At 34.4% G+C, this 71,834-nt stretch overlaps 6 protein-coding genes across 8 annotated transcripts in view; 5 read left to right on the top strand and 1 right to left on the bottom strand.

Annotated features, from left to right (window-relative positions):
* Positions 1–14,070: 14,070 nt before the first annotated feature.
* LOC107862808 (putative D-cysteine desulfhydrase 1, mitochondrial) lies at positions 14,071–24,355 on the top strand. The gene is made up of 10 exons (XM_016708471.2): positions 14,071–14,515; positions 14,627–14,692; positions 15,354–15,548; positions 15,649–15,759; positions 17,730–17,821; positions 20,224–20,316; positions 21,507–21,564; positions 21,641–21,754; positions 22,156–22,253; positions 23,865–24,355. The coding sequence occupies exons 1-10, from the start codon at positions 14,270–14,272 to the stop codon at positions 24,067–24,069; spliced, it is 1,278 nt and encodes a 425-aa protein (XP_016563957.1). The 5' UTR covers positions 14,071–14,269; the 3' UTR covers positions 24,070–24,355.
* A 2,781-nt stretch (positions 24,356–27,136) lies between these two features.
* LOC107862809 (glutamate decarboxylase) lies at positions 27,137–31,422 on the top strand. Its single transcript, XM_016708472.2, has 5 exons — positions 27,137–27,744; positions 28,980–29,180; positions 29,704–30,172; positions 30,302–30,354; positions 30,742–31,422. Exons 1-5 carry the CDS (start codon positions 27,451–27,453, stop codon positions 31,231–31,233), a joined length of 1,509 nt encoding a protein of 502 aa, XP_016563958.2. The 5' UTR covers positions 27,137–27,450; the 3' UTR covers positions 31,234–31,422.
* An 18-nt stretch (positions 31,423–31,440) lies between these two features.
* LOC107862810 (agamous-like MADS-box protein AGL62) lies at positions 31,441–33,017 on the bottom strand. The gene has a single exon (XM_016708473.2). The coding sequence runs from the start codon at positions 32,521–32,523 to the stop codon at positions 32,053–32,055; it is 471 nt and encodes a 156-aa protein (XP_016563959.1). The 5' UTR covers positions 32,524–33,017; the 3' UTR covers positions 31,441–32,052.
* Positions 33,018–33,690: 673 nt separating this feature from the next.
* LOC107862811 (DNA polymerase epsilon subunit B) lies at positions 33,691–40,437 on the top strand. 2 transcript variants are annotated; one of them, XM_016708474.2, is made up of 13 exons: positions 33,701–34,435; positions 34,727–34,907; positions 36,340–36,493; positions 36,609–36,740; positions 37,204–37,281; positions 37,894–37,998; positions 38,101–38,181; positions 38,287–38,417; positions 38,501–38,595; positions 38,683–38,782; positions 39,093–39,207; positions 39,300–39,410; positions 39,975–40,437. In XM_016708474.2, exons 1-13 carry the CDS (start codon positions 34,270–34,272, stop codon positions 40,113–40,115), a joined length of 1,590 nt encoding a protein of 529 aa, XP_016563960.1. In that variant the 5' UTR covers positions 33,701–34,269; the 3' UTR covers positions 40,116–40,437. The 2 variants fall into 2 exon arrangements, 1 of the variants encoding a protein (XP_016563960.1); XR_001672050.2 differs by lacking the exon at positions 39,975–40,437 and having other exon boundaries at positions 33,691–34,435; positions 38,501–38,591.
* A 7,301-nt stretch (positions 40,438–47,738) lies between these two features.
* Positions 47,739–51,926, top strand: LOC107862812 (transcription factor MYB54). Of its 2 annotated transcripts, XM_016708475.2 has the most exons (4): positions 47,739–47,937; positions 48,213–48,467; positions 49,647–50,105; positions 51,512–51,926. In XM_016708475.2, exons 2-4 carry the CDS (start codon positions 48,353–48,355, stop codon positions 51,700–51,702), a joined length of 765 nt encoding a protein of 254 aa, XP_016563961.1. In that variant the 5' UTR covers positions 47,739–47,937; positions 48,213–48,352; the 3' UTR covers positions 51,703–51,926. The 2 variants fall into 2 exon arrangements, with proteins under 2 accessions (XP_016563961.1, XP_016563962.1); XM_016708476.2 differs by lacking the exon at positions 47,739–47,937 and having other exon boundaries at positions 47,977–48,467; positions 51,530–51,925.
* Positions 51,927–67,375: 15,449 nt separating this feature from the next.
* LOC107862813 (protein argonaute 1) overlaps positions 67,376–71,834 on the top strand; it is a 7,370-nt gene continuing 2,911 nt past the window's right edge. The window contains exons 1-11 of the mRNA XM_016708477.2: positions 67,376–67,548; positions 68,187–69,010; positions 69,140–69,348; positions 69,432–69,581; positions 69,702–69,835; positions 69,961–70,070; positions 70,244–70,350; positions 70,534–70,672; positions 70,754–70,870; positions 71,624–71,731; positions 71,822–71,834. The exon at positions 71,822–71,834 is cut by the window's right edge and continues 59 nt beyond it. Of these exons, the coding sequence (XP_016563963.1) occupies positions 68,195–69,010; positions 69,140–69,348; positions 69,432–69,581; positions 69,702–69,835; positions 69,961–70,070; positions 70,244–70,350; positions 70,534–70,672; positions 70,754–70,870; positions 71,624–71,731; positions 71,822–71,834 (1,903 nt within the window). The 5' untranslated portion in view covers positions 67,376–67,548; positions 68,187–68,194. The remainder of the gene's footprint in view (positions 67,549–68,186; positions 69,011–69,139; positions 69,349–69,431; positions 69,582–69,701; positions 69,836–69,960; positions 70,071–70,243; positions 70,351–70,533; positions 70,673–70,753; positions 70,871–71,623; positions 71,732–71,821) is intronic.

Here is a 71,834-nt window from a genome sequence, read left to right on the forward strand (position 1 = left end):
TGAGTTCATAGGGTCAACTACAACTTCAATTGAGTCTTTGCAATTGCATGGTGTTGGTATTGCGTTCATCCCAACCCGAGTCGCCGATCGATCACTCTGAGTTCAAATGAGTTCTCATTAACTTAATTTTTTATAAACTATATCTTTTAAAATTTTAAAAATTAATTAAGATCAATTCAGACCAAATTAACAATTTAAAACTTGTCATTCTTTTCCAAAATTACATTTCAACCCATACAAATCATCTATTTGCATGAAAAAATTTTCCTCATTTCAAATCTGAAGTTCTATCTTTCTCTCTTTCTCAATAATACAGACAACAACTACTCAACATATTGCTCAACTCTTCAAAACAGATTAATTTTCTTTCCATTTCCGATCACATAGTTGTTATTTTTTACTTTATTCTCGGTTGTATCTGTTATTCTCTGTATTCGTAGGTAATAGAGTTCGAGAAGAGTTCTACATTTGTTTTTATTCTAAAAATTAAGATTTTTTAGTTAATGATAAAAAATAAAACTTTTAGTTGTATTATCTTCGAGAATGAGTTAACAATTTTGAGTTTTGCTACTTAAAAAGAAGGAAGCACCCAAGAAAATTCTAGTTTTTGTCTCAGTATTTGTTGACTATCGTGGTATGGTTGGATGGTGTTTGTGGTGTTGTTGGTGGCTGTTGGTGGCGGTATTTATGTTTTTGGTGGTGGTGTCGGTGGTCTTGGTATTGGTGGCATTGGTGGTGGTCTTGGTGGCATTGGTTGTGGTGTTGGTGGTCCATCTTTTGCAACAGGTGGAAGATCTGTTAGCAATATTAAATAGGTCTTCAAACAAATTCCCCATCTATTCCAACTGATGGGTTATCCGTTGGAGTATTTTTTTGTAATGGCATAAAATAATTTATTAAAATTTATCTTAAATTTTTAAAAAAAATTATGCAGACATCAAATGCAATGTATTTTTTATTTTTCTATTATTTGTAGTTAAAAGATGTCTTTCAAAAGAAAAAAACTAAAAGTGGATCGACTTCTGGCCCCCCAACAAAAAAGGCTAGAGTATAGATAGATTCGGAGAAACTTCGTGAACAATCTCAGTCGGGGCAAAATAAAGCTGAGGAAAGTGATAACTCTTTCTCACCAGTGGGGCATGAATTAATATCGAAATCCCAGCATTATCCTATAAAAACCATCAGTATCGACAGGTTTTGAGTCGATGCTGATAGATAGCCCTACTGGTGATCTTGTGCTTAAATATCAGTTAGGGAAACGTTTTGATGAACTTAGGAGTATTATGAAGAATGAAAACATTGACGGACTTTTTAACAAGAGCTGTTTTGCATACTTTCTTAAGCTGTCTGAGGACCACACTCTCCGTTTCCTAATGAGCATGGTATATGTCTTCTCAAGTGCAGGATCAAGTACGTGGGGGATGATAAAGATTCAAAGGAGGACAAAAAAATAGATGAAATCTGGATCAACTACTGTGGCATGCCAGTTTGTTTTGGATTGAAAGAGTTTGCCATAGTAACAAGATTGAGATGCGATCGTCAAGCAGAACCTCTCATCAAGGAAACACCCTACAAAGGGTCCAACAAACGCAAGAGAAAAAAAGATGAGTTGTTGGGCATTGTTGGACGTAGCTACAAAGAGGATGATTTGATGGTAGATCTCGGGGATAAAAATATACCAAAGCACTACAGGGAGAAATTGTGTTTAGTTTGGTTTGTCCATTTCGTTTTATTGGCAAGAGACTTCAGGAAAGTCATAGAAGATGATTTGTTGGCGTTTGTTGATGATTTTGAGAAATTCAATGATTATCCCTGGGGATATGACAGCTACTACTTGACTGTCGAATATTTACTGACAAAGCAATTCCCAAAGATGATCATATTTTACGATTTTCCTCGGGCTTTTATGGTAAAATTGATCACTATTTTTAATCATCCATTAATTTATATTAAATATAGTCATTATGACTTTTTTTGCTTGCTTTCTGTTTACATTTTTTAGGCTTGGGCATGTGAAGCCATTCCTCTTCTCCGAAAGCAGTTCAAGGATTACCCAGATGAGGCTTCTCATCCAAGAATCCTTAGGTGGTTAGCTGCAAAGGGCAACAAAAAAATATTAAGAAGGCTAATCTTTTTAACCCTCTGGATGATGCAGTACGTCTTCTTTCAACTAAAATAATTTTCTTCAAAGAAAGATACTGAAACAGATGTGCCATCTATTGCGACAGATGTGCCATCTGTTATAGTAGATTACCCATCAACTGCAACTGGTGCAACAGATGGGTAATCTGTTGCAATAGACGATCCATATTTCGCAACAAATTAACCATCTGTTGCTCTAGCTCTTTGAACGCAACTCAACAAATTACCCATCTACTACAAATTATACAATAGATGGGTAATCTAATGCAATAAATTATCAATCTATTGCGATATATAGATCAGTTGTTACGGCAGCTAGATCATCTGTTGTATAAGTTGGTTGTGTTAATATGTAACCTAACGGACTGCAAATTATTATTAAATGATTTAAATGTCTCCTGTCTTTTTTTATAGGTTGTGCATCTTTGGATCGTACCTACTGAGCATGAGTTAGGGATGACACCTTTTATTACTCTAGGTCTTGTTGATACAAAAGAAGACCCAACAGTGGAGTTAATAAAGAAGGAATTGGCTAGAGAAACAGCCATAAGAAGAGTAGTTAGGCAAGTTCAGCCTAATGTTAAAGCTTTTCATGGCCAACCTACTGCAACAGAATCGGGTGCTTCTTCTGGGGGTGTTACTGGTGGAGTTGTTGATGATGGTGAAAGCCATCCCGATGCTTCTGCTACTGCTTCCAGTCGTGATTATGAGCATGTTGGTGCTTAGAATAAATAAACAAATTAGAAAACACCTCTTGCACAGGTCCCTCTCACCCTTACAGTGGTCCCTCTCACCCCTCTTCACCCTCATATTCTCATTACAAATGCAAAGTATGTAAGGACAGAGATGAGAAACTCCTTGAAAAACTAGAGGTTATTACTGAAGCTGCCAAGGATTTGAAATCCAATAGCGGGTCTCATACCATCCAAGAAGGTGAGAGAGCCATACACTACTACAGTAGCGGTTAGGAGGAAGAAAAGAGCAATTAGCCAAGTACTCTCCAACCAGAAATCCAAAAAAATTGCAGCTCCTCCCGTTTTAAGAGTTGTTGAAGTTCAGGGGTCGCTAAAGAAGGTGGGCATATATGCGGCACTTGGCGACGAGGAGAAAGAGGAAATAGAAAAAATCATGACTGACAAGACGAAACCTCCATATAAATACACCATGCATTCATTTGACGCTCAAAACTTCATGAGAATGACAAATATGTATGAGTGGTACGTGGATAATATAAGTTTATTTTTGCTAACCTAGCCTTCCAATCTACTCCATGAAGAAGAAGCTACGTAGCAGATGTGTAATCTATTGCAACAGTTGGGTATTCTGTTGCAACATAATACACATTTGTTGCATAAGTTACGTTATCTAGGTAATTTGTGAACTAATTCAGAGAATCCTCTGCAACAGAATATTTCCACTGTGTTTTTCTTTTTTACAATTGCTAACCTATTTAAAAATTGTCTTCTTATGTCATAGTATGTTGATAAAATTCTCTTCCTCATGAGGGGCAGGCAATTAGCGTACCCGGATGCTTATGATGTTGTCGATAGGATAATGGACCTCAACTTCTTCCATAATTTCAAGGATAGGTACGATAATCTCCATAGATGAGCTGGTCCCGGTAGCTAGAGATTCGATAAGTTAACTTCTACGTTTTAATGGGATGAAGATATGATTAAATATGTGAGAGGGAAGAGGTCATATCCACACGGCAAGATCTGGATCAAGGCAAAGAGAATACTTGTAGTCATGAACGTGGAAGTCAAATATTTTTCGTTGTTGAGATACTACTAGATGAGGGAAAGATTAAGATTTATGACTACAACTTACCTGTCTTCAACGAGGACATATTTTTAACCCACGTGCAACCAGTCTTAAAGTTGTTCCCCAAGTTATTGACACAGAGTAAGCTGATGGATCATTTGTCATCGGAAGTCTTGATGAAGGAATCATGGGATTTTGAAGGTCGAAATAAGAACATCCAGCTCCAAAAAATAAAACTAGTGCAGCGTGCTGGCTGTACTCGCTTGCGAACATCGAGTGTTTTCTGACCGGCACAGAAAGGACCGGTATGTGCGATGTCGTTGTGAGAAAGTTGTAAGAGGTCTGGGCTTATGGGGTACTAACTAAATGGTTGGATCCCGTGTATAAAGAAGAATATGTACAAAGTCAGAAACGAACATGATAACAATTTTCTATTTCAAGTCACTTCACTTTACATGCAGTGGCAATAACTTTTATGTCTGGCAAAAGTTAAATTTTTATAATACAACAGATTGTATATCTATTGTAACAGATATAATACCTATTATGACAGATTGATTATCTATTAGAATAAGTTGGTCGTCTGTTCCATTATGCAGATGTTTCCCAGTCTGTCTGTCGCAACAAATATACAATCTATTACAACATATAATCTATATGTTGCAACTGATAGGTAATCTGTTGGAACAAATCAAAAAAGTAGGAAGACCTGTTATAAAATTTCCAGCAGATGACCTAACTAAATTGTTAAAGCTTGTGTATAAAGATGAATATGTACAAAAATAGAGATGAACACGATAATAATTTTTTATTTCAATCCACTTTACTTTACATGTAGTGGCAATAATTTTTATGTCTGGCGAAAGTTGAATTTTTATAATGCAACAGATTATATATTTGTTATAACAAATATAATACCTATTGTGACAGATTGATTATCTGTTGGAATATGTTGGTCATCTGTTGCATTATGCAGATGTTCTCAGTCTGTCTGTCGCAATAGATATACAATATATTGCAATATATAATCTATCTGTTGCAACTGATAGGTAATCCGTTGAAACAAATTAAAAATGTAGGAAGACCTATTATATAGTTTCTAGCAGCTGACCTACGTGTTGCAACATATGTCTAAATCCGTTCGATTAGATATGTTGTCTGTTGTAGCAAATGTATTATCTATTGCGATATTTGAATCTAGTATTCCATTTCAATTAACATATTCAAAACTAAGGATTAAATTATATTCATAGACAACATAAATTAAATCGAAGCCTTCGAAAATTACATGAAATAACTCAACAAATAAATGAAATGTAAAAAAATTATTATGGGTACAAATGATCTACTCTACAAATAAATCAATAAGTTAAACCAAGGAGGATATGTTATAACATTTACAGACTCAAGCTATAAAGATCTACTCTATATGGGTAAGTTGTTCTTCATCTGGTGCTACGGAATTCGGATTTTGTCGTCGTGGATCTTTAATGTCGCTTACGTACGGCTTCTGAGCTTTTGCTTCTCCGTATTTTTATAAAAGAGCAGCATATCTTTTGTGGAGTAATTCGGCATCAAGTCCATCATTTGGTACTTGTAATCCATCGCTCAAATACTCGGCGTAAGCGACAACAAAAAGACCGCAATCCCTGCGTTTTAAAAAAATAGATAATCCATATCTTGCAGTTCATGTAAGCGTTGTGAAATTTATGAAATGAAACTAAATCAAGAAACTTATACTTATAGACTACCAATGGTTTGTTGAGTAATTCGTTCAACATATTGTACGTCAAATGGACTACCCATTTTATCTCAGTATGTTTTAATCGTCGACCAATCAGTACGAACTTTTGATCCAAAAAGCCACTCATATCAAGGTAAGTAGGCAATATTTTGGCCAGCTTTTGTATCTCAGACGATGGCCCAAAATGTCTCCTTCACGACATCGAGTCATAAACTCAGATGCGCCTCTCTTTTAGAATGGCGACAACCAACACTCAATGGAATTTATCACCACAATTGATTGGGATGTACACTTCGTCGACCAAATGCCAAGGTAAGTCAGCTGAAATATTAAAACCTTTGATGATATTCACTAAGCATTCCTTATTTTGAGAAACTTTCTGTTGTTGTTGACAATACCTATCGTAGGCATTATTGATGTAAACTTTGTACAAACAATTGTCTGTCGTGTATCTGTATTGTTCTAGTGTTTGCAACTTGGCCTTCTTTTGGAGGTAGTAAAAAATGACATCGATGTGCTGCACCTATTATCAAATATTTTGGATTACGTGATGAAAAAATTAATACGCAGATGTAATTAAATAAAGTATTAATTAATAATAATATGTATGGCATTTAAACCTCATTATTCCAGCAAGTTTGGGGATGTGACATCAAATATAACCAATTCTTCATTCCGGAATGTGCAACAACAAAGTCAAACATATCAAAATCAAGACTCGATTTGTTCACTTTGTAGTATTCGTTATTTTATATTTTACATGATGACTTATATGTGTTAATATCATGTTCCTACAATAAGAATTGTATAAACCAATATCTTTAAAATTGATTTATGTACCACCAAAATGATGCTTTAACAGCCCATTGGCAACCTATTCTAAATAGTCGTTGATCAACTTTATTAGTTTTTTGGAGCCTCATCCGAGATGTTGAACCCTTCAAATGGGTAATTCTTTTGTTCTTCTGAACTGACAGGCTCTACTTTTTTTTCTTCTTTGGAAGCAGTTGATGGATTATCAACTGTGATATTATGCTCTTCAATAATAGCTTCTACTGTGACATCCACCTGAAAAATCAGAATTGTCAATGCTAACTACAGATATACAATAGATTGTCCATCTGTTGCAACAGATGAGTCTTATGTTACAACAGATGGATCATTTGTTGGGACAAATTCGAACAGGTGACTCATCTATTGGAACATATGACTCATCTGTTGGTAGAAATTAAAACAGTACAAAAACCTATTTTATTTGCTCAAACAGACAGACATATGTTGTAATAGATAAAGCATCTGATGCAATAGGTTAGACAACAGTTGCAATAGATGTATATACCTATTTGATAATTTTCAGCAGATGTATCATTTTTTGAAATAGATATGTGCCTGTTTGTTTGTTGGAACAGATGATATATATTTACCTTCTTCAACTCATGCTGCTCCTCTGTGGCCCTTGAACATTGAACAACGATGCAAGACAAAGATAGAGGCATTGCAATTTTGCTTTTTTTGATGCTTGATGATGCCTTGAAAATATCTTTCCTTCTTCTCTTATCCACTTTAATCTCTAGTGGAGTGTATGGATATAAAAAATGGAATGACACCCCTCTTAGATGTCATTTCCTTTGTAGAAGCAATTAGTGCATTAACAACATTAATCACTCTATCTTGTTTTGCCTTGCAGTCTTAACATTTGCATGCAGAACATTCGCTAGATGTGGGAAAATCTGGAGAAAAATTTGTATAACCAGTATGATCATAATCATAATGGCTTATTGTTTCAAAAATTGCAAAAGGAGCATTATTAGCCCCAACAGGAGCACCACTACCACAACTACTACCACTACCATTATCAACAACAACAAGCCCACCCTCCAAAATTACTTTTCTTGTGATGGTTGTGACTCCAAACAATTCTATTTTTATTCTATCAACGACCTTAGGGTCCGATAAAGTTTGCACAGACCGTAAAATAAGAAAAAATAGCATCTTCAACTCTCAATTGGTCAGAACAATCCACGAATGGACAATCTAAAATAAATCAGTACATATATTAGAATGATGATGAAATCATTTAAAATAATCATTAATTAAAACAAAAACTTGATTAGAATTAGACTTACTGCTTCTTTCGGGGGATTGAAAAGATCAAAAAAATTTGTATTTTTATCAGTTTTGGCTGACAATCATCTTAGGATTTTTGGACAGAGAACTTCTTTTTGATAGTTTACTTGTTGTCTCAAATAAGGAATGGCTTCAAATGCCCAAGCCTATAACATATTGCCAATAAATCAAATGCATTATTGGATAGAAAAATAATATCATAATAAAAGAAATATCTACCATGAAATCCCATGAAAAGCCATATAAGTTAACTGTTTTTGGCGTTAATGGAGTCAACAAATATTTGACAGTCATTTTGAAGATTTCATAACCCCAAGGATAGCTGTTAAATGCCTCAAGATCCTTGGAGAGATTTATTAAATCAAGGCTTATGTTGTTGTTGACGTCTCTCGCCCGAAGAATATTATGTACAAACCAAACCAAGCACAATGATTATTTGTTCTTCTTTGAAAGTCCTTTACCTTTCAACGCTTCTATCAAATTTTTTCTTTTGAAGCTTGAACCAACAATGGACACCAGGTCATCACGATCACTCGACTTGTCTTTGCCTTTTTTGGGTGTGCGGGGTGTTTGTTTTTTAGTCAGAGTAGGTATAACTTAAGATGGAGAAGGAGGATAACACTTTAGTCCAGTAACTATAGCAAACTCCTTCCAACCAAAACAAACAGACATGCCACAGTAACTTATCCACACTTCATTCATTTTATCTTTGTTTTCATACATAAACCTACCCGTGAGAAGATCATATACTATTTTCATCTGAAAATGAGCAATGTTGTCCTCCTGCAAATCAAGATATTTCCCAAAGTAGATTTCCCTGAAATAATAATCCAATTTTTGTTCTCAAAGTATTTTTTTAAAGGCTTCGAAAGATTTTCCCATGGCTGACTTAACCACGAAATCACCCGTTAAAGCAGTGGCACCATCGCACTGCATTCTCACAGGATAATGATCAATGCTGAAGGTTTTGACCAACTTTTCGACGGAAGGGCTATTAGCATTTGGATCATCTCTTTTGAAACATTCCTCCTCCCCATGTTCATTATCTTCTGCTCCTGATAGAGATAACGTTTGTAAAGCAAGCTCATAGAGTGGTGAATGTAGCCTAGCTGTTTTACTTGTTTCTTTACTTGGACTTGATTCGATTTCTTTTCTTTTGGGAGCCGTATTATCTTAAATTAACAGGAACATAAAATAGATTATAATTGATTAATGTATCATTAAAAAAGGATAACAATATATCTAACATGCACAATAGTAAAATAATAGTTCCAACAGACCACACATCTGTTGCACTAGGTATGTTATCTGTTACAATATATAACCAACCTATTGCAACGGATGATTAAATTATTGAAAAAAATAAAAATAGATCACTAATTTGTTGCATCAGATAGTTTATTTATTACAATATATAACCAACCTGTTGCAATGGATGAGTAATTCATTGGAAACAGTAAAAATAGATCACCCATATGTTGCACCAGGAAGGTTATCTGTTGTAATATATAACCAACCTATTGCAACGGATGAGTAATCCATTGGAAACAGTAAAAACAGATCACTGATCTGTTGCACTAAGAAGGTTATTTGTTGTAATATATAACCAACCTGTTGCAATAGATGAGCAATCCGTTGGAAACAATAAAAATAGATCACTCATCTGTTGCACCAGGTAGGATATCAGTTGCAGCATATAACCAACCTATTATAGCACATGAGTAATTCATTGGAAATAATAAAAATAGGTCACACATCTATTGCACCAGGTAGGTTATCTATTGAAGCCTATAAACAACCTGTTGAAATGAATTAGTAATCCGTTGGAAACAGTAAAAGTAGATCACTTATCTATTGCACCAAGAAGGTTATCTGTTGCAACATATAATCAACTTGTTGCAACAGATGAGTAATCCGTTGGAAATAATAAAAATAGATCACTCATCTATTGCACCAGGTACGATATCTATTGCAGCATATAGCCAACTTATTGCAGTGGATACATAATCCGTTGGAAATAATAAAAGCAAGTCACACATTTGTTGCGCCAGATAGGTTATCTGTTGCAGCCTATAAATAACTTGTTGCAGCGGATAAGTAATTTGTTGGAAACAATAAAAATAGATCACTCATCTGTTGAAATAGATCACTCATCTGTTGTAAAATGAGTTATTTATTGCAAAATGAGTTATCTATTAGATTTTTTTCAAACAGAAGAGTCGTCTGTTGCAACAGATGAATGATCTGTTAGATTATTCATCTATTGTATCAGATTTTTATTATTGCATCAGATGGTTCATCTGTTGCAACACCATTTTTACTAAGAAAAATAACAAATCGCCCAGTAACACCAACACAACGCACACACACTAATAACATCAACGGTGATCAAAAATCACCAAAAAATCAGATCAGCAGTTCGACAACAAGAAGAAATGCCAGAAATTAAGGTTTTATTCAGTCCACATTTTAAATTTAAGCAAGAAATATTGAAATTGTTAACCAATACTAGAATAGAAGTTGGCTTAAGTTCCTCTGTTTCTTCATAACTAAAAAGACATAACTTGTTACCCGTGAAAGAAGAAATGGGATGATGAAGAACTCGAAGTTGTTGTCGTCGGAGAAGTCTTCACATCGATTGACGGTTGAAAATCGAAAAAGAACTTGCATGACTATTTATCGCCGGAGGTTAAAGTCGTCGGGGATTGAAGGGAGAAATTTTGTAGAACTGTTGGTTAAGAGAGAGTTGAGAGAAGTTGTCGGCGAGAGAGGGAGGGAAAAGAGACTGGTTGATTTGGATTGAAGAGAGGTGTGGGTTGGATTGATTTGTATTTTTGAAAAGATTAGGAAATTTTAAAAATATTAATCAAGTCCACAATTAACTTAATCAAGTTTCCTAATGATGTTTGACCCTTTAAGTTGGTCAATGTCACCAATGCTTCATTCAAGACTTAAAAGACACCTTTCCTTCAATTTTCTCTAATTAATTGTCCATGATAAATTTGTTAGAACAAATAAAAATTTGAAATAAGATTAATAAACATATCTACAAAATAGAAAGACAATAAATCCTTGGATCAATTTTGAATTTGATTGTATAAATAATTTTTATGGTGTCACTGTCATTTCCCCATGATTAATCACTTTTGTAGCATTTAATAAGCTCATATAATTGTTCAAATTTACCATAATGGATAAAAATTAATAGAGTAATTAAAATTTAAATTAGGAATAAAATTGACCAAAAAAATTGATGTGAGGGTAATTCTTTCCTTTCATGGCTTTATTCCAAGGCAAGGATAAATTAGGGTGGAATTGTTATACCACCAAATGTATGGTATAACTTATCCCGATACTATTTATTAGTATCGGAATAAGTTATCCCATATTAGCCAACCAAATGAAGCACCGAAATATTTATCCAAGACTATTATTTTATGGCAAAATTATTTGTATTAGTACCTCACATCAAACAACCCGAGGGTGTTATCCGTGAGTCTTTGCTATAAAGTCTTTTTACAAATAGAAGTCAACTGCACAAAGTTCAGAGTTCCACTAGCTTTTACAATGTCACCAACCATCAGCAACATAGGTTGCATCATGACCCTTAATCATAACACCAGCAGCAACATCACTATTACAACTACAGGCAGCCAAACTACAGTGGTTACCAGTTAACCAAACCTCCTCCTGGTCCTGGTGATCCAGTCAAAAGACCAGACATGCTGTTTTCTATTAGATCTGTTGGTCGAAGCGAGTGGCTAAGGTATCAGGTGGATCATAATCAACATTACTATCAATCACCCTCGAGGCACAACCGTGCCAGTAACTTTTGCACAAAATATATGCATTATGCCGACTATGGCCATTGTGGGGAACAACAAGAAGCATGAATGACTATTAACTTAAATTTATCACTAATTTGTTGAGTGTTTTATTTTTGGATGCACTATTATTTAGGAAGATTTTATTCATTTGTTAGGAGAATTCCACAATCTTAGGAATTGCATCAATTGTGGCTCTTTTTGTTGCTAACTTTTTAAGAAAAAATTTAGAATGTTAATTTACTTATTTTGTTCCATAGGAAGATTTTATTCCTTTGTGACATTTAGAAGAATCCCATAAGAAATTGCATCAGTTCTAGCTCCCTTTGTTAGTAATTTTTTAAAAAAGATTTAAAATATTAATCTACTTATTTTATTCCATATATGGTCATCTTAAATTTATAGGGACAAATAATAAAAAATAAATAAAAATAAAAAGGATAGAATAAAGGAAAAAAAAAAGGAATATTGAGATTTGAATTTGATTGTATCCTTTTTTAATCTTTTTTTATTTTTAGTTTATTTCATATTATTATTATTGTTGTTGTTATTATTGTTGTAGAAATAATAAGAAGAGGAGGAGGAGAATGAGGAGTAGAAATAGTTACAAAGAAAAAAATGTTGTTAAAAGAAGAGGTGAGTGGCACCTACCAACATTAATATTTATCTTCATGTTAATTTTTTGATTTTTTATCTCAATTTTTTTTGAGTAAAAATGAAATAAATTCTTCGGAAAAATTGAATTTAATGAAGACAACAAAATATTACTTATTAGTGTTAATAATAATTAATATAATTAATTATTTTTTCTAATATTCTTTTTTATTCTTCTATTGCGTTAATTTACTACCACTTTTCTTTCCCTTAATTACCCTAATCATTATTACTTTTTTAAGATTCCTTAAATTTCTCTCTTTTCTTTCTTTGTACATATCAAGTTCTTATTTACCTTAATTTTTTTGCCTTTTTCCATTTTTTTAATTTTCCATTTAAACTAATTCTTTTTACAATTAATTAAATTCATTCAATTATAATTATTTTAATATAAATTAATTTTCAAAATATTATAGCATATATTCTATTGACTATGTTTGAATGAGAAAGGACATGTTTTTTTTTGTCTGTGTATGATTTAGGCTTTTGAAATTTGTGAAGTAAAATTTGATGCGACTTTTAATGCTTTTCTAATTACTAGTATTATAAATAACATAAGAAGATGAAGAGTTTTATTCTTTTAATCACCATGAAATAATAATTGAGGCATTTAAATATTGATTAATACACTTCATTGGAATGGAGTTGGAGGTATTGATATATATATATGATGTTTCGACTTCATTCTTAAATGAATAAAGGTGAAAATTACGCTTATTAGAGATGCAAAAACTTTTCGTTGTTAATATAGTTTTGCCAATTCTAATAGGCCATTTAAAGCCAATTTGAATTGACTTATTTTAAATGCTTTTAAGTATGTTTGAATGGTAAATTTAAAAATTGCTTACAAGCAAATATAAGTTATGCTTCTGACGTTTTGCTAATAAGTCACAAGCCAAAATCCAATTTAAACAAATACTTTCATGTGGTATCAAAAATAAATTTTTAATTAGTAAAAATTAATTTCTTTTATTTGTCATTAATTATTTATTATATTTACATTTCTTATCATCGCGTGATTTCTCTAATTATTTTCATGACATAACAAACATTAGGCTAAAATTTAGGAACTAATCTCACAAGATTTCCTCCTAAAAATTGGAACAAACAAAATACATTTTATTGAGTAAAGCATCTAGTATCTCTGAATTAGGATTAAATTTATTATGATACACTCCAACATCTTCCTGAACTCAATTTTAATATATTTTTGTTCTCCTTTTAGCTAATTTGACACTTTTTTCACTGACGTGATACCTTTGATACAAACTTTATTTTTATATGTAATTAAAATGTCATGTCAGCACATCTCAAAATATGGTAGAATTGAGTTTAGGATAATAATATCTATGTTTGGGGTATGTCATACCAACTTTGTTGATAGTTCTAGGGTACTCAATGCTTTATCTCCATTTTATTTACACATTTAGGGGCCGTTTGGTAGAGTGTATTAGAATGTTAATACATGTATTAGTTTAATGTGTATTAATAGTACCTTGTTTGGTATACCTTTTTACCCTATTAGTTATACACTCTATTGTATATTGAGATGTATATTACTAACACCTCAAAATCTATGGTATTAATAATGCAATGGATCTAATGCATGAATTAACATGCTTAAAGACCTTTTTACCTCTCAAAAAATTTTCCGCACTTTCCAACATATATATTGAGTGTACTATATAAAAAAATATATATATATTTAAAATTATGTAATTCATATTTTTTTAATACATCGAACCAAATAAAGACTAATAAGAATATAAGCATAACTAATATAATCATTACTAATACAAGCATTATTAATACACTATATTTTACATTATTCTTATACACTGTACCACACAATGTTGTAACTTCTTTGGCCATAAATTTTCCATACGTTGGGTATACAATTTGTCAGACAAATCCATGCCAAACGCTAGCTAACACGTTATTGGGGTGGCCGGCGTTCGGAATATTCTATTGCTAAAAAGGAAAAAAATCTAAGAAAAAAGGAGAAAGAAATGAAATGTTGAGCAGTCAATGGAGCAGCTTCAGTAGAGTATCATCACCATTTCCCTTACAGCAAGCGCAACTCAATAAGGCATTAAACTTGAACAACAAACACTCTTGCTTTACCAATTCATCAATGGAGGATTCCACTTCCCAGGCTCACCAATCGCCATTTCAGTTTCTCACTAAGAAGACTTACCAGCCTCCTCACTGGGCTTCCCATCTTAGCCCTATTCCTTCCCACACGTTTTCACTTGGTCATGTAAGATACGTAACAATCTCTTTCTCTTTATTTGTGTTAAGCTTACGAGAGGATTAATCGTTAATTGTTCTGTTTTTTTTTTTTTTGGTGGAAATTTGTGATTATTGTTAGTTTCCGACTCCAATTCACAAGTGGAACCTGCCTAATTTGCCCAAGGACACTGAGGTTTGGTTAAAGGTAAATTCATTTTTCCACTTTTTCTTTCGCGCACCTTGAGTAATTTCATGATATACATGCTACCTGCCGCTGGCAGCAATAGATACCAGGTAACTCTGTCCATCAGTGCTAGGATAGATGTGAAGAAACCACTCAGGGATTGTTTGGTGTAAGGTATAACGTATAATAGTCCCAGCATAAAATGCAAGATTATTTTATCCCGCGTTTGGTTGGAGATATTATTTTATCCAGCAATTGGGCCAGTGGCACGTCGTATGCTATCCTTATCCCATATACATGGTGGGATAACTAATCCCGAAATAGCTAATCCCATATACAATGACAGCATCACGTCTAGTGATGTCCGTCAAATGCATATTGCAGCTTGATTATCTGGATAATTTGCTTGTTGTTGGGTCACTGCAAAGAGGTCCATGTAGACGATAATCATTTACAAGATAGACAGTAAAGTTTCCTCTAGAATATATACATATCAAAACAAGAAAAGGCTTCCTCCGGAAAATATTTCATGGTATATATAAAGTACAAGTTCTTGGTTTATAGGGAGCCTGAGGACGGGGATTTCTTTTTGTGCTATTGTCTTTCTTATCTGTTCGGCTGTTTCCATGTCAGTGTCACTATGCCAGACGCTTTGTAACATAAACAAACTTTGAATTTGCAGCGTGATGATCTGTCAGGAATGCAATTGAGTGGAAACAAGGTCAGAAAGCTGGAGTTCTTGTTGGCAGATGCTGTGGCACAGGGCGCTGACTGCATAGTGACTATAGGTGGCATACAAAGTAATCACTGTCGTGCTACTGCTGTCGCTGCCAAGTACTTAAACCTTGACTGCTATCTCATCTTACGCACTTCAAAGGTATACCATAATTGTTCTATTGGTATTCTGTTTGATTCATACATCTTCTGCAAGCCACCTCTTCCTGTTTATGTGAATAACTTCTTTGGTTGTGTCACAGTTACTTGTGGATAAAGATCCTGGATTAACAGGGAACCTCCTTGTTGAACGTTTAGTTGGAGCACACATTGATCTTGTTTCAAAAGAAGAATACGCAAAAGTTGGCAGTGAGGTCTGTGCTTTCTTCCTCGTAATTTTGCATTCCTCTCTTGTGTTTCTAACATTAAGTTTTAAGCTCTCTTTCTTTCTTTCTTTCCGCTGCGTGGACTAGGAGACTTTTGAGGTAAAGGTAGTTTGATGCTGCAAAGAGACTTTTTGAAGATGTTTGATTAAATTAACTAGTTGCATCAGCTGTTTATGATGCTTGTATATCTTACTGGAAATTGTCATTGGATAAACCACCTATTATTTTGCGGTCCATGTTATTTTCTTTAATTGTCACCTACTGATCCTTAATAATTTTCTGAGACTTCATACCCAAATAGATATCAGTGTGAAGACAATATTATATGAATCAACAATCCCATGTAATGAAAAGTTTAAACTGACAAATGCAAGAATTTAATGCAAACACCATCCTTTTCACTTATTGGAGTTGATGACTTTTATATTGCAGTGTTAGACGTAAAAGCGACTCTACTATAAAGATTAACAATACATTGGAATTATTTAATTAAGCCGGTATGTTGTTTGAGCTTTGAATAATTTCTTTCACTTCTCTTGTTGGGTAGGTAGGTAAGAAATGTTGTATTGGACTCGAGAGAGTTGCTCCCCTATATAATGCTTAAACAAGTCCAAACAAAAAGGAAACTAAAATATGGCGGATCATATGCTGCTCTCTACTTACATAGGAATTCAGGATAATTAAGATACAATTTCAGTTTTAAGCTATCAACAGGGACATCTACAATATGGACACACAAAGGTTGCAGTTGCACTAATTACCTTTGACTTGAAATATAATTGTACAGTTGGACATTTTGAAAAAGTATTTGTACTAAATTTCCACGATCCTCCAACAAAGGAGTAGTAGGTGCCGGTGTTATTAAAACCTGTATGAGGCATAGTTGAACCGTGAAGCTAGGTGAAGTACTAGTTCAGCGTCTCACATGCTGAGTTGGCCCTTCAGTGCAGGCAGTAAGATAATCACATGTACGTCTTAGTAACCAGACATGCTACCTTATAGATAGCAGGACAATATTTAACGCTCTTATCAGATGGGAGAGTTACAATAAAAATATGCCTAACAAAATGGCATACTAATTTTTAAGTCAAGGTTGTGAATTACAAACTGTAAACTTGATCTTTACATTTCAATTAGAAATTTAATCTGGCTTTGAATCGTAAATTCTTAATTGACATGGTTTTTGCTTCATATATATATATATATTTATGTGTGTGTGTTTGTGTCTACCTAGTTGTATTTTTTCTGGTTTCTTTTTCCATATGTAGTATATTTGTGTTTCTAGTTATTTTCTTGCAGTGCAGTATGTTTTGTGCACCTTCTTCACGGCGCGCACACCTTGATTGGCTTAAAGCTCTAGCTGCATCTTGTCCTTCCCTACACTTTTTGCTTTTGATTACACTAGTAGCTGCAGTTTTATTTTGCAACAACTGATTCAAAATCGTGGATCCTATTTTTCCCACTAACCCCAGATATTCACCTAGTTAGTTTTCAATTTGAAGCATCAAGAAGTTCTGTTTCTGCCTTCTTCAAGATTCGTGTGTTCCTTTCCTTCAAAATATACACAGGAGAACACCCCTCTCTCCCCGCTACCTCAAATGAGAAAAAAATACATGCCAGAACTTCTCCCTTTGCCATTGTTATATGGAGACTGGTTGAGGATTTCTTTCACTGATTCTGGTGGACTAGTGCTAGTCAATGCAAGAATGTGATGCCACACATACCATGTCAATTCAGTTGCCTTGCTGCAAAACAAAAAAACAGGAAAAAGTTACTGATTACGGTGAGGTTAGAACTAGTGTTGCCCTCCAATTTTGCGACGTGTTCTCGATTTTCCAAGTGGAACTAGTATCTGAACTTTGGCCAATTTTCAGTTGTACTGTTTCTCTGTTTCTAGTAGTCTTAAGCTGATAGGCTTTATTATTGTAGTACTGATCATAATGTGTGTTATGCCACAGGCTCTTGCCAAAATATTGAAAGAAAAGCTGTTAAATGAAGGGAGAAAGCCGTATGTCATCCCTGTTGGTGGATCCAATTCTCTAGGAACCTGGTGAGGCGCATTTTGTTATGCCACTGCTTGTTCCCTCTGCTGATAGAGTCTAAATCTACTTCATTTCTTCTTCCTTGTTTCCAGTGTTTCACTTGCACCTTGATATGTGTATTGGAATATTGGGTGCTTGAAGCATCACATGTTGCCAAAAGTTCTTAATAATAACCTTCTGTTTCTGAGTTTAGAGCACCCTATAAAGGGTCTGAACTCATTGCTCTTTCCTTAATTTAAAATCAGTATGTGACCCATTTCCCTATTCATCGTGAATACTTCCGTAGCGAGTATCTTTTCCATTTCGTGGCCCCAAATTGAGCCATGGAGTGCAGTCTTTTCTGGTTAGTTCTGGTCCACTCATTGACTTCACTAATTTCATTCGCTATCATCTGCTGTTTTGTGTCTTACAACGACACTAATATTTGGATGACTATTTTGGTTTCTATTGAAATTGGCTGTTAATTTTAGAAATCCATTGAGATTTAACCCTGTATTACAGGGATACTTAGAAGGGCCTACCTGCTACCCTGAAATGAATCCCATGTAGAAAGTTTGAAGTATAACTAACCATTTCATGTTCTTTTTACGAGCTGAAACCTTCTGCATTGGCCACATGAATTTGAACAGTCAAATAACCTTATGGACTATTGCATTAGCATTCTTCAGTTCTTTTTTTTCTTTTTTTTTAAAGTTGATGTGGTACTGATGATGAGACTCGGGAGGAGTTAATGATAAGTTGGAGATTTGGAGACAGACCCTTGAGTCTAAATGATTTCGGTTAAGCGGGACCAAGACGGAGTACTTGGAGTGTAAGTTTAGTGAGGTGTCGTAGGAGGCTGACGTGGTTTTGAAGCTGGACTCTCACGTCATTCAAAAGAGGGAGAGTTTCAAGTATCTGGGGTCTATGATTCAGGGATGGTGAGATTGACGAGGATGTCACGCATCGTATTTGGGCAGGGTGGTTGAAATGGAGGCTCGCTTTGGGAGTTTTATGTGATAAGAAGGTGCTCCTGAATCTTAAAGGGAAGTTCTACAGAGTGGCAGTCCGATCGGCTATGTTGTATGGAGCGGAGTGTTGGCCAGTTAAGAACTCCCACATCCAAAAGTTGAAGGTGGCAGAGATGAGGATGTTGCGATGGATGCGTGGCCATACCGGAAAAGATAGGGTAAGGAATGAGATTATTCGGGAGAAGATGGGAGTGGCCTCGGTGGAGGACAAGATGCGAGAAGTAAGGTCACGTTGGTTCGGGCATGTGAGGAGGAAGAGCTCTGATGCTCTAGTGCTGAGGTGTGAGACATTGGCTATGGATGGTTTTAGGCGGGGTATAGGTAGGCCAAAGAAATATTGGAAGGAGGTGATTAGGCATGATATCGAACAGTTATAGCTTACAAAGGACATGACCCTTGATAGGAAGGTCTGGAGAATGCGGATTAGGGTAGAGAGTTAGGGGGTGAGAGTGCGTCGGTAACAATAGGGGAGCGTTCTTTATTTGTGTCTGAAGTTTCTTTGTGGTGTTGTCTACGATTTCAGATAGATAGTTTATAGTATTATCTTGTGACTGTAGTATTATCTTATGGCTAGTGGCGTTTATTTTGCAGATTGTACTAGTTTATTTGCATTTATGTTTTGTGTGTTTTATACTGCTATCGGTCCTAAGCCGGGGGTCTATCGGAAACAGCCTCTTTACTTCATCTGAGGTAGTGGTATGGTCTGCATACACTCTACCCTCCCCAGACCCCACTATGTGGGAATACAACAGCCTCTTTACTTCATCTGAGGTAGTGGTATGGTCTGCATACACTCTACCCTCCCCAGACCCCACTATGTGGGAATACACTGGGTATGTTGTTGTTGTTGCTGTTGATCTGTAGTTGACATTCTTTTGCTTTTTGATATCTCTATTTTGCGCTTTTCAAAATCTCTGATTCTCTGTTATTCCTCTTCAACCCAAATGTGATGGCACTAGGGTGGCTAGGGATGACATATTTTCTTGATTGACAGAGTTATCAACCATTCAGAAGCTAGTAGCCCAGTTAGAATACATGCCAAGGGTTGTGCCTTCTATATGCTGATGATTTTTCCATCATTCCATAGAATATTAAAATACATAATTACAGAAAAAGATCCATGGACTTATCAGCATCATTAGTTGAATAACCAAGGGGCAACCCTTTAATTTGCTAAGAAGTTCCTCAAAGGCCTATACCTTATTAAAACATATATACTTGTACCGAGTTACACGGACCCTCGGTTGCCATCTTTAAGTAATGCAGAGTGATGGTATGGATTCTAAATTACTGCACACAACTGAGCAATTTTTTGTTCTAGAAATTTGCCCTACTTTAGGAAGAAATACACAATCTGTGTCTTAGTTTCTCCATTTTGCTAATTGTGACTATTTTCTCAGGGGCTACATCGAGGCAATCAGGGAAATTGAGCAACAAGTTCAGTACTCGAGCATTGTACGGAAATTCGATGACATTGTTGTAGCTTGTGGCAGGTTTGCACCTCTTCTGCATAATTTTTATAATTTAGTATGCTATACATGAGATTGTTGCATTTGAAATTATCCATGCATGGAGTTGAAAGCAAGATTTGCTGAAAATATGGTTGAAAAGTTTGTCAATGATTCCCAAAATAAATAGGAATATCCTATGAACAGACAGAGCATTTGATAATATCTCTCTTTAAGAACCAGATTAAATTCAAAAACGTTTGTGCTGCATCTATACGTGCATCAGTTGAGTCTCCCCCTGATAGGTGCTTTTGAAGGTTCAATAGATCTCTGCACCCAAAGGGTGTGGCTAGTGGTCAATGCAATGGATCCAAACCTTGGAAACTAGGGTTCAAATGCAGGAGAAGGCTTCTACTGTGTTTTCAAATCAAAGCAGCAAAACATTCAGGCTAGTATTTCGAACAACCATAATCTAGAGAAGGCAGTGAGAGGGGCAGAAGGAGTTTCTTCTGAACCAGCTTCACAGGGGGACGAATTCTTCAATATGCAGAATTAGTGCTTTTTAAAGTGTTTTGTAAGCTTAAGATTTCAGTGTCATCACATTTAAAATGGAATGTGTCATTCTAGTTTTCTTGGAGATGGAGGTCAGGTATGATTTTTAGTTTACAGCAACAAAGTCATGCAAGCTATTGTTTCCAATAACAATAATAATAATAATAATAAGAAGAAGAAGAAGAAGGATCAAATCCCCGTGGAGACAAAAGTACTAAAGGATTTCTTCCCATCTTCCTAAGCCTTTGCAGTCAGGGTTATCCGGTACCTTTGTTAATGAAAGGTAGCAAATACCCAGTGGAATATGCGAGGAGCCCAAAAACTGGCCTGACCACCAGCATTATTAAAGAAAAGGCTTCAACAGATTCCATGCAAAACCCGCTACTTTGGTGTCTTTTAATAGAGCTACTACTAATTCATACATTTCATTTGAGAACATTGATCATTGGGAGCCTGAAGACATATTATTTTCCATCTCTAGATGCCTCAGCTGTGTATCTCTACTAGAATTTCCGTTATTTTATGTTTACTCTTCTTCAGGAATGCATTCCCATACTGGATTATTAACTTCAACTTTGTAAAAATGATCTTTTGTTGTGGCTGGAATTACCTTATGGTGAAAGTCAGTGATTTAATTATCGTTCAGTGTTTTAACCTCAGTGCTGTGTCTCAATGGTTTCCAGTGGGGGTACAGTCGCTGGCTTGTCAATTGCATCCAGGCTCAGTGGCGTGAAAGCAAAAGTAAACTGCTTTTGTATCTGAAATTGCTCCCATCTTCACAAAAAGCAAATGTCTAATAACTGGTGTTGATTTGTAGATTAATGCATTTTGTGTTTGTGACGATCCGGATTATTTTTATGAATATGTTCAAGGACTACTTGACGGAATTAATGCAGGGGTTAGCTCCCATGATATTGCTAGCATCAAAACTGTAAGGACTTCATTTTTTTTCTCCTTTTCCTTAAGCATACTTGTTGACATTCATCCATTTCATTGTGTAACTTCTTGTTGCTCAGTAACTATTGAGATACTAATTCATGATAAAATAATGTGCATCAACTGTTGGTTTTAATTCATAGATATTTGACATAAATGACAATGCTCAAACTAAAGAACTTCTTAAAAGACCTTCATGGCCGAATCTTTGATTGATATTTTCCCAGTTAGTCATCGAAATCGTATGAGTAAGTCATTCATGTCCAGATCCATGTTCAAGAGGAAATTACGGAAGTTCCTACATAGATAGTTTCTGTATATGAAATATTAGTCTAGTTCTCTAAGGAACCTCTTGGTATCAATTATTCTTGTCTTTGCACTTCGGTATTTTAACAGGCAAAAGGCCTTGGGTATGCTATGAGCACCGCTGATGAGCTTAAATTTGTGAAGCAAGTTGCTGAAACAACAGGTGTTATTCTTGACCCTGTCTACAGGTATGTCCAATTGTGCCTTCACATTTTTTACATCATGGCATGCCAGCCTTCCACGGACTGTCCATAGGGTTTGCCTATACTATGTAGAACGTATTACGCACTAACATGTTCTCCAGTCTTAGAAATTGCCTATTCTCATGAACTGTGTTTTTTGAACTCTCCAAAAATGTTGTCGCACCCGCAGTGTCGGATCCTCTAAAACTGCACTATTTTTTGAGGATCTGACATGTTCCTGTCAACATTTTTAATGAGTCCGAGCAACATAACTTACGAATATACCAAATCTTGAAGAGGTGAGGTTGGAAAACAATGTATTCGCTATAGAACCTGTAATAGTAGAATCCTGGTTTATTTATAAAAAATAATAATAATAAAGCTTAAGTCATCGACAGGCCCTCAAAGTTGTCCCGAAAATTCACTTAGACCCCTTAACTAAGGCCTGTACCTATCAGGCCGCTAACCCATCCGAATTTTTGATACAATCAGGCCTGTTTTGCCTAATCAGCAACAGGCATAGAGTGTGTGCAATACACTCGCCTGATGTGGCAAAATTGACCAATTAGAAAAAAACACGTGGCGAAAATGCGGATGTTGCGTTGGATGTGTGTGCTTAATAGGGGTGATAGGGTTAGGAATGAGATTGTCCGAGAGAAGGTTGGAGTGGCTTCGGTGGAGGACAAGATGCGGGAAGTTCAACTGAGATGGTTCGGGCATGTGATGAGGAGGGGCACGGATGCCCAGTTCGTAAGTGTGAGAGGCTAGCTTTGGATGGTTTCAAGAGGGGTAGGGGTAGGCCGAAGAAATATTGGAGAGAAATGATTAGGCGTGACATGGAGCAGTTACAGCTTACGGAGGACATGACCCTAAATAGGTAGATTTTTTAATTAAAAAAAGTAAAATATTATTTTTTCTACTATTCACGCGCCTGATAGGTACCAATTTTAACACTTGAGGTGCCTGATAGGTACAAGCCTTAGTTGAGGGGTCTAAGTGAATTTTCGGGACAACTTTAAGTGTTTGTTGATGACTTAAGCCTAATAATAATAATAAAAGAGTGGAATTCTTTTTTGCTGATTTTTGTATTTTAGATCTTAATATTTTATTACAAAAGCATCTCCAACTCAGGTAACTTGCGATCTCAAAATACATGAACTAAATCCAACCAGGAAATGGAAAATAAAGAAAATTACAGTTCATAATATCACTTACTTAGCGTACATTAGTAACACAAACTTATTCTTTTATTGAAGATAACTAGGCTATAGACTACAAATACAACTTTTTATGTGATTCTGAAGCATGGCTATTGATATTGATGTTGTAAACTTAGCTGTATTGGAATCTGTTTTAGGCTTTGCTAAAGTGGTTTTTAAGCAGAGAAATGTCTTAAGACTGACTAGGTTCAGGTGAAGTAAAGGTGAAAGTCTTTTGATCCACAACTGTGTTGGAGCTTTTTCAGCATCTAAACTAGAAAAATGAACCTTGCACTTGAATTTTCACCTAAAGCGAGCAAGAACAGTGAGACGTGAATGATGTACAACTCAAACTACTCATATTGATTTCTGGAGGATACGTTGTTGACATGTTCTTCTGATTGTTCGTTCTTCACAGTGGTAAAGCAGCTTATGGAATGATGAAAGATATGGACGAGAATCCAAGAAAGTGGGAGGGAAGAAAGATTCTCTTCATACACACAGGTGGGCTACTAGGTTTGTATGACAAAGCTGATGAAATAGGCTCATTAATGGGTAAATGGCGTAGAATGGATATCAATGAATCTGTCCCTAGACAAGACGGCATCGGCAAAATGTTCTGAAATGCCAAAAGAATAAAGGTGTTTTGGGCCCTCTCCTGAGAATAGCTGAGTTATGGATGCATGATTTCTTCTTGCTATCCCTAAGGGGATCGCCTTTAGTGACCCACCTGGTGGGGATTGGGTGAGGTTTCTCCTTGATTTTTCTTAATAATAATGTTGTTTGAGCCATCTTGTGCTCATCTCGATTATTTATTTCACTGTATTTGTGTTACCTCTCACTAGCGACTGGTATATGTAAATGGTATCTGTTCAAGTAGAGGGCCCATGACTATCAATTAGGCAGCTATACAGTTTTTGCCATCACATCAGCACAAAAAACTGGTTAACTACGCTTATCTAGATATTAAAGGAATCTAGAAAAATGAAGCCCAATGACTAGTGAAAATGATTGTCCAGCAGCATCTATAGAACCCGCCACGGGACAAAACAAAAACATCTACTCGAAGGAATTCGTATCCATTGTGGGGGGGACACAACTAAGAAATCGGGGTTGTGTATGTTAGCCAAATCAAGGAATGCGTACCTAACAAGAACATCAAACACTCGTAATGTCAAAGAGTTCAATTGGAAATCATACTTTCTCTGATACAAGCCGTGGAAATAACATTTCGCAGAAGTGTAGAGTAAGGCAACATGTAATAGATTCATGTGTTCCGATCCTTCCTTGGACTCCACGTGTAACGGGAGCTTAAATATACTAAGTTATCCTTTTTTTAATTACACTTTCCTTTTTATTTTACTTACCATATTTTTCTTTAGCACTTCCTTAAAAAATTAGTTAAAAGAATAATTTAACTAAACTATCCTTACTATTATGCAATTAGTCAAATCAAATCACACCATCAAACTATTTCTAATGGCACAAGAGTCGTATGGCACCGTTCACTTCATTCTAAAGATCAAAAACGTAATCATCTCTTCCAATTTTAGTTGTTGTTTTTTTTTTAAAAGAAAAGGTAAATCAGAAATGAAATCATAGAGAAATAAAAATACGTGTCGCAATTGTTAACAATTGTCTATAAAGACTGAGGAATGATTGTATGCATATAGACAACCCAACCAATAATATTATATGTAATACGTCACTAGCAAAATAATTATGAAAACGAATAAAAACACTTATCATTGTTTAAATATTTCGTGATATATATTACTATAAGCAGAATGCTATTACTCGCTTTGTCTCGTGTTAGTCGGTTATTTTATCAAAAAAAAAATAGTTATCCTATATTAATTGATCACTTGACTAAATTAAGAAATTATCAATAAAAATTTTTTTCATATTATTATTGTAATTAATTTTTTTTAAAAGTATTCATACTTATTTATAGAGTTCTCAAAAAGCTTTTTTAAAATGATGAATTAATTAAATCACAATGATAGAAGTGTAAAGTTCTTACACTTCGACGTCACTTAAATCAATATCGCAAAACTCTCCATTCTCGTTTTTGTCTCGTTGTCTATTGATACCTCACATAAAATGGAAGGCTGTTTGTGAGGAATTCGAGAAAATAATGTCTTGATTTTTATATTCTTAAAATTTTTATTTAATGAGAGTAATATCTTTATTTATGTATAATTAATATACATTTAAGTTATATATTATATTTAAATATTATTTTTATACATAGTACGTAAATCATGCTATTAAGGGGTTGTTTGATAGATGATTTAAAGGTGAATTATATAAATACTAAATTCTACATAAATTATATTACAAGTTAGTTAGGACGGATCTAAATTAGAGTCATGTATAAAATTAATATGGTGTTTAATTTATAATTTTAAAACTAGTTAACTGATATATATATAAGTTATTAGCAAATTTATACATATTATTTTAAGCATGAAATACTAATGCATGAATAACTAAATTCTACATAATTAATCTATGTAAAAAAATATATAAATCCTCAAAACTAATTTGATTGTGCCAGGTGGGTGCATGAAATAATAGTGTTTTTTTCGCTGTACAGAAGTGTTTAGTTGTACTTTTTGCGAAATCAAATGAGTAATATTATGTTTTTTCTAATACTTTTCTCATCATTAAACAAAATATATCATACTTAAATTTATATTTTTAAAATGTAATTAATAAGATCAATTTGATAAAATAAACTCAAACTATTTAAAATGAAGGAAGTATCAACATAATTAATTATTGAATAATCAATCTCAATAATTTTATTTCTTACCTCCATCAATAGTTGTCCGCTATGAACTCAATACATACATTAAAAAATAATAAATACCAAAAATAATTTTATCATATATTCTTTAATCATAATAAATTTAATTTTTTAAAAAATACATTTAATACTGAATTTTGTTAATAGGATAAAACAAATAGTAATTAATTATTTATTGATTTTTAAATTTAAATAAATATTATCAGATATTTATTTTTAATATAATACAACAACAACAAAAAACCTAGTGTATTTCCACATAGTAAGATCTGGGAAGGGTAAGATATACTCAGTCCATACCTTTACCTCTAAAGAAGTAGAAAGGATGTTTCCGATAGACCCCTGACTCAAGACACGGAATAATAAATAAATTCATAATAAAACATGGAATAAGATGGCATAACATAAATATGACACCCACAAGTAATAGTAAACAGAGAAAAGTAAACAGATTTGTAATAAAGCATGAAACAAGGTATCATAACAAGAACAATACCTCACCAAGTAATGCTCTGCACTAGCGACCCAAACTGACTTTAACCTTCTGCCCTAATTCGCATCTTCCAAATCTTCCTATCTAGGGTCATGTCCTCAATGAGCTGTAACTGCTCCATGTCTCGCCTAACCAACTCTCCCCAATACTTCTTCGCCCTATTCCTACCCCACCTAAAACCATCCAAAGCTAGTCTCTCATACCTACGAACCGGGACATTCATGCCCTTCCTCATCACGTGTCCGAACCATCTCAATCGAACTTTTTGCATCTTATTCTCCACTGGAGTCACACCAATCTTCTCCCTAATAGTCTCATTTCGAACTCTATCCCTCCTAGTCAGCCCACACATCTAACACGACATTCGCATTTCTGAAATCTTCATTTTTTGAATGTGAGAGTTCTTACCTGGTTAATATTTCGCTTAGCCCGTAGAATTTGCCTTTAAAAGGTTGGTTATTTTTAATATAATGACAAATAAAAATATATGGAGCAATTATTAGTACTTAGCATCAATCCTTCAGTTCTTCTGTCTGCTATACAGAGAATATTAAAAAGCAGCAAGTTGGGACCTGTTGCCATTTTCCAACCGCCACATCGCACTACGTGTCACTCCCATATTCACCCTCTTCTCCCTCACTCTTATTTATTCACCATTTTCATATTCTCCGATCAATATACAATTTTCTTTTAATAAAAATGGTGTTAACAACTACGTCGATAAGAGATTCAGAAGAGAGTTTGCACTGTACATTTGCATCGAGATATGTGCAGGAATCACTACCGAAGTTCAAAATACCTGAAAGGTCGATGCCTAAGGAAGCTGCGTTTCAGATTGTTAACGATGAGCTTATGTTGGATGGTAATCCGAGGTTGAATCTAGCGTCGTTTGTTAGTACGTGGATGGAGCCGGAGTGCGATAAGCTTATTATGTCGTCCATTAATAAGAATTATGTTGATATGGATGAGTATCCTGTTACTACTGAACTTCAAGTAAGTACTTCTTTTTTAAAATATTTTTGCTATTCCTTGGTCATATTTTTTTGCTTTTACGTGTGCCTATTTATTGTTTGACTGATTGCAGAGTTTATGAATGATTTTTGAAACCATCTCATTAAGAATAGAATGAGAAGATTTTATAAGTTAAATTGGTACTCTAATTTAGAACTTAGGTTCTATCACCAGAGGAGTTTGAAAATACTAGGTGATTTCGTCTCAGGTGTCCTCCTAGCCTTGGTGGATAAAATTACCTTGTAGTTGTAGATGGTGAAAGGGTGAGTGGTGGCAGGTAGATTGTGGAATTAGTTGAGGTGCGTGGAAGTTGAGATGAAAACCACACCACAGTTATTAAGGAAAAAAAATGAACACATATACTCTCTCCGTTTAAAAAAGAATGACCTAGTTTGACTAGATACGGAGCTTAAGAAAAATAAAGAAATTTTTTAATCTTGTGGTCTTAAATAAAAAATATGTCAAATGTACCAAAATACCAAAATGCTCTTCAATTTTATAGTCTTAAACATGACACGTGAAAAGTTAAAATTAAAAAGTTGCCAAAAAAGGAAGGGTCATTCTTTTTTAAATGGAGGGAGTAGTTCTTTTTGTGACTAATTGTCACGTAAATTGGGATGGAGGGAGTGTTGACGATATTTGATCAAACACATATGGCATAATCAGGCTAGCATCATCAAAGTCTAGTACACACTCGGGTGTCAAAATGTCAAGCCTAACCAACTGGTTAGCTAAAGACTGAACCTTTAAGGCCAAAGGTCGCTCTTGCGTCATGTGACAAAGCCCACTACAATCATAACATGTACAATCTAGGGTGGGTCACCGACCTGAAGAAGATAAAGTCATCTAACCACCAATTGGTAACTATAGATAAGAGTCTGAATAAACATTAATTGATGATCTGTAGAGGTTGAAACTAACTAGGTAGATCTCTACGCTATACAATGCCTATAACTTAAATAGTTTTGCTAATGTAGATACAGTTAGATGATTTTGGATTGAAGTTGTTGGAACAGAAAGCAGCCTATCTACTTGAGTCGGGGGTCCATCAAAAACTCACTTGTGGGATTATACTTGTTGTTGTTGTTGAACCGAATTAAACATTTTGGAGTTGCAAAATTGAAATAATATCATGTAAATATGGAGAGGAGAGATAATGATTTATGATTTTGGGTAAGTACTGATGATATTCAAAGTGATCTGATTTTGTGTTGCAGAATAGGTGTGTTAACATGTTAGCACATCTTTTCCATGCCCCAGTTGGTGATGATGAGACTGCAGTAGGAGTTGGTACAGTGGGTTCATCAGAGGCAATCATGCTTGCTGGTCTTGCTTTCAAACGCAAATGGCAAGCGAGAAGAAAAGCAGAAGGCAAACCTTTTGATAAGCCTAATATAGTCACTGGAGCTAATGTGCAGGTGATTTAAACTATCAGTCACCTTTGCAACTGTCTTTCTTGTACTGTGAATGGACTCTGGGTGTAAGTTTGAATATTTCTCGTGTTTCATGGATTAATGTATGCAATATTGACTTGTAATCCTAGTCTTGAAACATATGGTGAAGTTCTACCTGGTGATATTGTTGTCAAATTGTTATCTTGTTATTTCTAAGCGACTAATAGTCTGGTTGGTCAAGCTTTTAAAATCAGCTTATTTTGATAAGTGTTTTTTTTTTTTCAAAATGCTCTTCAAAAAAGTAATTTACATGAGAAGCAGCTTTTGTTTGACTATTCAATTTAAAAGGCATGTTTGAGCAGCATGTGATCAGATGGAAGTATGCTTTTTAAAAAATTATCTGTCAATATTAGTCTCTTGATCAGCCGTTCAGGACAAGGTTAACTACTAGAACCCCATTAGTCTTGTAGAATTGCCTGATCACTAAAGGTCCTCTTTATTGTTTTCAGTTCTGCTGAAAATTTTCTGTCTGAATTATGTGGTACAGGTCTGTTGGGAAAAATTTGCAAGGTACTTTGAGGTTGAATTGAAGGAGGTGAAACTCAAAGAAGGGTACTATGTAATGGACCCTGCCAAAGCAGTTGAGATGGTGGATGAGAATACAATATGCGTTGCCGCTATTCTTGGTTCCACTCTGACGGGGGAATTTGAGGATGTGAAGCTCCTAAACGAGCTCCTTACAAAAAAGAACAAGGAAACTGGATGGGATACACCGATCCATGTCGATGCTGCCAGTGGAGGATTTATTGCTCCTTTCTTGTGGCCAGATCTTGAATGGGATTTCCGCTTGCCTTTAGTGAAAAGTATAAATGTCAGTGGTCACAAGTATGGCCTTGTATATGCTGGTGTCGGTTGGGTGATATGGCGGAGCAAGGACGATTTGCCTGATGAGCTCGTCTTTCATATAAACTACCTTGGATCTGATCAGCCTACTTTTACTCTCAACTTCTCTAAAGGTAATTTCAAATGCTCTTCATATGCGGTGACAGGAAATAAGTAATGACTCGTCATTCAGAAGCAGCTTTTGACGTTCCTACTCGAGGTTTTGTTTTGATGTTAGCTTTGATGCTGTCTCCCAATTACAGGTTCCTATCAAATAATTGCTCAGTACTATCAGTTAATAAGACTCGGCTTTGAGGTAATCACAGTCATCAAATTGAACACGACTCTGTTTCTTTAAAAGCATGAACAGCAATTGCTTGGATTTTGTTATTTAATATAAGTCGAAAGCTGAGTTGTCTTCAAAGGTAACTTTTTAGGTCTTATATTGTGCTCGTTTTCAAGTCTTAACCCTGTAAAACTACAATTCCTTTGATAATTATGCAGAATACCTTTGAATCTAAAACAAATGTTACTCGTACAGAGTAATGGAGAAAAAAGTGGAATATTGTTAGTTTTTAATGATGTTTGTCAACAACAATGTTGTTTCTGAGGTTGTTACTTCATTTGGTGCAAAGTAAACCTGCCAGTGCATTGCTTAAGCACAATGCAAATGAGTTTTGCTCTTTTGTTTCTGGTCTGCAAGGGTTATAAAGACATCATGGAGAATTGCCTGGCAAATGCAAAAGTACTAACAGATGGAATCGCAAATATGGGGCGGTTCGATATTGTCTCTAAGGACGTGGGTGTTCCTGTTGTAGCATTTTCTCTCAGAGACAGCAGCAAATATACGGTATTTGAAGTGTCTGAGCACCTCAGAAGATTTGGATGGATCGTCCCAGCATACACAATGCCGCCAGATGCTGAACACATTGCTGTTCTGCGGGTTGTCATTCGAGAGGATTTTAGCCACAGCCTAGCAGAGAGACTTGTATCAGACATTGAGAAAATTCTGACAGAGTTAGACACACAGCCTTCTCGTTTGCCCACCATATCTGCTCGCGTCACTGCAGAGGAAGTGCAGAATGACAAGGGTGATGGGCTTCATCAGTTTCACACCGATATTGTAGAGACTCAGAAGGACATAATTAAGCATTGGAGGAGAATTGCGGGGAAGAAGACCAGCGGAGTTTGTTAGTTCTGGCCACAGCTGTTTTTTGGGGTTCGCCTCCATCGCCAACGTATAGTATATATTATGTTTGTTGTTTCCATTTATTAAAGTTGCTGGTACTGTAATGCTTTCATGATCTTGGCTTTCTATCTATATATGTAAATTAAGTACATTTCAGGTTTGCTATAACATGCTCCTCTTATTAGGTTTTCTATCTATATATGTATATTAAGATACAAGACAGGATTGTTATTTGATAGAGTGCCTTATATTGTGTTGGTTGAATCTCTGACAATCAGGAGGCCTAACTGCACATCCACTGAAGAAATTAATGTTTGGTAATTACTCAATCTACGAACTTAGGTTAAAAAGAGTGCATGTGACACAATCAACAAGTACGCGTTACAAATATTGCAGAAAGTGATAGTAAATTGTACTTCTCTGTTGTTCAAATTGAAAATAATTACTTGATCATCTACTAATCTCACATATGCATTAAGTAAAATAAACCTAATGAACAGCGTACATAGAAACAGCAAAAGTAGTAATAGTAGACCTTTTTTTGCATAAAAATTATGAAAATAAATCTGTACAACCAAAAATCACATCATCAAAAAAAACAAAAGAAAGCCCAAGAGAAAAGAACAAAGAAATACATTAGCTTTCTCTTTCTGTCAATAACTGGCTACAAAAATCTTACCGAGTAATGGTCATGCTAAGCCGTCAGTCCAACTATATTGGTTGAAATCAAAAAGTACAAAAAAGAAGTTAAGCAACTAATCAACTTAAAATTCCTTGTCTATTTTCATTGAAAGAATGTTAAATTTGAACCCTCCAAATAGGTTATCAAAGATTAAGAAAAGAATCCGCCATAACCAAATCATCATGATCCTGAATTCTTTTCAATAAATTGTTCTTCAAAACTTGCATGTCACTCATACGTTCTTCAAGTTCTTCCAACCCTAAATTCTCCGGACACACATCTTCCCACCACCAATTAGATTTCTCCATTACTCCCTTCTCCTCCTCGTGTACTTCAGAACAATTATTGAAGCAGAGTCGTGTTCTTTCAAATCGATCGATAACAGAATCGACAGAAGGGCTTCCGAACGAATACAGTTTACCGGCCGGAGACTCAACGATGACGGCAACTTGAACACCGCATGACGTGCTTAGTTCACTGGCTTTTTTGAAGAGGCCTCCTCTACGCTTTGAGAATGCCACCTGCAAACTTTTCTTGTTTGATATCTTCTCTATTGGTATCTTTCGACGTCCCAGGGTTTTTTTCTTACTTGTTTCCTCCTCCTTGTTCTCCATTAATCTTTCTTTTTCTTTTTCTTTCTCTCTCTGGTATTGATTGTTGAGGAAGAAAGAAAATAAGAGAGAAGAGTTGCTATATATGAGAGAGAGAAGGCAGGTGAAGTGCGTTTGGGTGAGTGAAAAAAAAAAAAGAGATGGATCAAATTTGTCAAACTACTTTTTAAAACTAACTAAATTTATCATTAGTAATACTTTAGGGTTAAATTTATCTCATTATCGTAGTTTAGGGTTAAATTTATCCATCCATTTTTTAAAATTAACTAAATTTATCCTTTTATCATAGTTTTATGTTCATTATTATTAAAAAATTCACATATGTCATTTCTTAATAAAAAATCCAAATCAATGTTAAATATCCTATTTTAAAAAAATAAATAGATAGGAAAGTAGGAAACTTTTAGGTTTCCATTTTCTTTGTTAATGGAACTGGTCAATGGTTATCATTGGACTTGATTGTTTTTTAACCATTTTATTATTTTTTGTAGTATTTTATTTTATTTTTAAATTATTTATTATTTGACTGACGGATCGGTCCACGGGCTAGCCCAACACATTTCTCAAGCCCTACGGGTCATGGGTTTATCCGAACCGGGCTAAAAAGCCCTGTTCTTAAATGGGCTGCAAAAATTGAAGCCTGCCCCATCAAATTACAAGCGGGGCTGGGCTGATCCACCGGGCCTTGGCCCATATTAACGGCTTTAATGATTGAGGTGAGAGGTTTCTCTATTTGTCAATCGTGACATCCCTTTATTCTTATGTCTTTGTATACAATTTGAATCATATAAACTATTCAGCATGTCATTTGCTCAAAAAGTTTATCCACCGATAATAGAATCTAGATATGCATAAAAATGCATATCAAATTTAAAATTTGAACTTAACTGAAACACCAACAGAATTTATAATAGACATTTTCTCTAGTTTCATGCTTTTACGTTATCCGATTCAATTTTACTTTTTGTTCATTTGTAAATAATCTACCAGTGTTGTGCGTTAAAAGAAAATATATTTATTCATTAGAAAAATTTGACGAGCAAAATTTAGAGAGGAGTATATTTATTTGTGTATTTTTTATGAATCTTAGCGTGAGTTTTATTTTAATATAAGTCATTTAACATTAATTTGCCTTTTTTTTTTTAAATGATACATATAAAAAAATTCTTAACAATGAGAATAAATTTGACCATACCTCACATCAAAGAACCGTAGTAATTTTCATAACTTACCACTAAAGTATGTGATATAGTGGATGAGACTTCTTTCCTTCAATCAGAGGTCTCGGGTTCGGGCCCTGGATCTGAAAAAAATTTTGGCAGGGAGCGCTACTTCTCGAATGGGGCCATACTCAGCATAAATCCAGAATAGTCGAGCTTTAATACGAGTATCGAACATCCAATGAAAAAAATAAATAAATTCATAACTTATGAAATTCTTACTTTAATGAGAAAAATTACTAACTTAACTAATTCAAATTACTCACACGAGTCCCTAGGAAGTTTACATCTCACAGATAAGTTCCCGGGGAATAAAGTATTCAGACACTATCTCATGAGTAAAAGAGGCTCGGCTCAATTTGACAAAATATTTCTTTTTCCCGCCAATTTATGCATAGACAAAATACCTAAATCCCCTTGCCCTCTCCCGCCCACTTCGCCATTCATTTCAGATCCAGAAAATCTCAGAGCAAAATCCCAAACTCCACAAAACTGAGAAGATTTCAAATCAAAAAAATCTGCAGAAAAAATGAGTGGAGTTTTGCGAAAAAAAGTACAGAGGAAGTTCAAAATGAGGGGATACTCTCTCAAAGTCGAAGCACTCTCCGAAGTCCTCTCTTTCCTTTCTCATTTTCCTTCCGACTCCTCCGATGACGCGCTCGAACTCCTTCTCGATGAGCTTCATCATCTATCATGTCAGTAATACTCGCCTTTTTGTTTATTTTATTCGATTTTTTTGTGTTTTAATTATGAATTTGAGTTTTATGCACTGTCAGTGCTCGAAATATTCTACACCATTAGGTAAACCTGATCTGTTATTGCAGGTTTAACGATTTTTTTCTTTTTCAATTTTTTGTAAAAAGTTTGTTAAACCGCAATTGCAGATCAAGTTTACGTGGTAATGTAGAATGTTTTTGTATACTGGCAGTGCGCAAAACTTAAACTCTTTAATTATTGTTGCTTGATTTTGTTTTGTTTTTGTGCAGTGAAATCGTCGATTTTGGATAGGGAATCGGTGCATAAAGTTGTGAGTATTCTATTAGAGGCGGATGCAGCTGTTGAGGAAAACCCTAGCTCCAGTGGTTCATCTACTTCAGCGCTTAGGGTTATTGATGCTTTTATTGTCCCTAAATTTCGATATGATCCTGTTAAGAAGTTCTTTCACGAGTATGTTGCTCAACACTTATTGCTTTTTCGATTCAATTTCGCGAAGTTAGTAGTGGATTATTGTTTCCTAGAATTGTTTGTTTTTTCGCATTTACACATGAAAGTTACTCCTCCATTTCATATTACTTGGCCTCTTTTGACCTGACACACCCCTTGGACAAAGCTTTAATTAGCTTAACTCACCTTATTAATGACTATCAGTATTATATTTCTTTATGCATCCAAGAGTGTGGCCTAGTGGTTCAATGAAGTTGGAATGAGTACCGTGAGGTTTCAGGTTCAAATTTCCAACAGAGACATACTCTAAGGGATTTCTTCCTATCTGTTCTAGCCTTGGTGGACAGAGGTGGGAGGTGTCAGGTATGCCGTGGATTTAGTCGAGGTGCGCTTAAGCTGGCCCGGTCACTATGTTTATCCAGAAAAAAATTCTTTATGTAGTTATTTAATACTAAGGGTCACGGGCGGAGCCCAGTAGGGCTGAGGGGGTTCACCCGAACCACGAATAATTGCACTGTTTATACTTTATACATGGTTAAAATGTAAAATCATTTCTTATCTATATATAATAGATTTTGAATATCCTTTGGCTTTGTTACCTTTGTCAAAAAAAAAAAAAAAAAAGAATATCCTGTGGCTTCTTTGTATGTTTACTCATTCATATTTGAACCTCCTTGAGAAAACGGTAATCAAATTCTCTTGATTTGCTAAATGAACAACTGACACAAAACATATATTTTTTGATATGGGGTCAAGTAAAATGAAATAAAGGGAGTACTTGATTTCTAATTGAGAGCTCTAATGCACTGTTTATAGCATAGAGATAGGTAAGTCTCTAACAGCACCTTGCAAATCCCAATGAAAAGAATGGAAAACTTTGAGAATTTTTGTTAATCCTATAGCATTTAAGTGAGCGTTATCTAGAAAATGTTTACTGTATGACTAAAGAATTTAGCTGTTTCGTTGGAATGTAACTAGAGTGTAAGAACTTTCCACTTGTTTAAGTTGATGTTTTCTCATGACTAGACCTACTGAAAAGCTAGTTCTCCTGTGAATTGGCATACAAATTGAGGAATTGACACCTTTTAACTACTATAGTATTGTTCAAAGCATAGTCAATAACAAGGATTTCAGTCCTAAAATAACGGGATACAAATAACATGTTGTATCTTTTTTGTTGAAGTGCATATTTTATTTCAAACAACAACATACCCAGTATATTCCCACAAACTGGGTTTTGGGGAGGGTAAGTGTATGTAGTCCATACCACTACCTCAGAGTTGAGGTAGAGAGACTATTTCGGATAGACCCCCGGCTCGAGACAAAAAACTGTGTAAGAAGTGCATGTTTTACTAAGCTTGCTGAAAGATCAGTGTATAATTGGAGATCTATGCTTATAGTTTCAATTTAAAAGAAGATTTTCTTCTGTATGTAGGTACACAGGGAGGCTTCCCATCCACGGTGATGCGTCTGCAAAAGCCACCTTATACAAGGATAGATTCCTCTTATTGTTCCAGAGATTATGTCGTGATCCACGGTTTTCAACCCTTGCTTTTGATGCCTCTACTTCTGATTATGGAAACTGTGAGGTGAGTGGCAACCAGAATCCTAGTTCAGATTCACATCTCTCTAGATGGATTGCACAGCTATGGCTTTCAAGTTCCAGTGCAAATGATGCTTACAGTACGAAATGGTTGTTTGCAGATATCCCCCATTCAATCTCTTGTTGGACGGGTAGGGAGAAGATGGATAATGGGAGTAATATCTCAGTTGGAGGATGGTCATTTCTACTTGGAAGACCTTACTGCAGCTGTAGAAGTAAATTTATCAAGTGCAATATCCTTTTCAGATGTTTTATCTCATTTCACTCCTCATGATAGTTGTATAAAACAACTGTCTATTGCTATGACGTAGAAGACTAATATACTTAAATCGGAGTAGTTAATGTCCTTCATTAGCAAGTGTCTCTTGTTAGGTTGCATCGTTGCAGCTGATTCTTATCTCTCTTTAGTTCTTTAGTGATCTTAAAAACCGATCAATTTGCTTATATTAGATATGGTTTCTTTCCTAAAACCCTTTGTTTCAATTTTGCTTTATGCATTTCTCCTGCAATTAGTCTTAATGTTTTGCAGTTTCACTTCTTGTTTATGTTTATGTTATGACTTAAATATGATCCATTTTGTAATGAATGAAAGTACATTGAATCCCTTCCCCTTTATAGCTTTCCGTGCTTGAAAATTGTGTTCCTAGTGTCAACAGTATTGGAAATTACATGCTTTGTATCCATAACCTGCAGTACAAGATAACTACAGGTTTTTTTGTGGAAAATACGATTGTCGTGGCAGAAGGTGAAATGCAGTTGGATGGTGTTTTTCAGGTCCTTTCTTGAACTGAATCTCTTATTTGAAATTCAGGTTTAGAGCTAGATAAAGTGTTTGCGAAGAGGTCTTTGAATATCAAGCGTCAATCTCAATTTTCATGCTTACTGGTGCTCAGGCTCCGAGAGAGTTTCAGTAGTCTCCACTTTTAGTTTCTTATCAACATCTGATGAAGTAACTGCATAAGAAGTAAATTCTGCTCGTTTGGAATGTTTTATATTCCTATTTCTACAACTGAAGAATAAGATCAATAAAATTTGCCAAAGTGATTTTTGTCTCTTGAGCCAATTCTCTATTCAAAGTTCTGTCATGAAAGGCTTGTCAAAGCTGACGTGCTCTAATATCTTTTTTATTTGCTGACTGTTTACTTATTAGCAATTTTAAGTAATTAAAAAAAGTTACCTTTAGCCTAGTCTTCCTTATTAATTATTGATGAGGCACAGGGGAGGCATCATCCTTATAAGACTTGCTAAACAAAAGAAATTCTTTTCACATTCAACCAATAAGCCACCACATAAAATTTGATGTCAAATTATTAGGCTGAGTTTGGACATGCTAATAATATGATTGGTGGTTTAATTTATAGCTAATATGCTAAAAGTATCGTGCAGGTCAGGACATGCGGATTTCCTCCATTAGAGGACAGAGAAAAGTCCATGGCATTTTTTGCAGGCCTAGACTTCTTTGGTGGTGGTATTCTTACCAAAGAGGAAACTGTATCCTTTTTGACTTGGTTCATTAATAGAAAAGTGAAAATACCATAGCAACTATTCGTTGTAGCTTAAATAGATATGAAACTTCCCTAACTTCTGCAACAGCTAAGACTTGTAGAGCTGGAGAAAAATGCTGTGAATGATATGTTTGTTATACTATCTGATATCTGGCTGGACAATGAGGAGGTATATATGCTTCTTTTTTTTCTTTGTAAACCTCTCTTCCCTTTTTAATACGTTTGGACTTGTTATGGTTTCCTGATCCACCATTCTCCCCTATCCTTAGAGAAGACTTTGGGAAATCTGGAGACTATACTCGATGGTTACGAAAATGTAGAGGTGGTTCCTTCTTTATTTGTCTTCATGGGAAATTTCTGCTCTCAGCCATTTAATCTTTCATTCAAGTCGATCTCAAGTCTAAGGCAAGTGGAAATTTAAAATTGAGCCGTATTACTGTTATGGTCATTTGTTGGTAAAGCAAGTGACAAATAAACATAACTTTCAGGGTTCAATTTGGAAAGCTTGGACAAATGATTGCTTCGCACCAACGAGTAAAAGAGCATAGTCGTTTTCTTTTTATCCCCGGTCCTGATGATGTAGGTGTGTTGATAAATCATCACAATTTGTTGTTTAAGCTTCTTTACCAAATTAATGAAATAATGAGAAGTTCTTCTCTTGTTTCTCCAGGTCCTTCAACAGCCTTACCCAGATGTTCTTTGCCTAAATACGTCTCTGAAGAACTTCAGAAATATGTTCCAAATGCAATATTCTCCAGCAACCCGTGCAGGTATGCTTTGTTTGCTGCACACAGAGTTTTGAATTAAACGACGAGAGCTTAAGCTTTGAGTTTTTTTCACTTCATTTAACAAAAAGAAAACGAGTAATGTAAATGTGTACTTGGCATTTTAGATCTTCCCTCATTTGGGCAATCAAAATGAGCATAATCAAAATCTTGAAGATATCATACAATATCTCATGCTAATGTCATGTGCATTCTGGACGCTTAGGTGCCACGAAGTATTGCATCTTCTGCTGAAATGTTAGCTTATTATATTATAAATGAAGTGATACATTCTTAACTTTTCATGTTGAAACAGAATCAAGTTTTATACTCAAGAAATTGTGCTATTCCGTCAAGATATGCTCTATAGAATGAGAAGGTCTTGTCTGATACCTCCCTCAACAGAAGAAACCAGTGATCCATTTGAGCATGTAAACTGTCTTCATATTCTCAAAGTTTGGATTCGTTTTGGTCTTGTAGGTCCTGAAACTCAGGATATGCTCATTGTTTGTTTTCCTTGCAGCTTGTTGCGACTATAATACATCAAAGCCATCTCTGCCCCCTCCCCTTGACGGTTCAACCCATTATCTGGAATTATGATCACGGTCTACACCTTTATCCAACCCCGCATACGGTACTTTCCCCTTTCTTCTGTATATAGATGTTCTAGAAACCAGAGTTTCTTCAAAATTTATATTCCTCCATCAGCCAATGTTTAGCAAAGTACATGTATACCTTCCTATTAAAAGCGGTGATGTTAAATTATCAAAATCTACCCTGAACTTGGAGAAATTACACTTAACTAGCAATTGAACCTTCAAAAATTTGGTTTTACTTCAAGTTGAAAAACCACCTATTTCCTGGCTATGTTGCTTGGACCCTCCAAAAGTCTTGCCACAGATGTATTAGATCCTCTGAATATGCAGAACTTTTGGAGAAGAACAACATTTTTGTAGAGTTTGAGCAACATAGCTTCTTGGTACATGGGGCTAAGATATAATACTAGGAGATATATGATTGCAGAATCATGACTAAAGTCTATAATCTTGTTTCACAGTCATCCTCATGTGGTTAAATAGTTTTATAGGTTGGCTCAAGTTGAGCTCTTTCTTCTTCATTCTATTACGACCTGAAACTGATAACATGATATGATGCTTGAACTGTAATTGATTAACGTCGATCTGATTTTTCCAAACAGATAGTGTTGGGGGACAAAAGTGAGCAGAAAGCTTTCAGGTACACAGGAGTTACATGCTTTAACCCTGGTTCCTTCTCAAATGATGGCACATTTGTGGCATACCGGCCGTGCAATCAGGAAGTAGAATTATCAGCATTGTAACTTCTATGGATCAACTTGAAGATGACATATTTAAAAAAGGCAGCCGGGTGTACTAAAGCTCCTGCAATGCATAGGGTCTAGGAAAAGGCTGAACCACAAGGGTCTATCTTAGCTTAGTGATTAACTCTTTGGTGGTTAAACTAGTCTTAATTGTCTCTTGGCTCGTTCATTAATAGGATGGTTCTGTATATTGATGTATTGTCTTTGTCTACTGCATTGTTAAGCTCGTAGTGTAATACTCATTCTTACAGGTTGTAACTCATATCAGACAATTTATTTATCAGTTGATTGTCAAAGTCAATTAATCTTGGTTTGATGAGAACTTTTAATTCTGTCACGTTAATCAGAGAGCACAATTGGATATCCCCTAAATATTCATCCTAACATTCAAGACTCTTAATTGGTTTGCAACAACAACAAACCCAATCTAATCTCACAATTGGAGTTTGGGGGTTGAGATGTGTACATAGATTCTTGACTCAGGTAAAGCATAATAAACAAGCATGTACGACAAATACAAATAAGAGAACAATGGGTTTGCTGTTCTTTTTTCATTTTTAGATTTTGGAATTTGCTTTAGCTTCTTATTTGTGGCTTTAATGTAGCATATTGTGACATGGAACTGGACAATATCAAATCACTGGACATATTTGTGCAGGATGGCACGTTTTTCTTTTCAATTGCCTTTTCCCTTAGTATCACTTGAGTAATTAAAACGACTTTTTATCCCTAGTCTCTCTTAAGGTCTCTACTTATTATGATTAATTGTTATCCTCAGTCAAATGTGGATGCTAGGAAGTACCAAATGTTGTTATCATTGTGGACTTAAGAGATTATTGCACTAATTCACATTTATTTATGCCGAAAGATAAGGTTAATTTGTGCATTTATGTTAATGCGGTAGTTATTAAAATATCTGTCCATATGCTATGATATCTTTTTGAATGATTTAATACTGTAATTTCTATTTACACCGACGACACGTGTATAACTTAAACTCTATTCTTAATCGTACAAATTTGAGTGCAAATATTTTATTCGAAAAAGGACAAATATACTCTCGAACTATGATAAATAATAATGTACGCATATATTCTCCGTTATACTTTGAGTACACATATCTCCTACCATTAATGAAATGATACATATATGCTCCACACATTAACGATAGAACCGTAGGGACATATGTCTACCCAAAGCATGACGGGAACATATACATATCATTTATCCTATTTATTCTTTTTCCGTATTCTATTTAGATATGAATTTAATAAAGTAACAAGTATCCTAGACAAATTTGATTTCTTAGGACTTCGAAATTAATCTCCAACCACTCCTAATTTCAGCATCTATTAAACTGAGAAACTTTTCTTTGTTTGACTAAGCTTCAATTTTCTGTCTTACATTCAACCACAACTTTTTTCCGGATTGTTGAAATATATATTGGTTTATTAGGTACATCCGAACAGCTTAGTGTGAGAAGTTGCTAATTAATAATCGAATGTTGTGTATTACTTGCCGCAAGTGAGACAAAAATTACAAGGATTGCATATTTAGGAAAAATAACATAAACATAAACATACATCTTAACTTATCATAATACAAAATTTTTTACACTTACAAAGTAATTACAAAAATTAACTAATTATGTATCTTCATTGAAGGTATTGAGAGCTAATTATGTATCTCGACAGACCCTAAATCGGAAAAAATATATAGGGAGCTAATTATGTATCTTACGAAGGAAAAAAATGTATTCCTTGAATGTATTATGTATCTCGACACAGTCAAAATCAAAATAAATGTATCAAGAGCTAATTATGTATAATTACAAAGGAAAAAATGTATCGACGTTGGATGTATCAAGAGCTAATTATGTATCTCGACAGATCCCCAAAATTGAGATTTTCAGTAATTATGTAAAATATCAGGATTTTCAATAATTATTCTTCAAAGTGTCGGAATATATATTGTTTGTCCATTTTGTTTATCATAGTGAAGTTGCTAATTAAAAAGTCATTTACAATTAATGTTTTGGGAAAATAGTGTGGTAACCTACTCGAGGCTTACAACAAGATCTTTAGTTATCAGGGCGGACTGGGTAGTGTGGGATTTCTAGGAACCTAGTGTCTTTCACGAATATACTATATATATTGACAAATTCATTAAATATAACAAAAAAGTTTGTTGGGAACGCCACATAAAAAGTAAATGTTTAATTTAGTCGCAAAAATTGAAGCAACTAGAGATGCGCTACCCCTCCTAATTTGAGTTCGAATCTTCATGGACACTTTGTCTTATTTGTTTTTTAATTTGAGAATCGCTAGAAATTCATAAACTTCAAATGCTGGATCCGGTTATATTCCAAGAACGACGTTAGTACAAATTTCCACATAAAGGAGTGTATTATATGCACGTTGGAGCTACTCTACCTAACATTCCAAAAGCTCAAAATTAGTTAACTAATTATAATCGAAAAAGCCATAAAATTTTTCATATCAGTGTGTTCCCATGAAGAAGAAATTCAGGTAACTGAAAAGTACAATCTTGGAATTTAATGAAGATGATTGAATAACAAATTATTGTCTTACCAAGTTTCCTAATGAGGATAGATAATTAGGTCAGGTAGGTGTACACCTAATTTAAAATGTCAATTAAGGGGGGGAAAATTGGAAAAGAAAATTCTTTTAACTTGTAAATGGTTAAGCTGTTAGTTTTCAGTTAGCAATTTGCAGTTGAGAAACTTAGTTGTGTAGCTTCAAATGTTTCAAACTTCATAATTCAATTCAGGTAAAAGAATGTGTAGAAAACGATCTGATGAACAGACAAGCTAACATATTGATTAGGTGAACACACAAAACACACGTACACACAAAGTATAAAGTAAACCTACATATGAGAGAGGTGATTATACGAGATATGACATAACTTTAGTTTACCGAGGATGTGACTTTAGATCAGTGGTAGATTCAGGGATTGCGGGTGCTCAAGAGGTTCGAACACATATACTAACGCCCGAAGTTTTAAGGTCCTGTTTGAAAATTAAAGCACTCAATTATCTTTTTTGGTTTACTGGATGTTTTTCCAAGTTTTATATCAACTTTTATACATTTTTAATATAATTATACATAGTATGCTTCGAATTTAATGGGTGCCGGAGCAACAAAGAAAAGGTCATAGGTCCGCCCCAGCCTTAGATCAAAGGCTATTATGGACACAAATCAAGGTAGAAAGTTATTTAGATAATTAAGCATTGTCTCGCTTATCCTTTTATACGATTAGTTGTATTTTTACTCTTGACCTTTGAGTTTGTCTAATTACTAGCTATTATTTTTTGTACTTCGATTATCGTATTGTCTATTATATCTTTTTTTTTTTATATATATATACACTATTTTGGATTGTTTTTTCCTCTGAGGATCTATCGAAATTAATTTTTCTGCCTCTAAGTAGAATAAGACATGCATATATTTTACCCTTTTGAAATCTTATTTCGAGGGATTAATACACTAAATATATTGTTGTTTATATATGAAGATATAATAACCTCATTGTCTAGTTCTATCAAATGAAATGATTTCTGTATATATTCAGTTTTTATGTAAAGTAATATACTATATAGTAATGACCTTTGTATTTTTTTCATGATTACTCATATGCAAATTACATGTGTGCTAAGTACTCTCTCTAAAAAGCACCAACTTTTTTGTAGGTATGACTGTACGAGTACAAGGCAGAGGGACAACACATAGATGACTAGTCGATTACTTTCTTTTATGAATTATACAGTTGATTATAACAGATTCTTGTAGTTGGAATCATTTCATATATAGTAAAAGTTTATTGAGCAATCTTTTTTTTTTTAAAAAAAAAAGGCAAATAATAGGGGTCGTTTGGTAGAGTCTATAAGAATAATGCAAAATATGGTGTATTAGTAATGCTTGTGTTAGTTATGCTTGCATTAGTCATGCTTGTATTTTTCTTATTCAGTGTTTGATTCGATGTATTAAAAAAAAAATGAATTACATAATTTCTAAAAAAAAAAAAATTTTAATACCCTCAATATATATGTTGGAAAGGATGCGGAAAATTTTTTGAGGGGTAATAAGGGCTTTAAACATGTTAATGCATGAATTAGATCCATTGCATTACTAATGCCATGGATTTTAAGGTATTAGTAAGACACACCTCAATACACAATAGAGTGTATAACTAATGCTTACATTAGTTATATATAAGGTAAAAAAGTATACCAAACAAAATACTACTAATACGCAATACATGCATTAATATTTCAATACACTCTACCAAACGACCCCTATATATGTGGTTGGGGTACTGAGGGTGTGAAGAACGCAATTAATTAAGTGTAGATGCCTTTTATGAAATTTGTTTTTCCCATTTCACTGAAAAAGTGATAATTCTTCTTTAGAAATTTATTTTTTGAAAAAATATTCTGAAAAGCATTAAACAATTAATTGTTTGAACATAGTTTTTAACGTATGCTTAAATGCACGAAATGTTTATGCATTCATACATATAAAGTTATAAACATAGTTCCAATAGGCATGCGTAAATCCATCAAACAGTACAATGAATTTGATTAAAATTGAAGTAGGTAAAACTGGTGAAGACAAAAGAACTAATCCAACATTAATATGCATTTATAAATCATTTTGTTATGTAGATATAGCTTATGCTTTTGCCATGTACCTATTAAGATTACTTTTTAATCCTCTCTAGCTCGACTACTAACACGAACTCATAATTTGAAATTATTAGTAAATAAACATAGTCCATGAATTCTTAACTAAATATATTTTCTCTGTCTCAAGTTATGTGATACTTTTCGCTTTCGAGAATCAAATAATTTAAGTTTGATCGTGAATTTAGGCATGAAATTTTTAAGTCTTTTTGAAATAAAATTTACAGAAAGCGATTTAACAAGTACTATAAGTTACAATAATTGACAATTCAAAACATTTAAAAGATGTATGAAAAAAATACGATAAAAAATAGATTGGTTTAATCTGAACCTCAAAATCCAAAAGATGCAATATAAATTGAGATGGAGAGAGTACGTGATTTAGATCCACGATCAATGTTACTGAGCTCAGCAGAACCTGTACGTTTCATGCGCTAAGTTAAATTGTCCTTCAAATTTACAAATTACAATCAATATTAAATTATTTTTCTTTTGTTGGTAGTAAGTCCAGGGGCGGAGCTAGCCCCTTGCTAGGGGGGTCCTTTGAACTCCCATCAATAAAAAAAATATACCATTTATATATGATTAAAATTATTTTTATGTATCTATATTAAGTTTTGAACCTCTTTTAGCTATATTTTCTTCAATTATTGAACCTCCTTAGTTGAAATTCTGGCTCCGCATCTGATAGTAACATATCTAGAAGCTTATAAGTTTGTGGCTTTGTGCTTTGCTTATATATGGAGATTGAGACTTGAGAGATGAAGAGGGATGTAGACTCCTTTTGTAACAAGCTAATTTTCTCATAAAATAAAATTAAAATGTGGTAATAAGACCTAATGTTAGGCCAACTATATGAAAAGAGTCTCGTGACAAGTCAACAACACCTTTACGTTATTTTGAAAAATGAAAAAAAACAGACAAGAAAAATTACCAATTTCTGACACGACGTAAGCCCTATATTTATGTATATGTAATTATGTATATCTCTTTGTTTATTTGTTTATTTATTATTAATACTACATTTTCGTTATTCATTTTTTAACATATGATAATAAGATACATTTTGTTGGGATAGCAATCTATTTTGATTAACGAGAAAAAAGTGGCTTTAACTTTTTGTTTAGTCAATTAGTAACATCATTGTTGTTAGAGGACCCATGACTCAAAGGGTTAATGTCCATGTCACCACTAATGACTCCCTTTGATTACTTTTTTCATGATTATATATGTGTGCATATGATGAGTTTATGAGTCTTATATTTGGTTTTGAATAAATTATTTAGAAAAAAAAATATAAATATACGTCTTAATTTTTCATGTTTACACAAATTCTCACCCTTACAAAGTAATTATAAAAATCCAACTAATTATGTATCTTCCTTGGATGTACGGGGAGCTAATTATGTATCTTGAAAGACCCAAAATCGAAAAAAAATATCGAAAGCTAATTATGTATCTTTACAAGAAAAAAGTATATCTTTGTTGGATGTATTATGTATCTCGACATACCCAAAATCGAAAAATGTGTCGGGAGTTAATTATGTATTCTTATAAAGGAAAAAATGTATCTTCGTTGGATGTGTTGGGAGCTAATTATGTATCTCGACAGACTCAAAATCGAAATTTTCAGTAATTATGCAATATATCGGTATTTTTTGTAATTAAAATTCAATTACTATCGAGATTTATATTGTTTGCCCTATTATTCATATGTATTATTAAATGCAGGTTTCTAATACAAACATAAAGTTTGGGCCAAAGTTAATGAATAACCATGGTAGTGAAACTAGTCTAATTAACAATTTAGGTATCGTTATTAATTACTAAAACTTACAACGAAAATTCGGTCAAACAAGATAATCAGTATCATTATCTTGTCTAGGTTAGTACTAAATACTAATCCATACTTATCATACACCAGAATTACTTATAGTTGCCTTTTTATTAATTTGAAAGCAAAAAAATCCACTTTTTTCTTACATAGTACTCGTCCGATGCATAAGTTTGAAGTTATTATTTTCTAATAATATACATTTGTGGAAGAATATTCAAATTTGGGTCCTTGGGACACGTTTAATTTGGCCTTCAATATAATTTACTTTTTTCCCAAAAAATTATTTCACAGTATTTAAAAATTGGTATTTCGTCATGAAAATTTCAAATATAACTTGAAGTTTCATTTGAAATTTGAAAAACAACCAAAACCTAGTTTCACTTTTTTTCACCTTTTAATTATTATTTTTTATGAAAAATCCTAATTTTTTTTATTTACATAAGACAATCTCATTCAAATTATATTTCATGTTCAAATCATATATATATATATATATATTTAAAAAATACATTTAAATTCTAAATATGTATTGCTAAAACTATACATGGCCAAACACAACTTCAACTTTTTTAAAATTATTTTCGTGGCCAAATGCCTTTGTTTGTTGATAAACACAAAGACTAGCTAGACTTTACGTGGAGTTGTTATATACATCATCGGTGTAAATAATTTTTTACATAATCAAAATCACCAAAAATATTTACAGGTACACCTTAAATTTAGGATTCGTAATCTTGTAAATAAAAAAAAGTTACTTATTACTCCTCGCATCCCAAACCAATAATAGTTACTTTAGCTCAGAAAAATTGTCTCATAATAATCGGCACTTTAGGAATTTCAAGATTAAACTCGACAATAGATCATATGCCTAGTGATATATCAACTATATTTGTATTTATTAATTATTTTCACGATTAAAATGGGATGGAGGGAGTAAATTAAAATAGATAAGGTGATGTAATATTTAGTAGTACTTATAATTAGTTAAACTGTTTATAATTGTTAATATTATTAAAGGTTAAAATAGAGGAAATATATATATATGGTGATTAATGTAAAGGTGGGTTATGAGGAGATGTCATGTAGGTTAGAAAAAACAGGAAGGACGTTGAAAGGAGAACAAGATTCTCCCAACTACGCAACCTAAATTCTCTTTGATATATATTTATATACTTTGTACTATATGAAACATATGTAGTACTTCCTTTTGATCTCATGTTATTATAAGATTAGAGAAGTTGTTTGTTTGTTTGTTTATTAGTTAACATCAATAATCTCAGGTACGGTACACCACTTTAAAGTCTCTCCAAACTCCAAACGACCACCTTCTACTTCTTAACAGAAATTATATTAATCTTCTTCTTCTTCAAATATATATCATCATCATCTTCTTTTGTTATATATATATAAATGAAGATTAATATAATTAGTTGTCATCATATATCTATATAATAGGTTTTCATTTTTCTCTACCTCTAGCTGGTTAGGGTTAAATTTTACTAAATCAATTTTCATGCACCTTTCATTAAAGCTTGTTGTTATATTGTTTTTCTAGTGCAAGGTAGCTAGTATTTTGGGGGAGGATATCATCATATCAAGAATTAACAAGAAAAACAGTTGATCAAGCTATTGATTTTAGAGATTTGGAGGGTCCAGACTGATCGATCGATCGATCCATCGATATTTATATATATCATGTGTAGCAGAGGGCATTGGAGGCCTCATGAAGATGAGAAACTGAAAGAGTTAGTTGCTAAATATGGACCTCATAACTGGAACGCTATTGCAGAAAACTTGCAAGGCAGATCAGGTACGGTGAACATCAGCCACTCGTTCCTTCAACAAATAATAGTAATATATAGTAGTAGTATGGTATTCGTATATACTATATATGTATATATATATGTATCAATATATATATATATATATATATATAAGATTAGTTATTCTGTTTATATGATAACATGCCTCTAGGGCTTCAATATGATCAATAAATCCCATATATATACTCTAGGAAAGTGAGTGGAAAAGAAAAGTTTCAAGTAACATGCATAGAATGGAGAGACAAAATTATCACTAATATAGAGATTGAAAACTAATACAAATTGTTCAGAAAATGGATACTGGGCCTAGCTCAAACATCTCAACAATTAGTTTATGATTAGGTGAAGATTGTTCAGTGTCATATAAAGAGATTATATACCCCTAAAGAACTGATTTTAGAGTCAACTCCACCTCCACACGCACAAAAGTTAATTAACAAGATTAAAGGGAGCACAAAATTGTGTAAACAATGAATCGGGATGGTCTACTACACTCTGATGGCATGTTAAGAAAATTGGATTGGGTGTAACTTAACTTAAAAAGCTAGACCCTAAAGAGCTTGCGGGGAACTCAACAAAAGTAAACACACGAAAAAACCAACTAGACTCAACATCAACGATATATACTTAAAAAATATTTTGACCTTCTAAAAGAATGTAATTTTTCTTTAAGCTAGTTTATACGGATGAACCTTATACGGGCTTAGCTCCGCACCTGCATGCACGCACATTTGATATCTAGGAAAATGGAATAACTTTTAAGAGTATAGGTTTTGTGCACCGTATAAAATATTTTATACGCTCAGGTAAACTTGATCTGTTATTGTATGATACCTAAATATTTTATGTAAAAATTGAAAAAGAAAAATTGGGTAACTAACCTGCAATAACAGGTCAAATTTACCTGATAGTATAGAATATTTTGTACACCATATATGTGCGCCAAATTTAAATTCTTAAATTTATATGCATGCATGAGAAAATTCTTCATTTTTTCACTAACAAGTCACCTAAATGTGTTATAAGAGGCAGTCTTCTTTATTTTATAGGTTACAAATTCTACCTATATTATAGGCACCCGTGGCAAATTAATATTATATTAATTATCACATACAAATGAGGTTAAATTGCTAAACAACTACTACCTTATTATATAATTTTTGCAGGGAAGAGTTGTAGGTTGAGATGGTACAATCAATTGGATCCAAGAATCAACAGAAGCCCATTCACAGAAGAGGAAGAAGAAAGACTTCTTTCCTCACATAGAATTCATGGAAATCGTTGGGCTATGATAGCTAGACTATTTCCAGGTCGTACTGATAATGCTGTGAAAAATCATTGGCATGTTATTATGTCCAGAAGATGCAGAGAAAGATCTAAGATTTATTCCAATAGAGCTGCTGCTGCTGCTGCTGCTCAAAAATCAACAGACCAACAAGACAATATTAATAATATCCAAGATATGATGATCAGAAAAAGAAGTTCCAACAATTTTATTGACCATCAACAGTTATTAGAAAGATATAGTAATTGTTACCAATTCAGTAGCTATGATCACAATTCCTTTTATCCAACAGAGTTTCATTTCAACCACCTACCTCGGCATTTCAAGATGGATAATCAAGGTACGTATACATTCATGCATGCATGGTTTAAACTAGAGTTTTCTATTGTAAAATCAGTTGTTCCATTTTATGATGTTCGAGCTATGGAAATAGCCTCTTGCAAAAATGCAAGGTAAGGTTGTGTATGTACAGACCCTTGTGGTCCGCTACTTTCCCGGACCATGCATTTAGCGGGAGCTTAGTGCACCAGGTTGATTGTGTCCTTTAATTTCTGCCCTCTAACACACCTCACTCCACCTCCTATAAGCCCTCGTCCCCACAACCCCACCACTCATAGTATTTGTTTAGATTATATATGTAAATGCTTTTAGGATAATTCTTTATTTATATACGTTTGGAACACAAATATAATTAAGTAAGAAATTCACTTATTTATATGAAAAGTATTCTTTTCTTTGTACCGAACACACCCTTAATTTCTGTGAATGATTTAATTTATATATACTACGGGAAATCTAACAAAAGATAGAAGATGAAAAATCTATATACATAGGTGATGCCAACTACTCGTACAATATTAGTGCTTGCTAAAGCCAAGAATATACTTCGAATCGAATAGTATAATTTAGAGGTGAAACTTAATATTAGAAACCTACCTAATGTTAGATCATCCTCAAGTACTGAATATTATCTTAATATTACGGATCCAAACAGAACATTTATGGTACTGGAAATTCATATAACCGATTCTTTTTTTATTTTTGGTTTCCCACCCCTGTGTTTGGTACCCGCGTTGGAGCCCGATTAATCCGGATTCGCGCCGGGGTACGGCCCATTTGGGCGTAGTGCTCCCTACCATAGATTTTTTCCATACCCAGAACTCAAACCCAAGACCTCTGGTTAAAGGAGGAGCAGCCCCATCCACTGCACCGCACATCCTTTGGTGATGATATAGCCGATTCTAACCGATACTTATAGTAGTAGTGGTCCGTTATTGTTCTAATTTTTTAAATTATAATTTATACATGCCCCTTTCTTTTGTATTACTGATCTCGTTGAATTTTGGAAGTTGAATCATTTCACGTACCTTATGAAATTAAGAGAAAAAAACTACAAAGAAAAAATTACATGGATTTAGGAAGCACACGTTGTATTTGTGAACAAACAACAACAACAACAAACCCAGTGTATTCCCACCTAGTGGGGTTTGGGGGGGTAAGATGTACGCAGTCCATACCTCTACCTCTGATGAAGTAGAAAGGTTGTTTCCGATAATTTATTGTCAAACAGGTTGTACACTATATGTATATATTAACTTGTTGTGGCATGCCTTATTTTCTAGCTCCAGTATTCTCAGTCAAATGGATTGTTTTTTTGTTGTAGTTATATTTTAGACGATGACTTAAGTGCATGAATTATTTTACATTGTTGTTAGCACACATGTTATTAATATTATTAACTACTAGGTGTTGAAATTGTTGCAGAGAAGAATGAAGAAGTGGAATGCTATGATTTTTTACAAGTGAATAATACTGCAGGCTCAAACAAAAGTGAAGTGATAGATCAAGAAGTTGAACAGAAACGTGATATTTCTCCTCAAAGTAAAAAAGCTCCAGTGAGATTTATAGATTTCCTATCAGTTGGAGACTCGTCCTAATTTCTTCAATTTTTTGAAAGTTTCTTTTAATCTATGAAACAAAGAAGTCTCACTGAAAAATTCAGTGAGGAAAATATTTATTATATGTTGCACAATTTAGGACCTCTAACTGCAATCCTGTAAAATTTTAAAGCTTAGCTTTTTGCATGCATAAGGGTGTATGACATGGATATTGATATGAATATGTCTATTATAATTATTAACAGTACTTAATTTCTAAAGAAAATGCTATTATGCAAATTCATATATATACACTCAACCCAACCCAAGAATGAGTTTTGAATGTCCTCATGAATGGAAGAAGAAGAATAGGTTCTAAACATTCTTATACATTATGGAGAGGAGTTTACATAAGTAGCTATAATTTGAACCATAATTATGAATAGTATGTAGCTATAATATATTTAACTTGTTACAATCCATAGCAACGGTTTGAGAGATGTGAGGGCGGGCGAGACTGAGAGAGATAGAAGAAGAGGAGAGAGACGAGCGGGAGTTTGGAATGAGAGAGTAGAGATGCAAGATACATATTATATTCGACGGATACAACATGTATCAATGAATAAAGTCTGGTACATATTGTACATAGGTTGATATAGGTTGTATTGGCTATTAATTAGAGGGGGGAGAGAGATGAGTGAGATTAGGAGAGAGGCGAGCGAGACTTGAGAGAGAGAAAGGAGAGAGATGCACAAATATACAGGTTGTGTCAATATGTATAATATGGAGGTTGTATCTCAGATAGTACATGTTGTATGAATATGAACGAATACAAGTTCTACCAGTATGGAGGTTGTATCTCAGATATAAGTTGTATGAATATGCACGAATATAGATTGTATCGATATGCACAAGTATAGGTTGTATCAATATGTATCAATATAAAGACATATCGTACCACAAAACAGTCGTGGAGATGTATCAAACTATATCATATATGAAATCACAAGAAAGAAATATATTGTATACAATCTCAACAAATCATTATTATACCATATTGCCCATCAATGTTGTTTTCAAGCTTTTATTTAATTTTTTTAATTTCATATCTGAAACTAACAAAACGCACCTGAGAAAAATAAATAGAAAGAGAGTGAAAGAGTACATAGATTGTCACGTTCTTAACATTTTAGGCACAAAAACATAGAGCAAGAGCACATGAGGCTTGGGGTCACAACTAGTACTAAGGGTGGACCTATAGCCAAATTTTTTGTGCTCCGACACTTAGTAAATTCGACACAATTATGTATAATTATATAAAAAATGTATAAATTTAATATAAGATTTAGAAAAGCACACATTAAGCCAAAAAGATAATTACGTGCTTTAGTTTTCAGGAAAAACTTTAAAATTTTAGACGTTAATAATATATGTATTCGAACCCTCCGTACATTGACAATTCCTAAATCCCGTCCGCCATTGCTGGCACTCGATCAGGGGGTTTTAATCTCCACACACACACACAAAAAAAAAGAGCAATGAGGGATCAAAGATATTTTTATAGTTGAGATACACACGTAGATATGAAAGAACGAATAAAAAATCCCCCCCAAAAAAAACAGTGGATACGATACACTGTTTTTCTTTTTCTTTTTTTCTTAATTTTTGTATAAGACGTAATAAATTCTTACGTTTTATAAAACCTTTTGTAAAACGTAACTTTATTATGTTTTACAAAAAAAATGCAAAACGTAAGAATTTCTTACGATTTATAAAAAGTTTTTTTTCACTGTTCGTCTCCATTACTTCACCGTTAAAAAAAAGAGTAAAACGTAATAATTTATTATATTTAGCTTATTTTAATAACTTATTAAAGAAGTGGCTTATTTTGTTATTTTTATTCATATCTTACCTTATTTTAATTAAAAATTACACAAATACACAACTTATGTTTTCAATATTATAAAAAATCTCAACTCCCTAAATATATTACAAAAATTCCACATTACATATAATGCTATGTATATGTAAAGTAATTTAAAAAAGTAGGAGAGAATATAATTACTTTTAAAAGATTCATATTTATGTTATTTATACGTATTTTAATTTAGCGTTCATCTGACATGATACTGCCCAACTTCTACTTTGGTAAAGTAATCTCTTCGCTTTTTCTTTCATCCCATTTCTTAGGCTTAAGAAAGGAATGTGATAAAAATGTCACAACAATATTTATGAAATGCTATCATTCATGTTTTTATGCCCTTTTATAATTAGATAACTTACGTAAATCCTGAATGTTTAAATGTTATAATACTTTATCCTAATAATTTATTAAATTATCAAATTTTTTAATTTGCGATGCATATGTTATAATGTAATATATATAATTAGTGATATATTTAAAACAAAAAAGATTTTTATTTTAGGAAATAACAGATTCAATTATTACGGGAAGTAAAATTAGGCACAAATCGTGGAAATGATAAATCTAGTTTCAGATATATCATAATGATATATCTGGTTCTAGATGTATCACAATGATACATTTCGTAAAATTACTCACTAATCATTAAAAATTTAATATCACACCAAAATAAATTATTTACATATGTTAATTAAATGTATCAAATATTTATGAATAATTTAAAGTTAAATATTTGTTAAATTACATCATTTTCGGATTTTTAAATTTGTGATACATATGGTATAACATGATACATATAATTAGTGATACATTTAAAACGGAAAAAAAAAAAACTAGGAAGTAACGGATTCAATTATTACGGGGAGTAAAATTAGGCACAAATCGTAGAAATGACAAATCTGATTCCATATGTATCATAATGATACATCTAGTTCCAGATGTATCACAATGATACATTTCGTAAAATTACTCACTAATCATTAAAAATTCAATATCACTCTACAATAAATAATTTACATATGTCAAATATATGCTAAATGTATCAAATGTTTATAAATAAACATATGTTAAATTGTATCAATTGATGATAATTTAGGATAGATTTTATGGGATGAAATATTTGAAAAAAAAATCTTCAAAGATAAATAGATTGCATGCATTAATTGTGGAGTAAAGGTAGGTGGGGATGCATATGTATAAAGAGTAAAATACAAAATTCAAATTTTTAAATAACTATTTAAAAGGTGAGGAATTTTGAGGAATAAGATCTTTTAGATTTGTAATTTTGTGTAATTTATCCTTTCTAATATATATGTGGCCCGTTAAGATAAGCCCAAAATTTAAAACAGTTTAGAGCATTTTATAGTTTTTAGTGGACAATTTTTGTCCCTCCATTTTGATACAAAATGGACATACTAGATTAAATTTAAAAACGTATCAAAATGGACATACTAGATTAAATTTAAAAACCTATAAATTGGTTTCTCCCGATCAAGTTATCTCATTCTATATAGTTTGTTATCATTGACAATGTGGTAACATAAGTAATAATAAGGTTTAACCAAAAAAAAAAAAAGTAATAACAAGGAAACCAAACCAAATTTACTTCAAAAGTTTCTTATCCTTAATTATACAACAATGGCATCAATAGGAGGTATGTATCTCTTATCAATTCAATATTTGATATAGAGAGAAAAAGAGAAACTTATACAATATCGATTATATTATTTGATATATTATACAACAAATAAGTTAAATCATTACAAAAGAAAAGCTTCGGACTAGGAAACTATGTACATTCGATTATAAGACATATTTAAATTTAATTTATTTTAAGTTTATATTGTAGTATTTCATAATAATCCTTTCATCAATACTCTTGGCTTGTCTATTTGAATATGAGAAAATAACAATAGCATATTATAAAAAATTTACACAAAGTATTGAAACAGTCAAACTACGTAGACGATTGAAATTTGAAAATCTAAAAAAAAAATAGATAAATAAGTCACCAACGGAAATAGAATAATTTGGACACTAACTTTAATGAGTTAAAATGAAGAGTTAAAATGAAACAGAGGTCATTTGCAAGTGATGTTTAAGAAGATTGATAGTTAGGAACTTAGGAATGACTGATCAATTATAACTCCGGATTTACTTTTATTTAAAATTAATTAAATTATGTTGTGATAAATTTATCATAAATATCTGAAATATACTACATTTAACAATAAAAATCATACTTGAATTTGAAAACATGTATATCAAATAAAACAATTTGCAATAGTTGTGTTAATGTAACAAGATGTTCTTTAATTAGATTAAATAATTTTTACGTGCATTATCTAAATATTTAATAATATCTACGGTTGTCAATAGGACATTCAAAACATGAAATATTGATCATCCATTTACCCTTTTAAAATTATTTCATGAGGAATAAAACTGTATTGATTTCTTATATTTTGAATAGTACCACGACTTTTTAAATTTTTTGATAAATTATGAACATCATCTAGGACTTTAAATAAACTATAATTTTGACAGCTTTCTTATAAAAATTTGAGTGATATGGGAAGTTTGTGTTTCAATTCACATCTGTTCTTTTGAAAATTATTTTGAAATGTTTATATAATTTTGTAGTTCTAGTTTTTTTGAAAAAAAAAAAAATCTTCATTAATTAAATTAGATAATAATAAATTTATCATACATGTAATAAATTTAGTATATATCAATAAAGAATCATACTTAAGCTTTAAGGACATCATATATTAAAAACCTCTTTCGTAATAGTTGTCTTAACTCATATAGTTTTAGATACTCCCAGTAAGGATGAGTTCATATACGTATATATTATGCATCAAAATATAATCTTCTTGGTAGATAATATGTCATGATAACTTTTCGATATTTAATTTTTGAAGGCGAGTCAGATTTATTGGAATGGACAGATTCTGCTACCATTTCATTAGGTACGTAAATTCTTTCGCCGACCACAAGATTATGTAAGTTATGTTTGATGTTTCCTTTTGTTGTTTAATCTTAATACTTTTTTTTGTTCAGAGTTTCTAGAAAATTAAAATTGCTTTTTAGGAAGATACTTATTTTAAAAAGTCAAGCACTTGATCAATTTTTTTAGGAAAAAACAAGTATTTTAACTAATTATGAGTCAAAATGAATTTTAAATGTTGAAAAATATAGTTTTTCACCAAAATAATAACATATTTGTAATACACCTTATTTAATTGTATTTATAATATACTTTACCAAACAATAATATCCACAAGAAACTAATAAGTATGTGATATTTAATACTCCCTCTGTTCACTTTTATTTATCATTAATTTTTTTATTAAATTTATATTCTTACATATCATTTTTGATATATCAAAAGAATATAATTTTTTTTTTCTATTTTATCCTTAATATTAATTTTTTTTCAAATTAATTTCAAGATGTGTAAGCATCATTTAATAGATGAACTATGGATAAATAATCATGTTGTTAATTATTTTTATTAATGGGTATATCAACACAAAATTTGACAGGTAAAATAGAATGAAGAGAGTAGGCAATAAGTAGGTAGTCCATATAATAAATCAATTAATGACAACACAAAAGTAGGTTACACTACAACAACAACAACAACAAACCCAGTGTATTCCCACCTAGTGAGGTCTGGGGGGGTAAGATGTACGCAGTCCATACCTCTACCTTTGAAGAAGTAGAAAGGCTGTTTCCGATAAACCCCCGGCTCAAGACACGAGATACCACACAAACACATAGTAAAGCACAGCACAAGATTACATAACATAAATACGACACCCATAAGTAATATAAAACAGAGGAAAGCACACAGATTTATAATAAAACATGGAACACGGACTCCTAACAAGAAAAAAAACCCCACCAAGTAATTCCCTACACTAGCGAATCAAACTAGCCCTAGTCATCTGCCCTAATTCGCGTCCTCCAGACCTTCCTATCTAGGATCATGTCCTCGGTGAGCTGTAACTGCTCCATGTCCCGCCTAATCACCTCACCCCAGTACTTCTTCGGCCTACCCCTACCCCGCCTAAAACCATCCAACGCTAGCCTCTCACACCTACGGACCGGGGCATCCATGCCCCTCTCTTCACGTGTCCGAACCACCTCAATCGGGCTTCCCGCATCTTGCACTCCACTGGAGTCACACCAACCTTCTCCCGGATGGTCTCATTCTGAACTCTATCCCCTCTAGTCAGCCCACACATCCAGCGCAACATCCGCATTTCTGCCACCCTCATCTTTTGGATGTGCGAGTTCTTAACTGGCCAACACTCCGCTCCATACAACATGGCCGGACGGACTACCGCCCTGTAGAATTTGCCTTTAAGCTTGGGCGGCACCTTCTTATCACACAGCACCCCCGACGCGAGCTTCCACTTCATCCATCCCGCCCCAATACGGTGCGAGACATCCTCGTCAATCTCACCGTTACTCTGGATCACGGACCCGAGATACTTGAAACTCTCCCTCTTACCTACCTCCTGTGATTCCAGCTCCACTACTACCTCATTCTCCCGCCTCACGTCATTAAACTTGCATTCCACATACTCTGTCTTGCTTCTGCTCACCCTGAACCCTTTAGACTCAAGGGTTTGCCTCCACACCTCTAATTTGTCACTCACACCCCGTCGAGTCTCATCTATCAGAACTACATCATCTGCAAAAAGCATACACCACGGCACCTCCCCTTGAATACGCCGCGTTAACACATCCATCACCAATGCAAACAAAAAGGGACTAAGAGTAGATCCCTGATGCAACCTTGTCCGGACAGTGAAATGCTCTGAGTCTCCTCCCGCCGTCCTCACCTTAGTTTTCGCTCCATCATACATATCCTTGATTGCTCTGATATATGCCAGCGGTACTCCACTCACCTCCAAGCATCTCCAAAGCACCTCCCTGGGGACTTTGTCGTAGGCCTTCTCCAGGTCGATAAACACCATGTGCAGGTCCTTCTTCCTCTCCCTATACTGTTCCACCAACCTCCGTACCAGGTGAATTGCCTCCGTCGTCGAGCGGCCAGGCATAAATCCAAACTAGTTTTCTGAAATAGACACTATCCGTCTCAGCCTCACCTCGACCACTCTCTCCCAGAGCTTCATAGAGTGGCTCAATAACTTAATCCCCCTATAGTTACTGCAACTCTGAATGTCCCCCTTATTCTTATAGAGAGGTATCATGGTGCTCCACCTCCAAGCCTCGGGCATCTTTGCCGTCTTAAAGATTTCATTAAACAATCCAGTCAATCACCTAACACCAGTCTCTCCAACAAACTTCCAAAACTCCACCGGTATCTCATCCGGCCCCGTAGCCCTACCCCCTCGCATTCTGCGAACAGCCTGTCTAACCTCTTCTACCTTAAAACGTCTACAATAGCTAAAATCGCGACACTCCTCAGAGTGCTCCAGTTCCCCTAACACAATAGCTCTATCCCCTTCGTCATTCAAGAGCCTATGAAAGTACGACTGCCATCTATTCTTAATGTGGCCGTCCTCCACCAACACTCTACCGTCCTCCCCCTTAATGCACCTCACCTGATCGAGGTCACGACCCTTCCTCTCCCTAGCCTTAGCGAGTCTAAACAACTTTTTCTCCCCTCCCTTCCCCTGTAACCCTGCATACAAGCTCTCAAAGGCGGTCGTCTTAGCTGCCGTGACTGCTGACTTAGCCTCCTTCCTCGCTAGCTTGTACTCTTTCCTGTTTACCCGCTTCTCCTCTTCGTCCTTACTCTCCACCAACTTGGCATACGCCCCTTTCTTGGTCCCCACTTTCTTCTCCACCTCTTCATTCCACCACCAATCCCCCTGATGGTGCCCGGCCCGGCCCCTAGAAACCCCCAACACCTCACTTGCATTCTCCCTGATGCACCTAGCCGTCTTATCCCACATACTATCCACGTCTCCCCTACCCTCCCACACCCTCATTCCCGCCAACTTCTCCCCTATCTCCCACGCATTCACTGGCGTCAGGCCGCCCCACTTAATTCTAGGTCTACACTCCCTACTCCTCCTCTTTCTATTCTTCTTTATACCCAAATCCATAACCAAGAGCCTATGCTGGGTCGAAAGATTCTCACTCGGAATGACCTTACAGTCCTTACACCACGCCCTATCCCCTTTCCTAAGCAACAAAAAGTCAATCTGGGTCCTGGCTATCGCGCTTCGAAAGGTGATCAGGTGCTCGTCCTTCTTCGGGAAGCCCGAGTTCACCACCACCAGCCCAAAGGACCTTGCAAACTCCAATAGGGTAGCCCCCTCTTCATTTCTCTCCCCAAAACCAAAACCACCATGCACATCACCAAAGCCTCCCGGTAGTGCCCCGATGTGTCCGTTGAAATCTTCTGCTACAACAATCTTCTCCGAGCTAGGCACGCCTCTCACCACCTCCTCCAAAGCCTCCCAAAACTGCATCTTCTCCTCCCCCTCCGATCCCACTTGCGGCGCATAGGCACTACACACGTTCAGGGTAAACCCCCGAATGACCAACTTAATAGTCATCAACCTATCGTTGATCCTCTTCACCTCTACTACCTGACCTCTAAGCTCTTCTTCTACTAAGATGCCAACTCCATTCCTACGCCTCTCGCTCCCAGAGTACCACAGCTTGTAACCATCCACATCCCTAGCCTTAGACCCTACCCACTTGGTCTCCTGAACACACGCAATGTTGATCCTCCTCTTCCTAAGGGTCTTCACAAGCTCTATGGACTTACCCTGAAGGGTCCCTATATTCCACGACCCAACCCTCAGCCTACCGTCACTACCCGCACTCCCTCCACTACCCCCCCCCCCCCCCCGCGGCCAAACCTTGGCCTCCCTCCCACTCTCGCCCTTTCCTCATCCCCCGCCCCCACCACGGCCCCACGCCCCAACCCCCTCGGACATGACCCTATCCACCCATTACCGCCCACAGCCACAGCTACACGAAAGTATACGAGAATATAAAGATAATATAAAGATATAAAGACATAAACGATGGTAATAGCAAAGTAGCAGCAAGTAATAAGTAATAGCAAGTAACAAGTAATATAAGGCTCACACAAATTCAAAGAACTACTCCAGCAACCAAACTATACTCAATTACTAGTATAATACGAAGCATGAAAGAATGCAAAATGAAGAATGAAATAACAAAGGTTAGAAGTCCCCGGGTTTCGCTTGTAGATCGAGCTTCGGTTGTTGGGCTGTTGTACCGGCGCCGGAGGCGGGAGGGTGGGGGTGGGGGGTGGGGGTGGGGGGGTATGGACAGAGAAGGGTGGGGGGTGACCAGCGGGGGGAACCGGCGGTCGGCGACGGGGGTCGGCGCCGTTGACCGGCGCTCGGGGCCGGAGGTCGGATCGGGTCGGCGCTGGCGACGGGGCCGGGGACCGAGGCGAGAGAGAGAGAGGGTAGGGAGAGAGAGAAAGCCGTTCGGCCGGCAACGGCGGTCGACGTCGGGGACCGGTGGTCGGGGCCGGAGGTCGGGTCGGGTCGGCGCCGACGGTCGGCGCCGGCGCCGAAGGCCGTGGACCGGGGCGAGGCGAGAGAGAGAGAGGGTAGGGTAAGCAGATCCAGGAAATTATTCGTAAGTGCATCCACTTAAACTATTCTCTAGTTTGATTATCATGAGTTGCCTCAGGTTACACTAGTGGGTAATAATAAAAATAAGTAGATGAGTAATGTTTATGAGTGCAGTCGCAAAACTTTTATGACAAGTTATACTCCTTAATTAACATGATATAAGTCTTGTAATTATTAATGGAATATTATAAAAACTCCTACATTTTTAGCAGAGTTTTTGGAATATTTTTTTCGCTGAGGTTTCACCTAATGCTCAATATTTATTTTTGACATGATCAAATTTCAATTCTTATTTTCATAAGAAAATTCCATATTAAAGTTAAAATATTTTCTAATAAAAACAGTTTCATATACAAAATTTAAGTCCAAAACTTTAAATATATCATCACTGTTTACTTCATTCTAGCCAAACATCTTAATAATACCAAAAATATTTATTAATTCATATTTTAGATAAGCTTAAGTTCTCTATTATTGAAACTAGAAAAATCTTTAATTAAGAGAAAGAAAATTCACCCATCTCATTATATTCTTTGAATGTTCATATTCTGATTGTGTTCCTAAAGTTAATTTGGTCCTTTTCAGAATAAAGAAAATTCCAAGAAAACATCCAACTCCTAATTTATTGCTAAATAAAAAGTTAGTCTCCCACTAAAACAATTTAATACACACCTTATCTAAATTAGTTGTCTTCAAAGACACTCACATCCACCTGGCATTTTCTTCTTATAAAATGAATATTAACAATTAATATATCTAATCCTATATGACAAACATAACTCCATTAAAAAAAATACAGTAAAAAAGACAGTTGCTTTTACTTAGATTAGATACTGTTCTTATTTGAGCAACATTTCATAAAATTAGAGTAATTACTTGTTATGTCTATTAGATGATTCCATGAGCTAAGAGCCAAATGATTCACACTATAGTCCTTTCAAAAAGTTCATGAACCATAAGAGTTATAATTAGTAGTAGTAGTATTTTTTGTAAATAGCTTAGTGACCAAATATTTCAGGAGTTGTTTGGTTGTTGGTGATTAAAAAGTAAGCTATTTATATACTCCTATTAAACTAAAATAATTAATAATTTTTTTATTTGATTTCATCTTGATATCAAATATAAGAAAGAAAAATTTTTTGAATCTTATGTTTAAATTAAAGTTATGTGTGTCTTAAAAATACCAAGTAGAAATTTGAAATTAAAATATTGTCAATAAAAGAAAGAGACTTTTTTTTTTTGATAAATAGCTTACTAACCTAATATCTTAGGAGTTGTTTGGTTGTTGGTGATTAAGAAGTAAGCTATTCATATACTCCTATTAAAGTAAAATAATTAATAATTTTCTTATTTGATTTTTTCTTGATATTAAATCTAAGAAAGTAAAATTTTTTGAATCTTATGTTCTTAAATTAAAGTTATGTGGGTCTTAAAATTAGTATGTAGAAATTTGAAATTAAAATATTTTCAATAAAAGTTTTTTCTTTTCTTTTGATAAATAGCTTACTGATGAAATATCTTAGGAGTTGTTTGGTTGTTGGTGATTAAGAAGTAAGTTATTCATATATTAAAGTAAATTAATTAATAATCTTTTTGTTTGATTTTATCTTGATATTAAATCCAAGAAAGTAAAAGTTTTTGAATCTTATGTTCTTAAATTAAAGTTATGTGGGTCCTAAAAATATCATGTAGAAATTTAAAATTAAAATATTTTCAATAAAAGAAAGAAACATTTTTTTTAAAAAAAACAAACTAAAAAGATAAAATATAAGCAAGACAGACTGACACAGAGGATGTATTATGTCTGTTAATATTATAAAATTCAATATATCAAATCAGGTTATAATTTCACATAACTAATGCTTATATATGTTATGAAAGAATATAATTTCACATAACTAAATGCTTATATATGTTATGAAAGAATCTACTCCCTTTCTTTGATTTTATTTGATATATTTTGACTTGATATTCTTATTAAAAAATAATTAATAATATAACTATTTTATCATGGTACCTTCATTAAAAAATGTTTATATTGTGTTTTAAAATTAATTTGGAGAAAAAACAATCAATGCTAAAGATAAAATAGAAAAAAAAAATTATTTTTTCTTGATATATCAAAAAAGACAAGTAAAAATAAAAATTAAATTAAAAAATTAATGATAAATAAAAACAAATAAAAAAAATATACAATGCTAATAAAAATACTTACACAACTGACCACTTATATTATTAATATCTACTTAACTTTGAACAACAACATTATTAATATCGACGTAGAACAACAACATGGACCCTAAGGTTCGTCTCACTTTAAGACTGGTCACATGAAGTTCACGTGATCATGTTAAGCCAATTGCCTTTTCTTTTCTTTTCTTCTCCATTAAGCCAATTACTTTTGTTACATTTTCACACTGCTTTTCTCTACTTTTTTTTTTTTCTTTTGGGTAAATATTCTCTAGCTTTGTTATAGTATTTCAAATCTAGCTACTTTTTTCTATTTGAAAAGTGCTCTTTCTCAGTTTATTTCACAAAAAATTCAAGTGTAATAATTTATATTTAATTAATCAATTTAAAAATAGTTTTGTTAATATTAAAGCATCAATTTATAGTTGGTCAAGAATTTAAACAACAACAAACCCAGTATATTCCTGCAAAGTGAGGTCTGGGAGAGTAGAGTGTACGCAGTCCATACCACTACCTCTAAAGAAGTAGAGAGGCCCCCGGCTCAAGATTAAAGACAGTATACAAAAGCATAAAAAACAAGGAACATGATAAAATAACATAGATACGAAATCCACAGAAGATTGTACATTGCCAAACAAAGAACACCAAAGTCCACCTAATTACTGACTACGACTCATCCACACTCTTAGCCCTCTATCATAATATTTTTCCTTCATATCTTCCTATTCAGGGTCATGTCCTTAGTCAACTGTAACTGGTCCATGTCACGCTTAATCACTTTTTCTCCAACATTTCTTCGCTCTACCCCTACCCCGCTTGAAATCTTCCAAGGCCAACCTCTCACACCTACGAACTGGGGCATATGTACTCCTCCTCATCACATGACCAAACCATCTCAACCTCACTTCCCCCATTTTTTCCTCCACAGATACCACTCCCACCTTCTCCTGAATAATATCATTCTTAACTCTGTCAGCCCTTGTGAAACCACACATCCAACGCAACATCCTCATTCAAGAATTTAAAAAATAAAAAAAATACCTTTTCTTTAATTTTTAAAAAATATGTTACGCTACTATTCAATTTTTTTGTTTCACAAGATATCCCCACAACCGACAGCCATGAGACTAATCCTTCGTTCCTACTGTCATCACACTAAGCAATAGGGAACTGGCCACAAAATTTTTTTCATTCACCAGAGATGGGGATCGAATCCCAAACATCTTGCTTAAGGGGTGAGGTGTTGAACCTCCTAGTTTGCAAACATCTTAATTCTCCAAAATAATTATTTTTTTTTAAAGTATTTCATTTTTACTTCCTAAAATTTGGTCAAATATCCTGTAAAGGTTCTAAATAGTAAGTGAAAATTTTTAAGAAATATTTTAACTAGATAACAATTGTGCTATCAATCATCTTTTTTTCGAAACAAACATCTGTGCATCTTCTTAATTAGGAAGTGTTTTGATGTTGTTGCAAAATAAATGAAAAAAGCAAGTGGATGCTAAACGGAAAAGAGAAAAAAAATACAATCCACTAACCCATTTTTCACATCATCACTCCACTAAACTCCCACTAAAAACAACTCCATGAACTCCACTACAACCAACAGTATAGAGAATACTATATGAAAAGTACAATTCAAACAACAAATAATCACATGAAATTTTATGCGCTTAAGTCATCGACAGACCCTCAAACTTATTTCAGAAATTTATTTGGACCTCCTAACTAGGCTTGGACCTATTAAATATTTATACTGTATAAAAACTTATTTCTATTGGGCACTTTTGAATATCAGCTAAAAAATGTGAAGTGAGTGTGATACACTTACAGTGACATGGCAAAGGCAACCAATTAAAAGGTGACACATGTTATTTATGGTCCAAATAATTATTAAAAAATAATTATAATTTTTTTTTAGAAAAAGAATTGGTTCCTCCATCCCACATGTTATTTATGGTCCAAATAATTATTAAAAAATAATTATATTTAAAAATAAATAAATTAAAAACCGGTTCCCCCTAGCCCCCCCTTTCCATCTTCTTCTCAGTTTCTGCAACAAGAAATAGAGAACAAGAGTAATTGTTGTTGGTTGAATCAGATGAATAATCTGTAAATTCGAACAATCTTAAAATTTTAGAGTTGATTTTTCCAACGAGTTGCGTTCTCTATTTCTTTTGGCTAGTTTCGTTCTTCCTTCTATAGCTAGCAATATCGTCAACAAATGATGACAAATCAATGATGAAACGGAATCTATCATCACTAAACGGCGACGAATCGTGGTTGATGATGAACAACAACTCTGTTACTTTGATTGTTCGGAGAAACTGTCATGTATGGATGATGATGTTATCTCGGCTGTTATTGACAATGATGATAAAGACACAACTGACGTTGGTATTGGAGTCACTGAAGAACGATCATAGTGGTAGGGGCGAGGCCGACGACGAACAGGGGCGGGGGTGGGAGGTTGATGACGAACTTGGGGGTAGGGTAAGGACGACGATGAAGGAGCAGGTGCTTTTCTTTTATTTTTTAAAATTAAGAAATTATAATAATTAAAAATTATATGAATAAAATAAATTAAATATAAATTTTTTAATTAAAAAAAGTAAAATATTATTTCTTCTTCGATTCACGCGCCAACACATTCTCGTTGTCAAATCAACATTTTGTGTCTGATGGTACCAATTTAGCACTTGAGGTGCCTAGTAGGTACATGCCTTAGTTGAGGGGTCCAAGTGAATTTTTGGAACAAGTTTGAGCACCTGACGATGACTTAAGGCAAATACAGGAATTTTGTTTTGATTTTATTTTTAATAAGTGTTTGATTTAGTAATCTAATAAATTTGTTTTGATTTTAGTTTTAATGAGTGTTTGGTTTAGTAATGGAATAAAAGTTGTGAGTAATATCTTCATAATCAAATCACTTATAAATATTAGTTACTATATTATATCATATGGCAAATAATAATCAGTAATATAATAAGAATTATGAATAATATCTACATAATTAGATCACTTATATGTAATTAAATGAAATATTAACTGGCAACTTAAGAAAAAACATGAATTAAGCAAATCACTTAAAGATAAGTTATGTGTATAATTATCGAGGCGACTCAACATATTAAGTGGCCCAGAACCTAAATTTAAGAAAACGCCTTAAATATTTCAATAATTTCATTGAAAGTGAAATTTAATTTAGTTGGAGTGAATTATGGAAGTACAGAATAACTGTAATTTAAATTATCTATAACTTTCACATGTAATTACTTTAACATGATAACAAATTATCGAAAACACAACACCTATCACTTAATGAACACATAATTATTTAAATCTATATATAATATAAGTAATTTTTGGGGCCTTAATTTTCTAGGGGCCAAAAGCCACTGCTTTGCTTGAGTATAATCATTTGATAAATGTAATTTACAACTTAATAAAACTAGTAATGTACAATAAATTAAGCTTCATTAATCATATTAAGAAAATTAAATTCAATATATATAATTTAAATCTTAATTCTACTCAATAATGTTCTAGAAAATCTAAACAAAGTAAAAAGATGATTTACGTGAACCAACTTATTCACACAACACAAACACATAAAATCAATTGAAAACACATCCAAACAAAACAACTTCTCATAAAATAAAGCAAAAAATCAAATTACAAGAAAACAGAATCATGATACATTAAACAATTCATGTGACTCCTCGTTTTACTTACACCTAAACAATAATTAGCATTAATTGATTGATTTAAAAAAGGAAATAAAATAAAATAAAATAAAATAAAATAAAATAAAATAAAATGCTGTTAATGTGAGTAATAATCCACATAATCATCCAGCTCATCATAAGCCAGTAAACGTCGGTGATGTATCCACGTCAGCATCTGAGTTGGACTCGCGTCCAAAACAAACGAGGACACAGAGGGAAAGATGCATGGAGGGTCAAACTTGTCATTTTAAATGACCTACCCTCGCTTTATAAGCCAACAAGTCTCCACAAGCCTTTTACGTTTCACCATTTTTCTCTCTCTACAAATCACACTCTCCTCTTTTACTCTCTTTCTCTCTCTACTGTCGCTACTTTTTTTTTTGTGTGTCCGTTTTGGGTGCTTTGTGTTACTGGAGTGTACGGAATTTGGCTTTTTACGGCGGCGAACGACTTTGAGGTAACGATCGGAGTTACGTTTTTAGGTTTTTGAGCTGTTTTTGCTGTTAGGCTTTCTTCTGTTTGTGTGTGTGTGTGTGTGTTTGGGTAGATCTGTGCTGTTTGAGTTTTTGGCTTTGATTTTTGGTCGATCTAGGGTTTTACTTGTGAGTTTTGCTAAGTGATTTTTATAGTGATGTTGTGCTTGTTGAGTTTGCTTCATGATCAGATCTTTTAGAGTATCTAGTTTTGTTGTTAGTGTTACTTTTTGTTTTTGTTTTTATGAATGTGTTTTGAGTTTTAAGTATAAGCAAGTGATAAAGTGAGCTTTTTGCTAGGGTTTGGTTGTTTTCTTTTGGTGTTTCTTTTTTCTGTTTTTCGTAAGTGTATGTCAAGTTCAAGTAAGCCAGTGTTGAGGTGAGATTTTTTCTAGGGTTGTTGTTTTTCCTTTACTGTGCTCTTTGGGGTGTTTGTTTTAGTATTTGAAATATACTGCAATTTACAAGTGTTTGCTTTTTTGTTCTGCTTAATTATAGTAGAGTGCAGACTTGTTTGGGGTTTTGCTTTGCTAGGTTTGTGGTTCTGAGGACTTTGGTTTGAAGAGATAGTGTGCTCTCTGTTTTGTTATGATTGAATGTGTTTCAACTAATTGTTGTGCAGTTGATACGATGGTGAGGAAGAGGAGAACTGAGTTACCTGGTTCAGGTGAGAGCTCCGGGTCTCAAGAAACTGGAGGACAGGGTCGTGGACAGGTTCCACCCCAGCAGCAGCAGCAACAAGGTGGATATCAAGGTGGAGGGCAGGGTCGTGGCCAGCATCAACAACAAGGTGGCTACCAAGGTGGAGTACAGGGTGGCTACCAAGGTGGAGGACAGGGTCGTGGACAGCGTCCCCCTCAACAGCACCAACAAGAAGGTGGCTATCAAGGTGGAGGAAGAGGTTGGAGACCGCAACAGGGAGGGTATGGTGGCCGTGGGGGTGGTGGAGCTCCACGTGTCGCAATGGCCCCTCAACAGCCATATGGTGGACAACCTGATTACTATCAGCTGGGACGAGGGACCCAGCAGCATCAACAACGAGGGGGTGGACCACTCCAGCAACATGGTGGCATAGGTGGCCGTGGAGCACCTTCCGGTGGGCCTTCTAGGCCACCAATTCCCGAGCTGCACCAAGCAACCGCACAGTCTGAACATCAAGCTGTAATGACTACTCAGCCTATACCGTATGGAAGTCCAACTGACACATCTATGGAAGTGGGTTCTTCATCTCAGCCTCCTGAGTTGTCAGCTCTGCAAGTGGCACAACAGTTCCAGCAACTTGCCGTGCAACCGGAAGCATCTGCAACTCAAACAGTTGCACCTGCTTCAAGCAAATCTCTAAGGTTTCCGCTGCGTCCAGGGAAGGGGAAGTATGGTCAGAGTTGCATAGTGAAAGCCAATCACTTTTTTGCGGAGCTACCTGACAAAGACTTGCACCAGTATGACGTGAGTGGTTAAACTTAGAAATGTATTGGTCTATTATGCCATATTTTATAGTGTCCCATTTTTATTTGTATATGGATAAGGTTCCTTTGGTTTGTGATATGTATTGTTAATCATTATTTAATGATTCAGGTCACAATTACTCCAGAAGTAACGTCTCGTGGTGTCAACCGTGCTGTCATGGCACAGCTGGTGACGCTCTACCAAGAATCTCACCTCGGAAAGAGACTTCCAGCTTATGATGGAAGGAAAAGTCTGTACACTGCAGGAGCCCTTCCATTTGTTCAAAAAGAGTTCAAAATCACTCTTATTGATGACGAGGAAGGGGCTGGTGGTTCCAGGTATATACGCTGCAGTTTCATATAGTTATTTGTTCGGTTTCTAGTAATTCTGAAGTTTGTTTTTTGTTTTTTTATTGGAACAGGAGAGAAAGGGAATTCAAAGTTGTGATCAAATTCGCTTCACGTGCTGATCTGCATCACTTGGGGATGTTTTTAGACGGCAGGCAAGCTGATGCTCCTCAAGAGGCGCTGCAAGTTCTGGATATTGTTTTGCGAGAGTTGCCAACATCTAGGCACGGTTTTTGAATGTAGTACATGTTTTTGAAGTTTCTGTTCATTGTGATGATGTACATTGAAAATTGCTTACTTATGAATATCATTTTTATAAATTTCTATAATTTGTTACATGTCAGGTATTGTCCTGTGGGTCGTTCTTTCTATTCCCCTGATTTAGGGCGAAGGCAACCATTGGGTGAAGGTTTAGAGAGTTGGCGTGGTTTCTATCAAAGCATTCGCCCTACCCAGATGGGATTATCACTGAACATCGGTAAGTGGAATCTTGACTTTTGCTGGAACTGAATTTTACTATGTTCCTTGAAGTATGACATTTTATACTCCCGACTGCAAATTAAAATGATCATATGATGTTCTATTTTGTGTATCAATGTACAGATATGTCTTCCACTGCCTTTATTGAGCCATTGCCGGTCATTGATTTTGTGACACAACTTCTGAACCGTGATGTCTCATCTAGACCACTGTCTGATGCTGACCGTGTAAAGGTGAGCTTTTGTATTCTTTTATGAAATGTTGTTCTAATGTTTTGGTCATTGTTTTGAGGTGTCCTGTCCTTTTCATCTTGCGTGTAGCAGATCGTACTTTCTAGGTATGCTGCTTTACTTCGTTATGGAGGTTGTTTTTCTGACACTGTAAAATTGATGATATTGAGCTGCAGATAAAAAAAGCACTGAGAGGTGTGAAGGTGGAGGTTACTCATCGTGGAAATATGCGTCGGAAGTACCGCATTGCAAATTTGACATCTCAAGCAACAAGAGAGTTGACGTATGTGGGCTTCGTTTTAGTTATCTATAGTATAGATCCTTTCGTATAAGGTCATTGTGTTTAGCTGTAAGCAGTGGTGTTACTACATGCTGACCTTCCATTTTCTGTCAGAATACCTTCTTTGAATCTTTCTTGGTGCTGATCCTTTATTTATTATTTTTTTTCCTTTTTTTTTTGTGGTAGTTTTCCTGTTGATGACAAGGGTACTTCTAAATCCGTAATTGAATATTTTCGAGAAACATATGGGTTTGTCATTCAGCATACCCTGTGGCCTTGTCTGCAAGTTGGAAATCAGCAGCGACCTAATTACTTGCCAATGGAAGTTAGTGCCTATTTCTCATTGGAAATTTGTCTCTTTTGATTATCTGATCTATTTTCTGTGCTAAGATATATCATGTTCCAGGTCTGCAAGATTGTGGAGGGGCAAAGGTACTCAAAACGCTTGAATGAAAGACAGATCACTGCACTTCTGAAAGTGACCTGCCAGCGTCCGCAAGAGAGGGAGCGCGATATTCTTGATGTTAGAGCTTTGACTTTTTTTTCTTAGTTATTATCTGATTTTTTGGAATATTTTTTGAATGTGGCATTATTGACTAATTGTTTGGCTGCGTTATGTTTCAATATTTAAGTACAGTAACATCTGTGTGTTAAATTGTTAATTGGTGCTTTGTATTTTGTTTCTAAGTTGCTGCACTTCTTCTCATATCTTAGTATTTTCTGTTCTGGTATAATTGTGTGTTGGTATAAATGGTATGTATTTATCTGTTTTTAGGAGCACACAACACAATGTGTTGGCGAAAAAGAGAACTTGACTAAGGGAGAATCTAATTTATTTATGCTCTATAGCTGCATGGGTTTGGTTGTCTTAAGTTTGGGAATTCAATTTGTTAGAAGTGGTGATATTGATTCAAGTAAGACTGCTTGATGATGTGCTGTCGTGCTTTGCCACGAGATATTAGTGAAAGATTGCTCATTTTCAAACCCGTGTTATGTCCTATTTCATATTTGATTTGCTATTGTTCTCCTGTCATTCTGTTTTCATGCACAATGTGAAAAATGATGGTTGCTCTTTTTAAGGCTAGTCATTTGCCATGATCGACGACTTAAAGATTTCTTGAGCTAGCAATTTGTCATGTTAATACTTTGAAAATAATTCATGATCTTTGTTGTAATTATCAATATTTATTAGCGAAAGTTGTAATCAGATCACTGTTTATGGCATGACGTTTTTCTTGTAAAATTTCACTTTAATTTATTTCCCTTTCGCTGTCAGACTGTGCATCATAACGCCTATGCTAATGATCCATATGCCAAGGAGTTTGGTATTAAGATTAGTGACAAGTTGGCACAAGTCGAGGCTCGTATTTTGCCACCACCTCGGGTAAGTTAGGCTTTTCATGGCTTTATAAAAAAGTTTAAACTTCTCCTGGTTTGAGGACCTGGGTAATTAATTAGTGTGTAATTTCTGCAGCTGAAATATCATG

Source organism: Capsicum annuum, chromosome 3 (assembly GCF_002878395.1).
Source record: "Capsicum annuum cultivar UCD-10X-F1 chromosome 3, UCD10Xv1.1, whole genome shotgun sequence".
Lineage (NCBI taxonomy): Eukaryota > Viridiplantae > Streptophyta > Magnoliopsida > Solanales > Solanaceae > Capsicum > Capsicum annuum.

Bases quoted from the DNA above. Each gene is read 5' to 3' on its own strand.
- LOC107862812 (XM_016708475.2), top strand. From the start codon at position 48,353: ATGTGTAGCAGAGGGCATTGGAGGCCTCATGAAGATGAGAAACTGAAA. The intron at 48,468-49,646 runs GTACGGTGAACA...TAATTTTTGCAG, and splicing joins AAACTTGCAAGGCAGATCAG to GGAAGAGTTGTAGGTTGAGA. The intron at 50,106-51,511 runs GTACGTATACAT...ATTAACTACTAG, and splicing joins TTTCAAGATGGATAATCAAG to GTGTTGAAATTGTTGCAGAG.
- LOC107862808 (XM_016708471.2), top strand. From the start codon at position 14,270: ATGTTGAGCAGTCAATGGAGCAGCTTCAGTAGAGTATCATCACCATTT. The intron at 21,565-21,640 runs GTAAACTGCTTT...GTTGATTTGTAG, and splicing joins TCAGTGGCGTGAAAGCAAAA to ATTAATGCATTTTGTGTTTG. The intron at 21,755-22,155 runs GTAAGGACTTCA...GTATTTTAACAG, and splicing joins ATATTGCTAGCATCAAAACT to GCAAAAGGCCTTGGGTATGC.
- LOC107862811 (XM_016708474.2), top strand. From the start codon at position 34,270: ATGAGTGGAGTTTTGCGAAAAAAAGTACAGAGGAAGTTCAAAATGAGG. The intron at 38,783-39,092 runs GTATGCTTTGTT...ATGTTGAAACAG, and splicing joins TTCTCCAGCAACCCGTGCAG to AATCAAGTTTTATACTCAAG. The intron at 39,411-39,974 runs GTACTTTCCCCT...TTTTCCAAACAG, and splicing joins TTTATCCAACCCCGCATACG to ATAGTGTTGGGGGACAAAAG.
- LOC107862809 (XM_016708472.2), top strand. From the start codon at position 27,451: ATGGTGTTAACAACTACGTCGATAAGAGATTCAGAAGAGAGTTTGCAC. The intron at 27,745-28,979 runs GTAAGTACTTCT...TTTGTGTTGCAG, and splicing joins CTGTTACTACTGAACTTCAA to AATAGGTGTGTTAACATGTT. The intron at 29,181-29,703 runs GTGATTTAAACT...TATGTGGTACAG, and splicing joins TCACTGGAGCTAATGTGCAG to GTCTGTTGGGAAAAATTTGC.
- LOC107862810 (XM_016708473.2), bottom strand. From the start codon at position 32,523: ATGGAGAACAAGGAGGAGGAAACAAGTAAGAAAAAAACCCTGGGACGT.